This window comes from Copidosoma floridanum, unplaced genomic scaffold (genome assembly GCF_036245765.1).
Source record: "Copidosoma floridanum isolate Cflo_tuat_1 unplaced genomic scaffold, Cflo_Japanese_pri ptg000001l, whole genome shotgun sequence".
In the NCBI taxonomy this organism is placed as follows: Eukaryota; Metazoa; Arthropoda; class Insecta; order Hymenoptera; family Encyrtidae; genus Copidosoma; species Copidosoma floridanum.
In genome coordinates this window covers 9460371-9532194 of record NW_028321878.1, presented here as the reverse complement: position 1 = coordinate 9532194, position 71824 = coordinate 9460371, and the positions used below count along the sequence as shown (strand labels likewise).

The 71824-nt window shown below is 37.7% G+C and overlaps 6 protein-coding genes across 7 annotated transcripts; 2 read left to right on the top strand and 4 right to left on the bottom strand.

Annotated features, from left to right (window-relative positions):
• Nucleotides 1–11481: 11481 nt before the first annotated feature.
• LOC149376020 (uncharacterized) lies at nucleotides 11482–16442 on the bottom strand. The gene is made up of 4 exons (XM_089589401.1): nucleotides 15992–16442; nucleotides 14635–15919; nucleotides 14289–14514; nucleotides 11482–11658 (listed from the first exon to the last, which is right to left on the bottom strand). The coding sequence occupies exons 1-4, from the start codon at nucleotides 16440–16442 to the stop codon at nucleotides 11482–11484; spliced, it is 2139 nt and encodes a 712-aa protein (XP_089445527.1).
• A 30446-nt stretch (nucleotides 16443–46888) lies between these two features.
• LOC106643730 (putative ATP-dependent RNA helicase DHX34) lies at nucleotides 46889–51991 on the top strand. 2 transcript variants are annotated; one of them, XM_089593792.1, is made up of 15 exons: nucleotides 46889–47955; nucleotides 48027–48193; nucleotides 48269–48475; nucleotides 48552–48684; nucleotides 48755–48903; nucleotides 48961–49193; nucleotides 49270–49456; nucleotides 49520–49714; nucleotides 49776–49985; nucleotides 50066–50431; nucleotides 50508–50683; nucleotides 50764–50874; nucleotides 50968–51089; nucleotides 51162–51417; nucleotides 51499–51991. In XM_089593792.1, the coding sequence occupies exons 1-15, from the start codon at nucleotides 46971–46973 to the stop codon at nucleotides 51773–51775; spliced, it is 3774 nt and encodes a 1257-aa protein (XP_089449918.1). In that variant the 5' UTR covers nucleotides 46889–46970; the 3' UTR covers nucleotides 51776–51991. The 2 variants fall into 2 exon arrangements, with proteins under 2 accessions (XP_089449918.1, XP_014214500.2); XM_014359014.2 differs by having other exon boundaries at nucleotides 51159–51417.
• PIG-V (phosphatidylinositol glycan anchor biosynthesis class V) lies at nucleotides 51957–55296 on the bottom strand. The gene is made up of 3 exons (XM_014362945.3): nucleotides 55101–55296; nucleotides 53623–53686; nucleotides 51957–53546 (listed from the first exon to the last, which is right to left on the bottom strand). The coding sequence occupies exon 3, from the start codon at nucleotides 53519–53521 to the stop codon at nucleotides 52040–52042; it is 1482 nt and encodes a 493-aa protein (XP_014218431.2). The 5' UTR covers nucleotides 53522–53546; nucleotides 53623–53686; nucleotides 55101–55296; the 3' UTR covers nucleotides 51957–52039.
• LOC106646819 (pyruvate dehydrogenase E1 component subunit beta, mitochondrial) lies at nucleotides 53793–54795 on the bottom strand. Its single transcript, XM_014362964.2, has one exon. It carries the CDS (start codon nucleotides 54785–54787, stop codon nucleotides 53798–53800), a length of 990 nt encoding a protein of 329 aa, XP_014218450.2. The 5' UTR covers nucleotides 54788–54795; the 3' UTR covers nucleotides 53793–53797.
• A 160-nt stretch (nucleotides 55297–55456) lies between the features above and the next one.
• LOC106646881 (BTB/POZ domain-containing protein 1) lies at nucleotides 55457–58183 on the top strand. Its single transcript, XM_014363058.2, has 5 exons — nucleotides 55457–56217; nucleotides 56294–56974; nucleotides 57054–57374; nucleotides 57480–57714; nucleotides 57797–58183. Exons 1-5 carry the CDS (start codon nucleotides 55943–55945, stop codon nucleotides 57956–57958), a joined length of 1674 nt encoding a protein of 557 aa, XP_014218544.1. The 5' UTR covers nucleotides 55457–55942; the 3' UTR covers nucleotides 57959–58183.
• Nucleotides 58184–58746: 563 nt separating this feature from the next.
• On the bottom strand, nucleotides 58747–68064 carry LOC106639759 (uncharacterized). Its single transcript, XM_089590151.1, has 4 exons — nucleotides 67758–68064; nucleotides 61445–61566; nucleotides 60437–60758; nucleotides 58747–60055 (listed from the first exon to the last, which is right to left on the bottom strand). Exons 1-4 carry the CDS (start codon nucleotides 67908–67910, stop codon nucleotides 59705–59707), a joined length of 948 nt encoding a protein of 315 aa, XP_089446277.1. The 5' UTR covers nucleotides 67911–68064; the 3' UTR covers nucleotides 58747–59704.
• Nucleotides 68065–71824: the final 3760 nt, after the last annotated feature.

Sequence of the window (71824 nt, the reverse complement as noted above, 5' to 3'; positions counted from 1 at the left end):
TTTTTTTTATTGTGTATCATGATAAACAAATCCAAACGAGAAAACGGCACACTAATATACCTCCAATGTTCGTATTTTAAGTCTTTTCATTATTTTATAAAATCATATACACCATATAATTGAATTATTTTACCTAAAAAAATTCGGAATCTTATGAATTTATTAATATTTCACAAAATCTCAGCGAAAAACTTTTCGCAATCCACGCACTGATCCGTTTTAATGCACTGTGGGGGGTAAAACAACTTGTAACTCACTAAATACACACACGCCGCACTGTTTACCCCGTCGTTGATAGCCCATTCGGCCAAGCAAAGCCGGGCATCCGCCGATCTCGGGCAATAAATCTCCTCATGCTCGGGCTCTTCTGTCTCCCTCGACTATCACGCAATCTCCGAATCAGACTAAACGTGGCTCCTCCTTATAAAACAATCAAATGCCCAATAGCACTGTCTGAGCGCTAAAGTCCAATTGCCTGTCTTAAACTATCACACCGCAATGGAATAACCTTCTTTTGTGATGAAAAATAACTACTCGCGAGGAAGCACGTATGGTTGAAAAAGTTACATGCGCATCTCATCGGTGCCAAGCGCACACTCAACAATACCAACGGTGGACAGCCCCTCGTTTTGAAAGACGACGACGACGACGACGACGACAGAAAGCTAAAGGCTGGTTGGTTGGTTGAGCGCTGCTTTTGAGCAGCGCTTAGCCTCGCGCACGTGTATCACGTACCTACCTACTTAGGTAGTGGGCATGTGTGTAGGTGTACTTACGTATAGTCATGTGTGTGTGCTCTCTTTTCTCTTGTCGAGCGAGTGCGCGAAGAGTGAGAGTGACTCACGGATACACGGAAAGGGAAGGCCTCCTCGCCTGCCTGTATTTGCTATGCCAGCGGATTTTACTCTTTTCTTTCAAGTGTTTTCTTCTTCTCCTCTTCCTTGCCGTTGTTGGGTTCTTTTTTTTTTTTTTATTATTTGCACCTTTTTTCCCATGTACCTGAGCAGTACAATATGCACGCACGTATGCGTGAGACGGGCTGCACTTGATGCTTTTTTAGAGACAAAAGACAACCCTGATGTTGGACAAAAAAATTCTAATAAAGAATAATCTCAATTGTATATTTTATAGTGAAGTCCTTTAAATAAGTTATCGGAAAGCACGTTGTCATTGTTGTTTTATGTTTTCTCGTCTTTTTTTGTGCCATGTAAGTTAATTGATGACGTGGTTCTATAAATATAGAACAACAACTTATGAGACCTTACTTTGAATGTTTAATTTGAATATACCTATCGCAAAATTGAAATAGTTTGGAATTGAGTAATATAGTAACATATTGATATATAAGATGAGAACAATACAAAAAGAAGCTCAAAAACCAGATACACCACTTTATACATTATGATAGGTACGGGACAGAAAAAAGTGAAAACAGAGCAGTGCCAAAAGAGTATAGAGAAACAGGGTGGGCTAACAGAAGCCTGATAAAGAGAAAGCCAGAAGTAAAAGGGGGTGGAATGCCGTTGACAATGAGAGCGAGGTGCACACACGCACGCGTACAGGTATAACTTTTGAAAACTGCGAAGAAAATATAAGGAAAAAAAATACTTGTTACACCTATATATACATATTTGTATTGTGCACGATCGAAGAAAGGAGAGGGAGTTCTCTTAGTAGATCATTTTTGAACTCTATTCAATGCAAACGTGCTTGTTTTACTGCAAATAAACGGCCCCGCCATTTAGCAGGCTAACTGTACGGCCGCATACATTATGTACACACATTAGACTATGGCCGCAAATATTTGCGAGCAGTGCAAATTTGTGTAATGACGTTATTGTTTGAGTTTTGCGGGCGCGAGGACAGGCCTGTTAGATCAATGGGCTTTGCTACTGCTACTAAGCGTTTTTTTTCTGAGCCACATTATTTAGGTTCCTTTATGCGTATTGTCTTAAGACGGCATCTAATGATTACGCGTGCTGAATGGTAATAATAATGTTTTTGAGTCCATATTTTTTATAAATTTAAATTAAGTAGATAATAAGGACAAGGGGTGTCGGACATCCTCTAAATACGATAATTAAATCGACACTTCAGGACCTGAGTAAAATCGACACTAATTATATAAAGGTGTATGTACACCACTGGGGGGCTCATTAAACGCTACTATTTATTAGCGGATACCATACATAAGAGCTCTCCGATCAAAACCGAATTTCCACTTCCTCTAGAACTGCGGAAATCGTAATGGATAAAATCTCCCATTGTTTCTCGATGAACCAACCATGCAATGAATGGTTAAGAAAGTCAAGAGAAAAAGCTCCCAAACGAGAGCACCGAGAGCACTCGGAGAGCACGCTCTCCCCAGCTATATACGTAACCTACGATTTCACAGAAAATTCCTCTGCCCTTGTACAGAGATATACGAACACAAAAAAAGCTTCTTCCCTTTTTTTTATCCCAGATTAAAAGTGTATGTAAAAGCTCTCATTTTCGTAACGGTGTGTGTGCAGCGAGTAAAAACAATTATTCCATTAGCGATTCAAGTGCACAATGTGTTGGCCCATTAGCTTTTCAATTTATTATTTATACAAAATGGTGTATTATTATGAATTATATATTAAATATAATGTGCATTTATAATTAAATTTTTTTTAATCACTTTTTATTCAACACTTAAAATGAAATAGCTATAAAATTCAATGCTTTGCACTTAATTCTATAGTGCTTGCGAATCCAACAACAATTTTTAATCAAATGAGGTATCATTGATTAATCGTATTCTGACTGTTAATACTTTTTTTCTTAAATTGTATACTATATTTACTTTATGAAAAGTATCAGCTTTTCATGCCTTGGAGCTGTAAATGCGTCTCATTTTCTTCTTAACAGCCCTCATTAAAGTGAAAACGAGCGTATATTTGGCATAGAGCATTGCTCGCGTAATATGAAAACTAAAAATCTTAGCCAATTTGTAACACCTAATTTTACACGTATTTATTTACAAATACATGTTATTTTTAATTTAAATACTATTACTCTTTTATTTTTGCGTTGCTTGTAAATGTGTAAACAAAAATGTAAAGATCAGTAAAAAGTGCCTCAGCAGTTTACTTCTATAAGTGTCAGTATATTATAATTTACCCTGAATAAAACATTTTACTTTACTGTTTACTAGCAAAAAGTGTTGCCCTTTTTATAATTTAGATAAAAAATAAATACAACATTAAAACTACAAAAAAAGGTTGGTATTCGTAAATTTTGATAGTAAAACGTGTTTTAAATTATAAAACGTATCATTAATAACAAAAAATCACGAAGTAAATAATTTTTTAAGAACATTTCTTATAAAAGTTATGAAATTGTCATTAAAAAATATACAACAATCAACGTTGAAAAAAATTACGAAAACAAAGTAGTAAAAAAATTTTTCAGTTGTTTTTTTTCATTGAAAAATAATTTCGAATGGTATTTTCTAATTTACCTGTAGCGTTTTAACTCTGCTCTAGATGATCGAAAGCTACGCGTGCCATAATTACAAGTATTTTCCCTCTCACTCTTAAATATTTGGGTCGGTTTTTTTACTGATAAAGGCGCTAGTTTCATTCCATTTGGTATCCTTTTTGTAAGGCATTTGAGCAACTATGTGATTTCAGAGTATTTTTAGAATGCGTCTCTTAACTTTGTTTCTTCCACTGGTGTACACATGTGTATTACTCGACGTTTACTAATAGTTATATTTAAAAATAAATTGAAAACTTCGAAAAATATTTCTTAATTTTTTTTCCCTGTAAATGACAATTTTTACAAATAACATTTTCCCGTAAATTCTCATATATATACGTTTCACAATCATCAACATTAATATGACGATTTAACAATTACACCACCGCTGACAACTTAAGAATCCGTGTAAAAGGAACATGGCTGTCAACTTAATTGTGATTTTATCAATCAGGGGAAATATCGCAAATTATTCCGTTCTTTTTTCTTAAAGAATAACCGTGGAATCTATAGGGGATATTTTTATAGAGTCAACAAAAAATTCTTCTAAGCTAATGGTGTTCACATAAAAACTTTTGTAAGTATTTACAGTATGGGACGTGCAGTTTGACAAGAGAAAGCGTTTTTACTTGACATTAGAATAATACGAGATCATCACTGTAATCAAAGAATCTGAGTCACATTCAGATTTTAAAATAACTCTGAAAGACATTAAACATTAATAAGCTATTGATGTTGTGTGCTTTTTGTCTGTTCGACAGCTTATCAGCACACGTGACTCCTTTATAGTTTCTTGGCAACTTTACAATATTACGGTTACCGCGAAAAAAAAAAAAAATTAGCGGTTTTACCAAGGTAAAATTGACAGAATTTACGTACATTCGTTAAAATTATTTTTATAATCGCTTGCTTTAAATACAACTTCTTCCTGAATTACTATGTTTTATAATAATTCTTTTTGTTTGAGCTCTTAATCTTTTGCTCCACCTCTTCTTCATAAATCGAAAAAAAAAAAAAAACAAACAGCTGTTGAATATATAAAAAAAAAAAAAAATAGATAAATATATTTTCTCCGGTGTGTATAATCGCCCAAGAAGCGACACATCCAAAAACAGCGAAACTTATTCTTATTTACATTTCAAATTTGCTGGCCACACGATCTACAAACTCGATTCACGACGTCATGTTCACATTTTAGCCATCACGATCCTCGTTGCATTAGCATTTAATATCCTCGAAACAGAGTAACACAAAAACGACACAACTCCGAAATGGCGCGTCAACAGTAGCGCACTTCATTCACGTGTATGCCACATAATACACATCACATCGACGTAACTACCGCCGAGAGAGACAGTGTTACAATATGCTGTTACACTACGAGTGGCCATCGCGTCTTGGCGCCCAGCGCCGCCGCTCGTTCAAAATAGCCCGGGACCGACTGAACGACGACGACGACGTCGGGATCCTCTTTCTTTCGGCTGACTCGCTCGGATGGGAGGCCGCGTTCACTCTGATGGCTTTTCGTTTTTCGTTTTGCGCGAAATGTGCGTGCGCCGACGCGTCTCCGGATATCATATGTACATGTATAACAGAAATAGAGGAGAAAGCTGGTGAAAGAGAGAGCTTTTATCCAGAGGGGAGCAAGGGTGATGAGCTTTCGGTTTGGCTGACGCTGCGAGTTGCTCGTTTGTATTCGTTTAGTGAGGCTTTCGTTTTCAATTTTCACGACACGCAAATGTTTAGGAATACAGTTTTCCAATAAAGCTTCAAATCATTTTCACGGTCAACAAGACCAAAAGAAAATGCTCTGCACGTGTGACTCGTACGAAGAGCCATCGGATCTCCCGAATTATCGTGGTAATCCGATGAGGTGTATCGGTAATTCCTGAAAAAAAAAATAACAAGCTCTTGAGCTTTGCACACACATCGAGCTGAACGAAGGACTAGATTTTTTTTGTTCTTCAAATAAGGGCTTGAGCGGACAACGGGGTCAGAAGGAAGGGTCGCAGGGCGTGACCGGAATCCCCTTGATTGGATGAAGTTGTGAAATACACTGCAAATGATAATGTAATGATATGAAAGGATAATAAAAGGCACGGCAAACAGGACTAAGAGCGGGAGTATTGTATCTGAAGGGTGCGGGCCCTTCCCTGCTTTTTTTTCCACCTAGTCATTTATGTGATGAATTCGAAGGACAGTACAGTCAAATAAAAAGAATGGAATGATCACACTTGTATGATAACAAATTCCAAATATAGTACTCGGCTAACAGAGAGAACAATCGAAATCACGTCTGCCTCGTTTTACGATTTTGGAAAAGATCGGTCGATCAGCAGATGATGTTCCAATAGACTCTATTTATTCAGTGATCAATGTACGCTACAACCTCAAGCAAAAATTTACCATTAGGTAATGAAAACTTTAACTGTCGGCATGGTTTATAAATTTCTCGTTACTTTTGTTTTTTCTCGTCCCTAAAAATGACACAGCAAAAAACATTAATTGATATATAAATTATAATTTTAAATGTTTTTTATTCTTCAAAGCAAAAATCAATAATTCTTTTAATACCAAGGACACTTCATAAACTGTTGTATCGAAAAGCACAACACTTTCATCGTACTCTTTGCACACGTACGTACTGGCGCGTAAAGTAAAAGCAAAGAGAAGAAGGAGGGTGAGGTGTCCACGGAATCGGCTCATAAATCCGATTAAATACCCCTCTTCGAAAAAACTATAAACAAACCGTCCATAAAGCACTCTCGAGTGTCCAAACTCTCCTTTATGGCATAATCAAGCCGAGAAAAAAAACAGGTTCGCTGCAATCTTCGTTTGAAGGAAAAAAAAAAAAATCAAACGAAACTTTAACGACGAGGGTAGAGATGCGCGGTTATACATGTATTGTACGCAAAAAGTAAAAGTTGTGAGGAGTAATTGATCTTTTACCGACTGTATCCCATCTTGCTTATCATTGAATACTGCCGTCCTTTTTTATTCTCAGCTTTCCAGTGTCACGCTTTGGTGGAGAACTACACAAATTCGCACCCACACAAACCATACACACGTAGGTACTTATGAAATTTGTTTTCTTATCACATCGCTATCTCCCATTACTCTTGTTTCACCTCGTAGCGCGGGTGTCCCTCCTCTCATTCCTTTGAGAGCGAGTTGGCCACAGATCTTCGACGCATATTGTTCCGATTTTTCCTTTTCTCCCTTTCTCATTTGCTTTGCTAGGCTTCTAGGAGGCAGAGCCTTTTACAGGTTGGTCTCATGCGAGAAGATTTCCCCTCCTCGCCCCATCAAAAAAAAAAAAAAAAAAACAAACAAACAAACAAAAACAAAAACATATGAACAAAACAAAGTGGACAAAGTAGTACGAACCATTCATTCGTTAAAAATTGTTTTACTTTATCGAGCCTTCTTTCAACCTAAGTTAAATTAACTGAAGGAAAAAAGTTATTTAATTGACATAGTTACAGTGCAATCACATGAGTTGGAACGACAATCGTGATAATACTTAGCACAACACAGTAAGTGGGTAGTAATTTATGTGAGAAAAATCGTGGCAACAAAAAGTTTCTTTTGCAAGCCACAGAAAATAACGCAATAACGTATGTGTCCACGATTCCTTGAAGATTGTGGTTATTTATTACATGTACACACAAAGACTTTTTTTCGTCACAGAAGCGAACAAATATTGATCCAATCAGTACTGCACTGAAAGTGATCAATCTCTAATAATAATTACCAACACTCAGTTTTTATAATCAAGTAAACAGCAAATTTATCGTCCATATCGTATCAAACATTTATTGATCCTAAAAACGAAGCGATTACACGATCTTTCAAACATTTCATCCATTTCTCGCTGGCAACTGAACTCTGTTATTTCCCATTTATTTTCAGACAGCTGTACGGACAGCTGATCCGTTGGCGTTCAAACTTTTTATCCATAAACTCCAAAGTCTTTGAACGACATGTCTAACAACGCAGCTCGTTTCTCAAAAAATCTATAAATATGTACACACGTGTGAGTGACGTAGTGGTATACTGGGAAGAAAAATAGAAAAATGATGGCTGTGATGTTGATGCGGAAGATGACAGAAGGAAGGAGGGGATGTCGGTAATAATCACAACCATAAACTTATTCTGAGGAAATTTCTGACTAAAAGTAGAAAAAAACTCGTTCATGGTATGGTTTTCAAGATTCACGTGTTTTTAAGCGATGATGAGTAGTACTCACGGTTTAAGGTTTTAAATTCACCATGTTGTTGAATTTATCAATTTTTCGTCGATATTTTGGAGAGTTTGAAAAATGTAACTTCATGGTGTAATCTACACCTCAAATGTGGTTTTAGTATGGAAATTTATAAAATCAGCATTCTCTATTTTAAATACATTTCAACTAATTCTTCTCAAATAAAATATGTTTGGTATAGTACTCAACAATAGTTTTAAAATGAAAAAAAAAACAAAACAAAAAAAAATCAAACATTAAAAATAAGAAAACTTCAATCGACAAATTCCATCCCATTTCCAACCAATAAAGTCCAACAAAATCCGATTCACTTATGCCACGCGATAAATTTTCACTCAAAATAGAACAAGCTGGACCACTTCGATTGCACATACACACCTACACCACTCACGGTAGGGTAGACATCGAGAGAGAGAGAGACATAGATCCGTATACACTAAAATTCCAGACGCGCTGAAAGCAGCGCGCACTTGTTCGATCTCGAAACTCTTCCAATTTACGAGAGGTACTCTGGTTGTTTCTACAAGAGTGGCCTCTCATTCGCCCGTCAAGAGATCCGGGCTTTGATGTCTTCTTTGTTACCGTATGATTTCCTAAACTACTAAGTACGAAGTGCTCTGGTCCGAGGAAATTCAAATTTTGTGTTGTGCCTGCTTTATTTTTCCACTTTGGCTTCTTCCCTCCGTTGCTTTAAGGGATATGCTATTGGATGCACTGCTTATACAAGTAGCAGAGATTTTTGAGGATTTAATATTGCTCTCGATTCCTTTGGTTAAGTAAATTAGTGAAAAAAAAAAAAAAAAATTCAACTTTTATTTATTTGACGCTGCGTTGACAAATCTTCTATCTTGATTCATACACTTAGAAAAATTGAAATGCATGATCTAAAACTAAAAAAAAAGTAAGCTCAATACTTCATGTCAAATAGATCTACGTCATAACATGTGAGAGAGAGCTCTCAAGCGAGTGATTTAATGTCGAACGCAGCTTGTCAAAAGAACATTGTGTACACTTCAGATATCATCGTCGTCTCGAGCCCTGACCGGCAATTGGTACCCCGTTATTTCGTGTGTAAGCTCTGAGTGGGGCCTATTAAGTCGCCGAGACGAATTACCCGTTATGACAATATCTTCCGCTTGGCTTTTGAATCTCATCTCTCCCATACACATGGACGAACAAAAGATGTCTGAATAAATATTAAAAAGGCCTCATGACACGGACTGACAGCTGAAATTTGTATTGAAAAAAAAAACAAAGAAAGACAAAGGTGCGCAACGACAAATCCTACGAAACGCGCATCACATTGAAATGCATCTTACGGTACATGGTCACAAGTGTGTTCTAACATCATGTGTACTCGTGTTGTCTAACGAAGCCGCGTATAAATCACGAATCGAAAAGGCGTGCTTATTGACGTTGTTGTTGGTTGTTGTGCTAGCTGTTGTTGCAGGGAAGAGAGATCGTCAGATCGATCGGATTCGCTGCCAGAACAGAACCAACACAGGCGTTCACGTGTTCCTCTTTACACACACTAGCTCCGTGCTCTGGAGAGCGTAACGATACAGATAAGGAGAAGAGACAGAGAAGAAGAGGATACCGATAGCGCGCGCAAGACGTCAAAGTCATCGTGGAAAAACGGTGACCGTTATGTTCACGGAAGCACTCATTCTTCGTCTCTCTTTCTTTCTCTCTTTTTCTTTTTCTCGATTTTCTTCCATTGGTATATTCCTTTTCTCCTTCTCTTTCGGCTGTCTCTTTTTTTCGTTTTTCAGAGCTCACTTTTCATTCTGCCCACTTTATCGTCTTTCGGTTCTCCCTTTAGTCTTTCTTTTTGTTTCTGTCTTTTTTACACTGGAGTGCAGTAGCGGTGAATTTATTTTTGGACGCTTCCGCGCATTCGATTTCGCGAAAAGACGTGCCTTATTGGATCATGGTCGGTATGCAGCACTGTTTTTTTACCTTTTTTTAGTAAGCGTGAGGTTTTGGAGCGCCACTTGCTAAGGGAAGGTGGTTGATTATTGCAAAGGACATTCGAACTTTCTCAAGCTAGTGAACACTTGATTCGCCAAGTGTATTTAAATAGCACTATCAAACATAAATGTAGCGTCATTGATTCGCTAGTAGTGAATCACTTTGCGATTTAGAGTCGATTGAGAAGTATAAAAAACATATTGGAAGAAAATCAATAAAATCAAGTAAATGTTTCATCCATGAAGTGTATAAATGGATATATACACTTGCATGAATAAAATAATCGTTGAAAGATTACTCACCTCCAGATGTGTGGCAGAAACCCGGAGCACCTCTCGCCGCACTGCAGGCAAGGCTGGCCCTCCTCCACGTCAGTGATATGCACACCCTGGAACACACAAAAGTTGTAATAATGAGTCGAGCTTGCATGTGTATAATACAAGAACGTATAAGAGGGAAACAGAATTTTAAAACTCGTTAGCCTTGCTATTTACGTCGCGTGTCTCCGCACCAACCATATAAATATATAATTATATTACACCATAAAAGAGGAGATACGCGACATTTATCAAACTAGTCGTGTACCATATCATACGTCACTATTCATATTAAAGCAGTGAACGGGCGTAGGTGTTACCTTTTTCAAAAATATCATGCAAAAACTTATCCCAGCCTCCAAAAATAACTCTCAGTCTCTTTCTCTTGCTCTTGATTTATTACATTACGAAAACGTATGGCTTGGATCTCCTTACTTTAGTATACATTTACAATCATAAGAGGTTTCTCATTAAATATTGTTTTATTTTTGTTAATGGTAAGTATACTTTTTTCATTAGTGAAAACCTAACTCAATCAGAGACTTTTTCTATACGACCCATGCCGAATTAGACACAAATATAATATATTACACGCGAGTTTTTAAGTTTCAAACGTTAAAAAAGAACATTTGCCAAACCAAACCAATAATAATTGTTCAATCGGTTGTACTTTTGTACTTTTTGGAGACTACAAGTAAACAAAATGAAGATCCAGCTGATACGTACGTTTGTACGAAAACCTCACGCGAATTCATCAACTGAGATAGCACAAAATTATCACATCGCCCATGAAGGCATCTCAGTAATACGATCTGCACTTGCTCCTGAGCTCCAAGTTCAACCCGTAAAATAAAAATAAAGAAAAAGAGGACAAGGCCAAGCAGCAAAACACCGCACCGCGTGTTCGATAATTGGCTAACGTACAGAGGAGAATGGAGTGGGAGAGATGAAAGATTTTTAATTACGAGTCAACGCTCGTTTCGTCAGAAGAGGAGTTCGCAGGCTATGCTCGATCAGTAGAGCTTGACGCCCAGATTTAACGTGCAAGTGAAATATGCGAAGAAATCACGCAGGCACGATGTTTTTCCATTACTCGGATGGGAAGAGTGGTTGTGTACCAAAAATTCATGTACATGTGAGCTATCTCATCATTGTATTTTTGCGATGTTGGTTTTTTCGTCTATACAAGTAGCCGTTTTCGCGTGAAGTACACAGGATTTTTGTTCACTTGAAAATATACCGTATCAGAAATCAAAATCACGAGCCCCGTGTCTCGACAGTCCACATCTTGGTATTTTATCGTCGTCCACAAAATACCTCGTCCTTATCGAGCAAAGTACATAAATCAGCCACGAGCTAGACGAAAGTCTAATTTATGCGTACAGCTAAGTGTACAGCGGCTAAGTATATGTGTATCTTGGGAGACTAATACGGCAACCGGACGGTCGGCGACTTATCGGGGAATGACGCGTTGTTCGACTGATCGAGGCGCCGTAGACGTACGACGTGAGAGCAATGAGCTACACCGCCGACACTCATAGGTCGATAATTCATCGTTGTATTGGCGCTACTGGAGAGCACACTGGAATGCCGGGATACGCTCTTATGGGAGAAACTAGTTTTAAGCTCTCACTTTACTTGTTAACCTCACGCGCGTGCGTTCTTACGCGATGGCGGTCTCCGAATTGGTATTTGATTCCTAACGTTGCTTTGATTTTGGGATTTTCTTTTTAGAATTCAGTGCCACTTTGAAAACGGAGTTTGTTGAAGTGGTTGAGAAATCGAGTAGGCTCTAACTTTCATCGTAAGTGGAATGTTGCTTAAGTAGAAAAAGCGGAATATGGTAAGACATACTTCTTTTTAGATAAACTAAAATGCGTATTCAATTGATTCTGATAAAAAAAAAATTTACGTTTGAGGACTGCCAATACCATACTTTATTCTCTCTACTGATCGTGCCTAAACTATCCTTTACCCGTGACTTCAACAATCAGTATTTCGAAAATCGCCTTTACAATATCTCTCTGAAAAAGATGCTGTCTGATGAATCCGAGGGAAACGCGTGAGATCGAAGCATCAGCAGTTCACAGAAATCTCCACAGCAGCCTCCGGGTCCAGTCCGCCCACACGTTCGTATATACATATGAGCGCCCGTGGCGTGACTCGCTCGATCCTCTTTTCTTTGTGCCACGGTGCAACGAAGCATCACCAAATATCGAGTAACCATTCTCTTCTTTCATCCATGCATATGCATATGGAAAAACAGACGTGGGTTTCTTTTTTCAATGCTGCCTCTAGCTGGCTATATTAAGTGATTTCGATCGGCGTAACAATGATGATGCTACTTCACACTTTTAGTCGGGTGTATCATTTACTGACTCATGCATTAAGATGCCAAGAGTCTGTTCCTGGTCGATTTTGGGAGGATGACTTTTTTTTGAGTCTGCGATTATGATCATGATGATGCTTGAGACTAGGAAAAGATGGATTTCCAAGGATCGTCTGGAGATACGTTAAATGATCGTGGGATAACTGATGGCTCGACATCACACGTCCACCATATTATACATTTTTGCAAAATCAATAAATAAATTTAACATGAAAATCAAATACACACTTCGTACCTATCGTTGTGAGACGATGAACATCCCATAAATTTTTATCGAAGCCAATTATAATTTTACTTGCACAGCATAAGGAAAAAAAAGAGGTATTGAGCGTGCGTGGGCAGTTTGCAAACTACGTTCGAATAAATGTCCAAAACTGCTTGTTAAAGTATGATTAATAAATTATAACAGCTTGCGAGGGCAATAAATAACCAAGCAATACGTGCAGTTATTAATAATCCGAAGGAGATATCGGCTTTGTCTGGGACGCCACTGCAGGTATACATACGAAAACGCGTATCCGCGACAATAAAGGCGAGTGCGATCGTCACAAATCATCGAGCTTCTTTTTTTTTATTCACGAAGGCGATGAAAAAAAAAGTCCTGTGAAAAATTGCGCCAGGACCTACTCTCGCTTGTATCGATGACGAGGGGCGGGAGATCGTTATCTTAGTCCTCGCTCGTTTCCGTAGGCGGTGTGCTGACAATCCGCTTGAGCGCTTGTTGCGGCTACAGTGTCAGGAAAAAGGTGTCTCGAACACAACTTTGGTCGAGAATCATCTTTGGGATACGTAAGTAGGTACTTTTGTACGTACAAAAATAACCAAGGTAACCCGCGTATAAGGCACGAGATGAAATTTTCATTTATGTTTTGCAGGGCTCTCCGAAGTACTTATGTACAAGAGTGGACACTGACAATTACCTACCTTTTATCGGATTCTATTATCTTGTGCGGTGTCATTAATTTAATGCTGCAGTAAGTTGGTGAAGTAGGTACTTAAGGGGTGCTTGTACTTATTAAGAAGAAGTATATGAAGTAGATTTAGAGTGTTGTGATGAAGTTTCAGGAGTAAATCATTGTGAGAACAGTCGACTTATTTTTTTATTGAGGATGAATGATCCAAATACTTGAGAATCAGATTTATTGATAATGATCAATGATATTTATCATGATTGATGTAGTAATGACTGATAAGACAACTGACAAATAATGAAGAATAACGAATTAATCTAACAAAACATTTTGAATTGTGTTTTTTACTCATTTATTTATTTATCTTTTTAAGTATGTTACTTTACAAGCTTTCATAACTTTTTAGAATTCTAATTATTTTCAAAAGCATATTTTTCCAATATAGCAAATATTATAAAATTGATTAACAGCATTTCATTGAATTGAAAAATTATTAGAAAAAAAAAAAAAAAAAATAATAATAACAAGCTCGCCCACGAATCTTTACCACATTTTTCCCCATGCAAGTTTGAAAATAATATACGTATATTCATAGATACATCTACAAATCGCTAAAAGCATAATGTCCTCCAAGTAATTTTTGTGCAGAAAAACTATTTTTCGTGCTGAGCGTACATAAAGTTCCATACTCTTTCACTCTCTGAATTCCCCTTCCATCTACACGACTGCAATTTCAAATACTCTTACCACGTGAAACGCCAATAAATTCGCCAAACAAAAACTCCGTTACTTGCAGCGATTACATCCACGTCTTTTGCACACACGCACACATACACACACACACACTACTACTACAGCGCCCTCATATGCTGTGCCATGAAAAGCCGCGTTTTCCAAACCCGAGATAAGAAACGAGTATTCTAGTGTCATACCCCATCTCGATAATTCCAGATTTTTCTAGCGGGCATCACAAAACTTCTTCCATAACTCTCCGATCGACGTGATACGGTCTCCTCCTTCCCTGCATTCTCGTTCTTCACCTCGTCCTTATCTTCATCCTCGTCTTCAACATACTTGCGTCGGTGTCTTCTACTGCTTCCATTGGCTTTCACACGTCCTCTTCTACACTTTGTCGGATCCTCTTCAATACTGCTACTGCTGTTGTTGTTGTTGTTGTTGTTGTTGTTGTTGTTGTTGTTGTTGTTGTTGTTGTTGTTGTTGTTGTTGTTGCTCCTTAGAATCATCTTGTCGTTTGAACGGCTCACGCTCTGTGAGTACTCGACTCCATCCAGCTTGGCGTCCTCGCCGCTTTCGTTGCTCCCGAATGACTCCTGGCGGACGTGCTGTCGAGCTTCCATCCAGTCGTGATTCTCGATCCGAAAGAACGAGCCAGAATCCTTGGGTGAGCCAAAAATGAACTCATCCCTGGCAGAAACATCCGACGTCGACAATTCCTTGATCTTGCTGTGCTCGCGCAGATACCTCGCAGCGAACTGTCGGTTGCTCTCGTACCACTCTTTCATGGAAAAATTCTTCTTTGACGAAGACACTGTTTCCTTTTGACGCTCTTTTGCGTTGCTCTCTTGTACTTTGGTAACGTTAACCGCGACCGGCTGTTGTTGATGATCTTTCGGGGGAGTCAGAGGTCGCGAGTGTCTCTCTGACACCTTTGGCTTTGGTGGAGACTTGGCTTCTCTGACGGACTCGTTTCGTCTCGCCTGGTGATCCTTATCTTTCATACTGCTCTTGCGACTGACATTGTTTGCACCGTTGCGAGTTTTGGGTAGGATCTTACGCACACGAGGTTCCCTGTCGTTGAACGAATTTCTGCGATGGAGGTCCGGATCGTCGCAGCGCACGCGCTCGTACTTCTGGATCCTCACGTCAAAGTCCTCCGGTGACGCTTCAAACGCGTAACTCCGACGTTTCGACCTGTCGCTGTCCTTCGTCCTACCCTTCGAGTAGTCTTTCGGATCTTCTTCGTCGCATGGAGATCTCCTAATCCTGGCCTCGTGATGATTTTTCTCGATCTTCGTGTCCTTTGCAGGATGAAACTCCGATACCGTCTCGAGACTATAACCATTGCAACTACCGTTCTCGTACTTCCAACTCTCATCGGCGTAGGCCTGCTGCTGCTTCTTACCCTTCTGAGACTCTTTTTTGTCTCTGTCATCGCCTTTCGCCCTGAACTTGTCCACAATTGCCTTGAAACCAAGGTTCAACCCTGCGTTCTTCTCGTTCTTCTTCTTCAGAGATCCGAACTCTTCGACATCCCTGAGCAGCTGTTCCCTGCTATCTCCATTGCCGTTTTTCATCGCGGCTGACTTGTTGAATCTGGTGGGCGTCAAGCCATCGTCATCCTCGTCCTCTTCCTCGCTCCAGGGCTCTTCGGATCTCTCCGCCCGAGTCGACGATTTGCCGTTTTGATGCCTGTCTGGAGTGTCGCGCCCAATGTGCTGATATTGACGACTCATCGAGCTGGAACGCTGTTCCTCTCCGCTGCTGCCACGCGACGAAGAGGCACCGTTTAGTTTCCTCGTCAGCGGTGAGTCCGAGTTGTCGTCTTTGTTGTTGTTGTTGTTGTTTTTTTTGTTGTTGTTATTATTATTATTACTGTGATGATGATTGTAATTACTCTTGTGGTTGACGAAAATCTCTTCCACCTCTGCGTCCTCGCTACTGGCCTCGCACAGATTGTTGCTCCGTCGTTTCGCCAAGCTCATGGGCCTCTTGTCGCGCTCCGGTGAGTAGCGCTCGTTGTCGAAATCCCGAATGTCCCACAAGGCGAACTCCTCTTTGCTCTTGTGGTAGAGGTAGTCGACGCTTTCGCCGTTCTCCTTTGACGCGACTTCTTTTTTGACTCTTTGAGAAAATCCATTGTTTGAGAATAACTTGCGTGTGGTGTTGTTATCCTCATCGCAGTAATCGTTGTCCTCGTAAGTGACAATTTTGTCCTTGGCGTTGTTGTACGAGCGGAGGTTTTGCTTGGACGGATAGTAGTTGTCATTGCCGTTCTTGAAGATGCTCGTTGTTGTTTTGGACTCTTTGTCGGCAGAGTAGCCTCTACCGCGGAACGGAGCTGACATTTTGGTGAGGAAAGGCATTGGTGCGTCGATCGGCTACGTGAGAATGGATGTAAAATTCATCGAAAGTGTCTTTCACGGTCTCTTTCAACGATCCTCTTCTATGTACAATAATTATTCTATCACTGTTGGGACCTTTGAAGCTGTAATGCCCTTTTATACGTGTATATGTACATCACAGCAATAGAAACTAAAATTTTTAGCGAAAACTAAGCACTTCGTTCGCGTTGGAAAGCCTGCGCGTTGACGCTTTTAAGCAAAGGTGCTTCCAGCACCGGTCTGATCCTTCGATTTTCGCGGACGCGCCTCCACTGAGCTCAAGTAGGTATGATAGCGAAGAAAGAGGTGAGCCGTGTTGGCCGCGGCGACACTTCCACGTGTATATAAACGTCGAAACGTCGGTAGAGCCACTGCTGCACCGGTCGTGCGTCGGCGGACCCGCTGCGCGAGGGAGAGAGGAGAAGGAGACGCTGCGGTGACGATCTCTCTCTCTCTCTCGCGCGCGCGTTTCACCAACCGGATTGAGAAGGGGCCCGAAACTTGATCCCTATGACTGTGCGCGTGTAGGTGGCTGGTTGCTTGCTGGTTTTTAGGAGAAAGGGAGATGATGCGAGGTATATATATATATATAATTATGTGTTGGAGGGACGATACACATTTGTAGGAAACGAACGCCGAGTGTTAATTAATTGTTCCCACCCTCGTCAATTACAATGACACTGAAAGTGCAATGATCTTTCACGTGAATTGCCTACTCGGCTCTTTTAATTTTACGCGTTACACGTACAAGTGGCTTACTCATAATATATCCCTTTTTTTTTTTTTCTTTTTTTTTGTTTTACCGCGAAACCAATCGTTCATTACAACCGAGAGTAATAAACGACTTTTAAAATAAAATAAAACGCACGGGGCCACTTGCACTCAGCCAATTTGGATTTAAAATATTTTTCTCGTGTGCTTGATTTACCGCCGTGGAGAGCGCAAATCGTTATTTATTTTCACCGATTGCATTAATATTCATAATTTTCGTATCAAAGTACAATTAATGTCGCATACGAGGGAACGATTTTTTGGTTCAAGTTCGCAAGCACGAAGCTTTCTTTTTGTTTTCCCTCTTTCGAGAAAATTGTGACTTCCTCTTGTTACTGGTTTTACGCCGCGTGTACGCAAAACAGGTCAGACAATGAAGTAATAAATAATTTGGAAACAAACGTAAATGCATAAATACACGCGATCTCGAAGTGGAGGAAACAAGAGAGAAAAAAGAAGAAAAAAAATGCACGACACAAAAGGCAAGCAGATCGGTACGATACGATCGTTCAAGTGGGAGGTACGAAAAAACGAAAAAGAAGACACATGCCGAGACAAGGAGTCCAAGGAGGGAGTCCGAGAAAAAAAGGAAGAGGAGGAAGATCAAAAAAAAGGGCCAGCAGCAGCGGGAGAAACGGATAGACGATCTCCAAAGACAGAAGGAGACGGCAGAATGAGAATAATGATAACAACAATGGAAAAAAGGACGCGCGGCAGGGCTGCAACCCTGAAAGTCTCGGTCGCACTTTCACGAGTATTATTCACCCACATCGTGCATGTATACGTGGAGAGTATAAAATAGGCATCTTAACCGGCGTCGATTTACGTGTACGTATTGTGTACGCATACTCGACGCACGGGCTCGTCTTTTCTCCTATCGGCTGATTTTTTGTCTCGAGAGTATAATACGATGGTATAAGGATTTTTCTCTCGTCTCTCTGTCTCTCAATGTCACTTGGCAAATCTGGCACGGTGGAAAAAAAAATCGTGATGTCGAAAGACCTTACGAAAGGTTATTATTGTAATTTGAGGCTGGCATTATAAACCATTAAATTAGTGGTTGCGAGAAGGAGAGAAGGATGGTTGACGCGGACTAGCGAAGAGTCTTTCCCGTTCTTTTTTTTTTGCAGTTAATTGGTAAATCGAAGGTCTGTTGGACATGATTTTTCTTTGGAGCTTGAATTAATTTTTGTATCTACACTTCTTCCACTTTACGCACCGAAAATCTTGAAACCCAACCTTTGCCTCTCGTTACACTTGAATAGAGCAAGCGACACCGATCAGTGACAGAAACGATTTCACACGCAAACAGCGGTACAACAGCTGAGAGGGATGATATAAAAAAAAAATTAAAGCAACCAACGGCGCTCTCTGAGGCGTGATTTTACTATACTGCATCCGACGTCTAGTAGTAATATATACAGGGCACGCGACAGTGTGTAACAAACACCTCCGCTACAGCACCACTACCCACTGCTATACTACTTGTATTACACAGGCAGGCAAGCGCGCGTAAAAGCAGTAGCCGGCTTTGGATAGGTATATCATACCCAACGAACAGAATAGCGGATTTTTTTTCTCGACAACCATGGGATGTGTTTATTTTCATCCTTGTTCGTTTCTTCGCTTCCAAGGTTTCATGCGAGTTGGGATTATCCTAAATTGAGGAGGTAGCCTCGGCGTGCAATCAAAATCGTGATTAGAGTTGCTTTACGCTAATGACGCGGGTTTTCGTGTTGAGAAAACATGATTATTCTTTACTGCGTGCCTGTCGTAGGTGGTTAGTTTTTGTTTGTGAAGACACTTTTTTTCTCTCGTTTTTTCTTTAGTTTCAGACGTTTTGACGAATCGTCAAAGATATTTTATTTCACGAAACGATGGAACGAAGGCTTAGTATTCGATTACCAATTTCATTAAAAGACGTAGATTTACAAAAATTTAGTTGACTCTTAGGTATAAAATAAATAATCATTCATTTTGATTTTAGTTTCCATTTCCATAACTTATTTATAGATTTTTTTTACTTGAGTTTCCATACACTGATTAACAATTGAAAACTTCACCCCGCACAATCGTCCAAAATAATTGTACCAAAAAAAAAAAAAAAAAAAAAAAAATCTATCAGAAATAACTTTCAACCAAAACGTTGCTCCACGTGTAACAGAAACAAAAGCCTTTGACAAACATCAAAAAATTAAGAGACACCATAATATACACTTAACACCACGCACAATAAAATAGCAACAACTGTATACCGCTGAAAAAATAAAAAATCGGTATACAAGCGTAACCGATCCGCGCAACGAGCCAACGCAGAAAGCGTACGTGAAATGCACAGGGCTGCGGAGAACGAGAAGAAAGCCACGCGGTAACTGCGAGACAGAGCCAGGAAAGCAAGAACCGAGACCGGCCGGCCATCGTCGTCGGGCGCGCGGGAGGAGCGACATTTGCGCCGCGAGAGCACAGGTGGCGAACGTATAGCATACACCAACTGGATGTATTTATTTTGCACACAAAACCACCGCTGCACAGCACTCTGTTCTTACGTATGCAGTACGTACATGAAAAGAGGAAGACGTTGGAAAGAAAAAAAAAACGAAACACCAATAGTTGGTCCCGTTGGAAAGAGAGAGAGAGAGAGAAAAAAAAGTGTTGCGTGCCGATGTAGTGGGGTATGTGATTTTCAAAGAGAGCAGATGAGGAGCAGCTCCGGTTGCGCTTTCTCCGCGTTCGAGTTGATGGCAGCATGATGATGATGATGGTCATGGCGTGCATGCATACCGCGTGTAAGCTGCAGCGTCCGGAAAAGCGATGGCAGGACGTCGTCATGGTCCCGTGCGATCGAAAGCGCGCATCGGTCGAGATTATTACACGCGCACATTTTGTATACCTGTAATCACGGGTTGAAGAAAGTTTACTTTTGACGAGAATCGTGCAGTTTTTCGCCGTGAACGCGAGAAAGAGGAAGATAAATATTTATGCCTGCCGTAAGTTGGTGCCTCTCTTTTACGACTCGACGCGTTTTGCCGATAAAAGTATGAATATTATAAATGTGCGGCTTGGATTGAGAAAAATTTATTGGACCATACTGCGTACTCGTAAAATCTTGGATATTTAATTCATAAACAAGATATTTCAGTGTGAGAAAGCGAGCACGGAAAAGCCAAACTTGAAGAGAGAAAAAATGTATACATACTCCTCAGACTCCTGCGAATACTACACGCGTATGGAAAACTTTGCTCCGTTTGTACAATAGCCACTAGTAAGTTCCTATTACGTACAGCAAAAAGAGGCAAAAGATGAGGCAAAGAAAAATAACAAGTAACTGCACTCAGTGTAGCCGAGTGCTCATGTAAACTAAGAAGATCCTCCGTTCAAGTACACACGCTTAAGTCACTTGTATAGTGGTACACTTTGTACATGAGAAAGAGAGAAAAAGATATCAACGATGGCCATTTATTACACGAGTTTGCAAGAACAGCAGTAGAAAGAGGAAGGAGACTCACTTGCAGTTATGCTATACGTATATTATTATGTGTGTATACATGTGGGCAGGTACGAGTACCGCGAGTTCGTAAAGGCGACACCGTGTGGTCGTCGAATTTTTCAAGGATAAACCAGTTTCACGTGCGATTTCATTTTCAGATAGTAAGCATGCATACGCAAAGCCCCGTAAGTGCTTTTAGCTATTAAGGTGCCTCATTTTCGCGTGATTGAGATTTCGAGCTGTTAAGGTCAAATAAGGCAACGACTGCTCTCTCGGCAGTTCAGTGCGTCTTGTTGATGGGACTATCTATTATTAGCTTTTTTTTTCTAACATTTTTTTGAGCACCTGTGCTAATAAGTGAGTAGAGTTGTATCATGTTTTGATTGCGTAATAAATTGCACATGACAAGAAGAAATTTGTTTTTACTCAGAAAATGAATATATATTTTTTTAAATTGTAGAAATATAATTTTAAGTACTAAAGTTCCGAAATAGTGATCATTTACGTTTTTTTGTGCAATCGAATTTTTGGGCCTCTGTTTCATATTCAGTAGAAAACATAAAAAATAAAGAGGAAAATGAGATGACAACAATTAAAAATAAAGAGATTATATCTCAAAAAGTTACGTAGTTTAGTAGTTGAATCTTTCTATCATTCAGAAAAAGAAAAATTTTCAATCAACGTTTGCGAGATTTTGAAATTTTGAAAAACTTCATTCAGCGCATGATCATTTTATTTTGATTGTTGGGCACATGTTGATTTCTGGCGAAACTATATAAGTAGATGACATATGCGATGACAACGAAGTTTTCTTCAAATCCACCCACGTACGCTGTCAGTAAGTTGGCCAGCCTTTGCAGCCTGTACCTCATTAAGAATTCGCAAGTTTTTAGTTTATCAATTAAAAAAAAAAAAAAAAAAAAAACATGTTTCCACCAGTATTGGCACCCAGTTTATAACATACAATAATAATTATTCTTGGGGGTTGAATAAAAAATCTCAACAGCAAGAAAATAAGTTCGCTCGTACCCCTTCCGTCCCAATGATCAGATCAAATCACAATTACGTGCGTAAGTAAGACCACAACACGACAGATGGCCAACGAGAAATATAAGTACAGACCCAATCTAAGGCGACTGCGACGATGGTAACGGCAGCAGCGGGGAGGAAGCGTAAAAAGCGCGCTTTAATTGGATTTGCGAGTGGACCGTTATGAGAGGAGCGTTTAGCGGGCCGTGTCACAATGCTCTGGAGAACTGTTGCTTATAAAGACCTAAGGTATGAGTGAAGCGAAGAAAGCGCCTTCGCTGCAGAAATGTATACCGCCTGAGCTCTATAGGGGAGTTTGCGCTTTACATTTAGCTGAGAAAACAAAAAATGCTAGTAAGAAAATAAGCAACATGTACGCGTGGTATGGTATACACTATATGTGTACGAAATAAGACGAAAATTCGATCCAGTTGCTCATAAACGGTGGACGTAAAACGAAAGTTCTACTTTCTACTGGTACCTATACGTATCGGAAGCCAAAGTCCCCTTAGAGCACTGTTTAGAAGCTTAAAACAGACTCTATGCAACATAATACGCCCCCAATAAGCGATTTTTCTTTTTTGGCAAAGAGGGAGAACGAGAGAGAAGTGCACACGATTAATTATATCGGCAGTGATGGCGGTCGCGTCATATCGTACATGAACACGCCTTTCTCTTTGATACTTCTTACTCTTGCTCGTTCCCTTTTCGATCAGCTTCGGGCACGCGTCATCGTGAGCCTCCATATATTTATAATGTGTGTACGGCCAGTGGCACAACAGCGCGTATTTACGCCTTTCAATCAATTATGCGGATATGGCCGCGCCATTATAAACTTGCGCTACGTGTATACACTCTGATGTCTTTTTATTGTTTATGAACCGCGCCTTGGCCACTGATATTACAGTCCTACGGTGTGATATTTCGCGGTTAGCTCTCTCTGGTATTGTTCCAGCTATGATTGTGGTGATTCAAATGCTTTTTTATCATTTAACGATCGGCTGCTGCGCTTTTTTATATAATGGTGTTTTTTTTATCGCTCCCATGTCTGGTAGTTTCTCTTTCGAATCACAGTTTCAATTTATTCACTCATGAATTTTTTTTTTTTTTTGTTATTTATTTTGTGTGTGATTCATGCGGCGAATGAAGTCATCGTTAATGTCGAGAAGATCATTAACTCATCAGTGGAAAAAACAAACAAAAATTACTTTTCAACCCGTTATTACACATACCACTGCTTTGAAACAGGGAGGAAATTCATTACAAAGAAAAAAATCTCCCTTAACCCAACCCCGCATTATCCTTAGTCACATAAGGCTGAAAGGTTCAACGTTTGGTAGACGTACGCCTAGTGTACGCACACACAGGTACTCTGCCCGTTCGGTTACACGGCTTCGATAATGAGTTCGCGAATGGCCCCCCTCCCCCTCACAGCCTAGAGGTAATTTTCCGCAAACATTTTCAACGCTCTAATATGCTCTCTGCAATCTTCCTTCCCCCCTGGTATTCTCGTTTCGTCATTTTACCTAACGGTATGTATGTACACCGTACAACACGTATACATCAATCCCAGAGCATCCTCATCATTGCTTGGCCCTTTAAACTTGCCACTCTTTTCGCTCTTACTCTTTATTTTCTTTAGCTTTTTTAGCTTCAAGGAATTGGTGGCAATTTTTTTAATTACGAGTTTTAACTGCCTGCGTAATTTAGAATTTTTTAACTAAAAAAAAATTTGACAGAGAAGTGGATGAAAGTTTTTCAACTCGCTCATAAAAAACGAGAGAAGCGATTATTTCAAGGAGAGTGATTGCTTATCTACGCTTTCCCTGCGAGTGTATCTATCGGGAAAAAAAGCGAAAGGAAAATATGATGGAACCTTTTTCATGTACTTTCACACTTGAGTTATACAGTCATTATCACTAATAGCTAAAACGTGTACGATAAAATGGGACGTAATGCTTCCTCTACAGATGTAGGACGAAGCTGTTTGCTAAAGAAGCATGGTATTGTTTATTGCAGAACGTCCGTGCCCGAGGTAGACGTACTTGCATATGCAGTTTACCTAACAGTCATTAAAAATGTATAATTAGGTTTAATGGAAGTTTTTAAATTGTATCTTCGAAACTTTTTTTTCATGAATTTAAAGAACAAGTTTTTAGTTAAAATTCATTAAATTTTCATTAACAGTCAGACGTACATTTGCGATCTTGAGTTGAACAAAATTTTTAGTGGCAATTGTTAATTGCATGGTTTGCCATAACACGACTACAATTAGAGTACAATACGCATATTAAGTCATTTAGATAAGTATAAAAATAATACCTTGCGTTATAGGTATAATTGCATAAAATGGATAAATAGATTTTACAAAATTAAATAGCAGTTTAATTTTAATGTACATTGTGCACCATGAAAAATTTTAATGGAGTTTACATCTTAAGCATAAAACTTATATTGTGTTTTTATATGGAGGTTCGAATAATTTTACTTTTAACTAAATAAGTCTTTTAAATACTTGAATTAGTCTTTTGTATGAATTCTGCTAATATTTTCAATATGCCAATATAGCACAAAAACCATAGAGAAGTCTCCTATTTCTCGAAATGTCTTTAGTTTTTTTTTAACTTATCACACATTATCGTCCTTAATTTTTTATGTAGTTGACAGTACCAAAATACATGATCTAGTGTGTATTGTGTTTCTCCACACTAACAGAAGTCACTTTTTATAATGCGATATTTATATTGCTAAATATTAAGGGATATGTTGACACTTCTCATTCTATTGAATACAACAATGGATTTTTTATCAAGACCTGAGCTTCGGAACCATGGAAATTTATATCAAATCAGCTTTTTTATTTCCTTGGATAAGTACCAACATGAGACCAAACTCCAAGCATTTGCGATCCGCTCGTAGCGTAATCCTTGCGACATCGTACGGCAACTTTCGGAATCGTTTCGATTAGTCCAAAGCGGATGGTATTGTGTAGGTATCCAAAGTCGGTTACGCAGAGCACTACTTCTTTAATACTTCCTGCAGTGATGATCGAGATTATCGGGTATATCTTTTTGTTATCATCAAATCACTGTATCTTTCAATTCCAATCTACTTTAATAATCTTTTATTTAAAAAAATTTGATCTCTATGTTTTCTGGATTTTATGGATAACTAAGGTACATTTTTTGGATGAAAAAACTTGAGAAAAAAACGAAAGATGTAAGGTTTACTGCTGCTTTTAATTTTTCGGTTGTACATAACATTTTAAATATCACTACATCATCTGATAATGATTGCAATTTAAATAAAATATTTAAAATACTAGATATTAAACTACAATCGTTACAAACAGCACAAGTGAGATACTTATTAACACTTGTGAGTGCGGAAAGTAACGAAATCCGCAATATGTGTCCAGCATTGAAATGACGTCATTTAATGATGTGCGGAAGTGACATGAGTAGTAATAAAGCGATCGTAGGCTTTGCAAATATTTCAATGTCCTTGCGACCAAGGAACGCGCGTGTAAGTCCGTACACGTTAAAAAAAAATAAATGCCACTGTCAATGTTCTGACTGACGCCTTTCTCACAAACACACACTTTATATTTACTTTACATACAAAACTTATACTTTTTCGTCTATACATTAATTTATTTTACTTTTGAAACATTTTTTATGATCGTAACTCGTGTGCTCTTTTTTTATCGCAATACGTAATAAGTTGGTAACCTGATAAACAATTTTAATCTAATTATTTTAATTACCTCTAAAAAAATATTTTGCTTAACCTTTTTAGTAATTATTTTTTAATACCAAGTAGATTTATGTAAATTAATAATCAATTAATTTTGACAGTATAGAAAGAAATTAATAAAGAAAAATTTAAGAAATCATTCTTCAACAATCATGTTGTCATTTCTAACAAACATAAGCAAGTGTTACATGTATCAAATCAACATATTCCTTAAGAAATCTCTTCTGCTTATATTATTGTAGAGGAAAAAGAAAGGGAAGAACTCAGGCCCTCCCTCCCTTTCTATGCATTCTCGTCTGATCGCGTCATAATTGTTTATAGATATACACCACTGGTAGATGTACAATAATATATCGCTTTCAGTTTTTTCGACCCTCTTACTCGTTTCCGACATCACCTGTTCTCCATTTCATATCCTCGTTAGCTCCAATCTTCTATTACGTAACACAATTATAATTTTGCTATTATCTTACGTTACGTTAATTATGCTTCTGACCAGTCATAATAAACCGAGTTTAGTTATAATTTGATATAATTATCACAGTAAATTTTTAAATCCACTATCCAATGTAAGCTCTCAATTTCATGAAGGTCTCATTCTTTAAAAGATAGAGGCGACAAGTTCAAAGTCATCGTCATCCGTCACTACGATGAACAAGTTGCTGTACCCTTGTCTATATAGTTATACGGACAAGTAAATCTATTTTAAGATCTGACTCGTATTTATATATATATTCCAAAGCTTTTTTCGTTTAAAAATGCTTACACAACCTTGTGTTTGCTTGTAACTTTGGTTGGTCATAACTAATCAGACTTGTGTTGTATGCATAGTTTAAAACGAAGCTTTGCATTAGTTAAGTTTTAATACTGTACTGAAAGTAGTGCCATGTCTATAATATACACGAATAGGTATTTGTATGTTACTCTTGATGCTCATAATACAAAATCCTGATCTCTTTGTGTCAAACAGTTGCAGGTTGCTTAATTGCAAAGTAAGATTGGAAGCAATATTACACAACAGATAGGTTAATCACTACTACTGATACTTCCTATTCCTATATTTTATATTGGATATCGTGTCTTTATACTCGTAATGAAGCTAAAAAATATTATGAGGTTTTAACAAAAAAAAGAGTAATTTAAATCCCGGTACACGAAACAAGGGTTGTGTTTGAATAAATCGTATTCGTATCTCGATCGTATCCCAATCCTATGCTGGCGTTGCAGTCGAGGATACGATTCGGATACGATTGGGATACAAATACAATTTATTCGAACGCAACCAGAAAAACAAAATGTCACCTGAAGAGTTACAGACTGTTTTAAAGAGTCACAATATTTTCCGTCCTCTCATACACTATGTAGTGTGCTCAGCTCTGAAAAATGAGCAAATGCACACAGATTCGGCAGCCAAATCAATAGCATCAAGGTCTGCCGAACAGGTATAACGTACATGAGTACACTGCGGCATAATTGTCTGCTCACCCGTGTAATCACCCCCTCGGGATCACCTCTACTCTCACGTTCCCCCTCTCTAGCCGCCAAATAGAAAATAATTCAGTATATTTGAGAGAAAGGGGAAGAAATGGGGTTATTTTTAACTCCCATGATCCTAAATAAAACGAAATGAGATTCTTTTCTAATGGTGTAGCTATAAAAAAGATGATTGAAGTAAAATCGAAGCTCTTCAAATATAATCCATACGTAAATAGACGATGTCTGTCGAGCACAAAAATAACGATTCAGAAAAAAAAAAAATTCGAGCATGATTATGACATGTGCGTGAAAACCGAGATCCATACCCCGAAGATTGAAGAGGATAGCTCTTAACAATAATTCGGATGAGATCGACGCAAGGCGTGGCTAAATAGATCACACATGGGTCTCTATTTCTTGTTTCATACGTTATATTTACTCGCGCTGGAATTATAAGAGTCTAAAAATTCGAGCTTACTTGTCGGATCGATAAAAATATATGACAGGCAATAGAGTAAGAACGGTTGCGCAGTGTACCAGTGAGAATTCATACTTTGTATAGCCTGCGTACAGTAAAAGTGTAATGGCTCTGTGAAACTATTGTAAAAACATCACGCGATACTTTGTGCCACTTTATGTCCTTTTGTACTTTTTTTTTTTTTTTTTTATTTATGACGCACTCACCGTCAAATTTAGTTTTTATGCGTGCTAACACGTACTTCGTTTTTTTTTTGTAAATGTATTATTTCTCTTTTATTGAGACTTTAAAATAAAATCCAATGAAAGTTTCAATTTTTATCTAAAATTTTTCACCCAGTTATCGAACCTTGATTTTCATAGTATAAATAGTTTATCTGTGGTATGTAAAGTAAAGTTTGAGAATTTCAGTGAATCTTGGACTCATTGCTCTGTAATGTAATTATTCAATTAGCTAATGATGAACGTGCTTTAAAAATGGATAATCTGATAAAAAAAATGGCATCATACCTTACTGAACAATACTCTAATCAACAAGATGCAATTTATCGCAATTTTATTTTAAAAAGAAGAACACGATACATTCCAAAGCCAATTTATCAAATTAATGTGCACAAATGGCTATTCATTAACAAAAAAAAAGAAAAAATCTGCTTTATGGAGCTAAGAAAAGAGAGGGGGTAATATGCGTATGTAGATACAACGAAAACGAACGATTAAGGCAAACAGCTGAGAAGTTTCGTTCTCATTGGCTGGGCACGATAATTGCGGTCCACGTGCGAAGCATTGATGGCCTTCTGGTCGGTCGTCTGTGTCTGTTCCTTTATCCCCTCCTTCTTAAGCTACTGCGCTATGTACAGCGTCGAGACTTGTTAGGTGGCGAGCGATGCGTGACGTTGATTATATGTATCTATAATTAACTACTACTTTTGCTACAACTTCGTGTAATTTATCCAAATTCTGCTATCGATCCACGAATATGATGAAACTTTGCGAGATAATATCTGATATTTAACTAGGAATGAAATAAAATATTGTACCTAGCTTACGTTATATGGCAAATCATACTTGATTTATTCAAACTATATTGATAGTCCCACATGGTTAGTCTTAAGCAATTCGGTGCTCCCCTTCAAAACTAACAGTGTTCTACATTGATGTGACGACGAAATTTGAATGAAAGATGTTTGACGCTGATGTATATCGAAATTACGTGATCCTAATGTCAAACCACGGTCACTTTCGATTTTGAAAATCACTAGAAAATGTATGTATATTTTAAATCAACTAAAACGTGACATATGAGATTAAGGGTATATTATATCATAGGGGGGTCAAAAATCATATTCCATAGCCCAAAAGTGAGGTGCTCCTCGAAAATTAGCGGCCCTTTATACTGCCTTGAATGATTGAAGCATCGAGAATGAGAAAGAAATTTTGTTTAAGGAAAATTTTCGATTGAAAAAAAAAAAACCAATAGCAAATAATGCAAACGGAATATCAAGTATTTTTGACTTGATAATGTATACAAGCTCTCACGCATGAAATCTCAGCGTATGTAAAATTAGACACCTACGACGCATTGATGGATTTTCACGGAGGCCACTCGTATATATAGCTAACACTCGTGAATTATTTATCAGCGAAATTATGTTCGTAATGGAGAAACTAATGGATTTTGCGACACGTTAGCTTCAGAATATTTAAAGTGTTCAAACATATTAAATAATGTTAGCATCGTCATCGTATTAAGCTCGATTTTTCAATAAGTGAGTCATTTACACCACACATTTTTCTATGCACTAGTATCGAAATTTCTTCAGTTATTGCAAACTCTTAAAAATTTCAATCTGTATGCGTAAGTAAAGTGACACTTGTCATGTAATACATCAACCCAGCCCAGTTTTGTCTTTTGCTGGATACGTAACGTCCACAGACGTGACGATTTCATTGGTGCTCATCAATCGTGAGAATTATATGCACGACTATCAACATGTATAAAAATCTGTGCAAAGCCGTTTTGTCCATCGGTATCACAAACTTGAGTTCAGATCATCTCTTGATCGTCACTACAGTGTACAATCTCCGGAAACAGATAACGGCAATGCACTTTGTTTCCGGCCGTCCCATCAGACAGACACTCCTCCTGTGTCGAACATTATTTTTTTTCATTGCGAGTGGCACCGGTGGTTATGAATGTTTTATCCCGAGAAAGCTCAAACGAAGGGATAACGGATGTTTTGTTCGAAGCGTCTGGTCTTTCGACCAGTAGGTCTCTTGATTGATTGAATGTTCACTCTCGTATGGTTGCATCCTTCAGTTTCATTATAATGTTGTGGATTTCTCGTGTGAAATGTATTTTAAAGGATATATTGAGCTTCGATGATGGCTTTTGTCATTGTGTTATAATGTCATATTGTGGGCAATTCCAACATCCTTGTATACACAAGCGATTATGATGTTGATGCCTCGGCGAACGATGACCTCATGTTTGCACTTAATATAATACTTTTGCATTGCAACAGCATTGGTAAACACACTCAAATGGTAGATGGAAACATTTTTGAATTTCGTGTTTGATCGTAAGTTTAATGAGATGGACTGTTTCGAAAATAATAATTTTTTTTTTCATCGAAGGGTATAGAAATTGACTATTCATTGTAAACATTTTATTATAAAATAAAGTATTAAATAATACGTATACTCAAGTGTATGATCGAATGGTGGTTTTGTACACTTAAATCAATTCCATTCATACAGCATACAAAAAATTTCAAACACCAAACATTGGAGAAAAGCAAATAAATTTTTCCGCTTATCATTTTCGAAATGATCAAAAGTACCCATTTTGCGGTTTAGAAGCCTCTTGAAACTACGTAGATTTCTGATACGCATTTATGTTTAACGAAATAACTTTTTTCTACGAGCCAACCTTTCTGCAAGTTAAAACGCGCATACTCACACATTACACAGAGACACATGGCCTGCGCTAATTTTCTCCCATTGGAGCACAAGTTAGCGATACCATCAATTATATATGTATACGTTACTTGGCTTCTGCGTAAATATACACACACGTGCTCTATAAGCTTTACGAAAGAGCTCGGCCAGTTTGAATGCCTGTCTTTTGCCGAGTTACCGTCCGGTCGAGCGTGAAACTTATCGGACATCGGATAGCGAGTGTTTTAGTCGTGGAAAGACAATGAACCATAACGCTCTTTCACAAAGGTACACGATTGTTACTGATATATTATTCTGCTCGATTGGTACGTTTTTTGGGTGCAGCTATTGTGCGATTTTCCATTCTCGAGGTGCGAACGTTGCAACAATACAAGGGATGGCAAAGATGACTGCGCGTGAAGCGGATCGGCCATGACAATAGATGATAGTTGCGATGTGAATTTTTAATGGTCTTTGCAAAAACGAGAGGCTTGTGTCATATAATTTTTATTCGAGTGCTTGTATGAAAAAAAAAGTTGAAAAATTTAACGAAATCGGTGACGAAATAATGCACATGTACATTGTAGCAGTGAAAAAAATATACATTATCGAGATTACGCAAGTTTACGTAAATACGTGCTTGATGTGTATAGTTGGACAATCCAAAGAGACGACGCGACGGTCGAAAAAAAAAGATTTTAAAAAAACAGGCTCTAAAAAGCAAAGCTAATTTACGATCACACGCTGTGGTCCGGTTTAGAGAAAGGCATGCTGCGACGGTGCGTTGTAATGATTGCAAACAGTTAAAGTAAAACGCTTGAACGTTGTATCATCCGTTTTTCCCTTATTCCGATATCACTAAGCAGTATTCGTGGAGAGAATTTTTTTTTTCATTAGCCAATATTGTTTGTTGGACATTGCACATTTATTTTTAGAGCAAATGTGTATTATTTCCGAGCGAAATCGTATCAGGGATCAAATCTAGTGCTATTATTAGTCAGAGGAACCGTAAATGTACCATCAGCCTATAGGCTGCCATCAGTATAAATCCTATAAATAATGCACGCTATGCACGAGTCAGTAGGCAAGCGCGCTTCTGAATGATGTTGATCGTCCATCACTGACACACGTAGAACAGCGCTGCTCAAGTGCTAACTTATGCAATCTTTGTCTCATGTAGCCGTAATGTTGTCTTCTTGTCTGTTGTTCCAACGTCTCACTCCTTCCGGACAATAAACCCTTGCCGACGGTATTATATCGATTTTATTAACAGATCACTGGCTCTCTTGAAAGTGTCGTTTTTGTACAGGCTGGGTCATTATTTAATGAAAAATATGACACATGTAGGTACGTGAAATGATGAGTTAACCGACACCATATTATGCCGTCCATCACTTTTTCAAGTACGCAACACGCAAAAGACACAATTGTTTTGCCAACAATGGTTTTTAAATTGAAAAAATACGTACCACACATTTATTCGTTCATAAATGGAGACACACAATTTACTGATTCAAAAAAAAATTGATGAAAAAATCATTTACTACTGAACGATCCATGGAAACAGATACAGCAGTGGGAAAAAAAAATTTCCCAACTAACTCACGAGTGCAAGGGAACATTCCTGCGATTTTAGAGTCTAGAATCGCATTATTGGGAGAGCCGCGAATAATCTGGTGTCGCGCTTTAGTTGCCCAACTCTTCAAACGGCTAGACGCGCATTCTCTCAACCTTAACGAGAGCCCGCGCGCGTTCGCGCATTAGATCGAGCCTTAAACGCACACCTGCCGGCTGCCAATCGATGTATTAGCGCAAATTGAGAATCCTTGTGTCGTAGGTATAGTACTGTTGGTCTGGGAAGAATTCTCGCGTAATTGCTTATTGGAAATTTAATTTACAGCTCGTACGCGTCTGTTTGTACGTTTAATTGCTCACTTGGGTGGCTAGCTCTGTTTACGTATTACTAGAAGTGTAATGGGGTTTCATTGCTTGCGTAGACGATTTGAATTACGAGCTACATGAGATGCCCAAGTGTTTGAAAATTTATTATTTTAAGATCTAAGTGTATTGGTTTAAAAATTCATCAACAGCAGACTTGGATAAACGGTAGTGGTTCCAAGTTGAGTACTTTACACGCATATGAGATAAAAGGAAACAAATCTATCCGATCGGTAGAGATAAAAAAGCGATAGAAAGGAGACAAAATTTCTCTGTTGCCTGATCTCATTTCGTCCCAGCTGACTTATGTCATAATTGCACTCTAGGAACGTCTAATCAATCGCTGTATACCTATGTAGATGTAAGTGCTCGGAGACACGATGGAATTAGGTACGACATCTGAAAAATGAGCGAATAAGGGAGATAGAGAGTTGCACAACGGATATAATAAAAATGTCCAAGCGACAGTGACTGATCTGATGCTTCTGTTGGACATAGCTTTTAGTGGAATTCTGGGAACGGCTGTATCGAGTTACGAATTTTTTGTCGTTTAGATGGTGAGAGTAGGTATCAGTTTTTTTCAAATTATCCTTCGTCGTGTTAAGATCGACAGTTATGAAATTAAAAAAAGCACTCAGAAGGTAACTGAGATACTAGATCTGTTATCGTCTCCTGAAAGTTATTTATGGTGAATATTCATAGTAATCTTAAGAAAGGGAGGACGACTTTTCAAACCAAACAGGTTGATCAATTGAAAGTTGGCACATACGTCCCAGGAGTATGAAACGCGAATGTCAAACTGCATCTCTTTATATTAACTTGTATTGAGTTATAGATCTTTTGTCTTCACCGAAGCGAATCGATCGAGCTTCCCGAGACATGCCCACGGCATCCTCGTACGTTGGGCTCGTATTTAACGTGACGTGAAACTGTTACAAACTGCATTTGTTCATGAATAAAAATATAAATCTTCTCAGAGTAAATAGTATTATTTTATTGGACTATTTACGTGGTGATTGAAAATTTTTCAAATGATTAACGGCCCTCAGGTCAAAAAAATTAAACGTAAAATGCCAGATAATTAAAATGAAACGTTTCAACCAGATTATTTTGATCGCTTAAATAGTTGGTACGTGCGACGTCCAGCTGAAAGAAAAAATTCAAATTTAACTCATCACATCGATAAGTAAGTATAAAAACGCTAAAAAAGGGCTTTAATTACCTCCAAAATCGACATGCACTTCCCTCGTGTGTCATCGCGATAACATCTTCAGCCGCATGCGAACTTTCGCACGAACACACTCCGCTGAAGCAATATTCTTTGAAAAAGTAGGAAAGGAAAAAAAATAAAAGAGTTGAGGAAGGCGGACGCGTGCAAGTTATCGCCGAGCCACTGGCTTTCATCAGCTGTTTTCCAAGCCCTTGCGCATACCGCATGGGCTTGGAATAGATTCTTACTGGCAGTAGCTCGTGAGTAGGTACCAGGTATATACACAGGTTCTATGCGCGTGTATCCAGCTTTTCCTTCCTCCGTATCTTTTTCGACTCGTAAGTTTTAATAGACAACCTGGGCGCATCCTTTTCATCTACTGAAGTATATAAATAAAGAGCTGAGGCCCAAGGGTGGTAAAAATCTTAACCAGCTGCCACTCTCATCAGAATTGAGGAACTTTGGAGGAATTCTTTCGTGGAAATCCAAAATATTTTGGTCATATTTCATTCTGGTACAGAGTTGCGGTTGGTTTATGAAACATACCATATGGCACTACTTAAATACCAACAAAACTCTTTACTAGAATGAAATATGACCAAAATATTTCGGATCTCCACGAATCATAAGGTTTCTCAATTCTGATGAGAGTGGCGGCTGGTTAAGATTTTGACCACCCTTGGGCCTCAGCTCTTAGTCTAATATATTTATTCAAGTATACTGACATATAAAGCATTTTTTTCTAATATTTCAGTAACATTATTTTCGTATTCAATATATATGTATACGTCAATTTAAAAATTTCAATTCGAGTGTATCCATGAACTAAATTAAGTGTGTATTTCACTTACTCAACTTGTCAAACACGCAAAGACGTAAAATTTAATTTATATGCGAATTCAGCGAGAAAAGGTAACTAAGTTTAATTATCTTTTAAATTGACAAGGTAATCCAAGTTTTCAATGGGTGTTTCAGTCATAGTAGGTGCGTTTTATAAATCGAAACAGTTAAATTGCATGTCGAAATGAATAAAACTTTTTCGTGTTGGATAACTATTTTATTTCTTATAGAACACCAGCATTCATCGTTGCGTGACAGATACCGAAAAAGTTTAATGTTTGTTGACCCAAATAGAAGAAAGGAAATCTCCCCGGGGAATAGAACTGAATTAGAAGCATCGATCGGCAGACTAGACGCAAAATTATCCGCGACACGGAAGGTGGTTGCAGAGTGTTATTGTTTCCACCGACTGCAAGACCCGTGGTATTCGGAGCTTTTCAGAACTCTTCTTTAAGAACAAAAGCAAAAATTTCAGCTAATGTATATACGTTGTAATAAATTTCCTACGTGATCATTGACCGAAATTGTGATTCTTATAAAGGCATTATGCTGACATGTTTTAGCGCTAATAACATTTCCAATATATTAGTCAAAGCATCAATTTCCGCAATTTGAGGTGTCCATAGAATCACGAAACTTCAACTGAATAATTTTACATGCATAACAGTTTGGTGTGTTAAGTATATTATAAAAATCTTCTTCGTAGTATTCAACTACTTCTCGCTGTGTCAACATTACACTTCAAACTTCCGAGAATTCAATCCAGCCATCAGTAAAAAATTCCTTTTGGCGTAACAAGAACAGCCATTCGTTATACGAATCTAAAACATGTCTATTAGCGCTGTAATGCACATAATTAACGTATTGTAATAACATATATGTACAGCAAGTGAAAAACGCAAGCCAATTGCTTATAAAGTGTAATAAGATTAATTTAAGGATATGCGACATGATAATTGAGCAATTTGCTCGGGCATCTCTCCGTCATAGTTAATCTAGCGGATGGAGCATACATGAATTAATCGGACTGACGTGTGCGATATAGCTCGGTATTTAAGTAAATGTGTATGCCACTGAAAATGAAGGTGTAAATTTTTATCATCGCACGATGAGACATGATATAAGATTTTTCAACGCTCACCGAAAACCGCGGTGGGCACCGACAAGTGTTAGATTTATCGATGAGCTACTTGATTTACCCATATTGAATAGATTATGGTTGAAAAAAACATACACAGCTGAACGGCGTTACATCCATGGAGAACCTCTTGAATCGATGAATAATCAATGCAGCAACCTTCACGGTGATGATACACAGACATACAGATCCCACATACGTATGTGCTCAATGGGGGCTGGAGAAATAAGGATTTAGTCTTCACTATGTACACCACTAACTTACGCTCCCAAGCACTTATAAGGAAATTTAAAGCTCAGATTTTAAAGTAAGAACTCCGCGTACTTCTCACCCCTTAAGTTATTCCCTGCAATCGATTTCCATTCCACTACCCTGCTTTTTCACACCCCCACGACCATAGGGGCATTCTCTTATATTTTTTATCACAACCATCAAATGATTCAAGATACCCAGAGAGCCCGTAAATTCCAGTTGGTCGATCGTTTACTATATTTACTTGATTAGTCCTTGCGAGTTCACAAATCCCATGACCAAAATCAGCACGTTAGCTGTTTTCTAGAACCAGTGCACCATAAAGGTCAGTATTTTTATTTCCTTACATTGTAGAGAATATATAGCCACAAGAAGACCAAAAATGAAAAAGAAGCTCTAGTAATAGGTACACAAGGGGACAGGAGGGGTAGGAGATAGAAGCGCAAGTACCGGTCAGCCGATAAAGACTTATTGTGTAAATGTTGGGAGATATTGACTCTCGAAGGGAACCTCACAGCCGAGATATATAATTGGCCATACGCCGAACACAAGTCCATCACAGCTCTTCTATTTTTGTCTACTCACCCCTGTGGTGGAATTCTAGACCTCCTCTGAAACTAAGAAAAAATCGAAAGTCTGGGTATTTAAAGCTTGCAGAGCTTTACCTGAAGTACGAAGAAAAATAAACAAGTAAATACACCCCATGAAACTCTATACTTTTCACTCCCCTCGAACTTAACGACCATCGACACGCAAAGAGCTGGTAATCCATCGACGCATATCAATAGTCACGCGACACACGTGCTGGTACGAAGGATGATGTGTCACGTAAGGAAGGGTAGATGTTGGCTGTGGTATCATTTTCGGACTATTGTAAAGTTTCGACTGCGGTTATTTGGGTATCAAGTAATCGACTTCACTGTTAAAACAAGTACGTTTAAAGTCAAAGTTTTAACACGTGTAGTTGAACTTGCTATTTTTTATAAAATCCATCAGTGTTTGAATAACATAGAAAACAATTGTTTATCCAACGAGCTTCATCAAATCAAGCAAATTTTTTCCAAAATGATTGGCATAGAAGTTTATACCAAATATTTCCGTCACACAAGTTAAAACATGTATGTATCCATGTACAAGTACACTTGAAAATGGATTAAATGTGATACGACGTGATTGAAATTTTACTATTTACTACAAAAGTTTACTATACAGTTTCTACAATATATTTACTACATATTATTAGCTAGATACAAGTGGTGATATCGTGATGGGTTCATCGTTTTTGAGATACTTATTGCAGTTATTATTTTCATACCTGTAGGATATGGTAAAGAGGACGATATTTTAAGATCAGAAAATTTGGAAAATTTTTTTTAACAATTTTCATTTAACATTAGTTTTGAAGTTTGGGGCTTACCAACATTTTAGAAATCATTCCAGGTACTCTAATAATCTTTGGGATAGGTATTACGTGTATTACGAACACTTACGAAGCAAAGGCTTCACTCGCTTAAAAATAACACAAAAGTTTTAAAGAAAAAAAAAATTGCTTGAAATTCAATGTTGAACTATAATAATTTTTCTACTCTCATCGATTTCGAAAAAAATCAACTAAATGCGCAATGTGGTGAATCATTTAGAGCGTTCATACATGCTTTCTTAATAAATTGATACGGATTCCACGAATCTTCGTTAATGTCCATTGAATTTTATTTACGTGTTTGTACTCTTCACTTTCATTAAATAATGTATGAACAAACAGAGGACACGCCAATATTCCGCAGTTGACCTTACCGATTTATTGTCACATGAGAATTCATAATTGATGTAAAAATATTGCACCGTTTGCGTGCTGCCATCGCACAAACATACACCTCAACATTAATAAAATCTTTGGCACAGTTTTTTTTTCTATCTTATTATATGTACCTCACTTTTACCTGGAGCAGTTGATTTATTGAGACGCATTTTTTCTGCAATGTCTCTTTTATTCCTCCTCTTTTTCCAACTCCCGATAAGACCAGAGTTTACTTTTTAAATTTAGGTCAAACTGGCCGATCGAAATACAGGAAAAAAAGCAGCATCTGCAGCGTGACTGACTGAGCACGTCTGGCATTGAAATTCGTCGGGACACCTTGTCAAATATACTCATAAGTATATGGGCCAGTGCCTTTTTTTGGCTCACAAGCACCTCGGAAGAACCTTCGAATATTGATTGCGTGTTGAAACGCGTGTATGTAATAAGAAATTTGGGGCTCGTATATAACTACGTGGTGGAATGCCGTTTTATTATCCTTAAGAGATTGAGCCATTGGTTTAATGTCATGTGCTACACATTCACTTTGTAGCGATTGAAAATTCATTCGAGTAGTTTGATTGCAAATAACTTTTACGGAGGCACACTGCAATGGCACACTTCCCTCCCTCAAGCGCGTTTCGTCAGTCACGCATCCTTCATTATCCAAATGATGATGAAATTGGTTCATTGAAAGAAACGAAATCAGCCGTCAAGGATTAAAAATAAACTAAGGATTCTTGCACTTACGTGCGTATGCCTTACTCATTCTTTTTTTTTTTTTTTTTTTTTTTTTCACTGAGAAAGCATGAAACCAAGAGTAGTAATTTGTACCGTGCGTAATGCGAGTGCATAATTGAAGCAATGGAGAAAAGTGTCGAAAAAAAAAGACAGAGATTCATCGTGATTTCTCAAGGTTTACGTATAATATTACACAGAGAGCCTGTGTGTAATATATACAGGGACACATAATAATACCCCATATAGGTATGGTTAAATGCTGGTTGCAGCAGATGCGATTTTTTCAACGTATTTCAATTTAATACTCCGCATATTAACACATCTGTACTGTTAAGCATCAGCATAGCAACATCACGCGGACAATCGTTAAGTAATCGACTATTCACACAAAATTTTATTGATTAACAAAAAAAAAAAAAAAAAAAGTGTCTATCAAATCTCATGTTATCCAAAAATGAAGTATAACTTTTCCTTATGATTTCTTTTCTATTTCACATTTTACATGATTTATATTTATACAACGACGTAGGCACATATTATGAAGGAATTCAATCCTGTACATTTAATGAATTATTCATAAAAGTTGTTAACCATCATCAGTTTACAAAAGAACTGACCGATCTCAAAAAACTCACAACACTAACACGTGAAAATTCAAAATTTCCTCACATCTGACCATAGAAAGTAAAATATATCCACAGACAGTCCTACATACATTAACTTTCCAATACCATCACTAATACTGTACCGATAAAAGCTTGTGCATACGTATAGGAACCTCAGTGTACCCACGCCGCATTAAGAAACAGAAGAGACAAATTATGTGTATATACACCTATTACGTATAGCTGCACACGCACGTATAGGTATACAACACGTAGGATAATCATTCATACGAAAAAATACCCGTGGGCGTCCGGGGCAGACTTACATGTGTGACTTGTGCATACATATACAACTTTTAAACGCGCCCATCAGTGCAGTGGCTTATAATACACGACAACATGTACAAAAGGGAGGTGCACACAAATTATCGAGAGAGAAAACTATGATTTAAAAAATCATCAATAACACTTACTTGTCAATTAATAAAGCAAATTACAAGCAGGTACTCACATAAACGACGCTGTCAGGCTTGTCAATGATGGGCGCCCGACCAATTCCATTCATCTTTTCGCCGGCTGCAGGAACTTCAGTCGTCGACCAGCGAGTCTCATGAGCTTCTCGTGACGATCTTTTCTCCTTTCAAGTCAGCGCAATCGGAAACGACGAGACACACCCGCAATCATCTTTTGTTTCTTGGCGCGCGCTGTTTGTGTATCTCGACCGGCTACGGTAGCTCCTCTAAGCCAGGACAGATAGAGCGTTTCGACTTTTATCCGATGGTCTTCCAGAGGAACACTGGATCACTGTTCTTCCTGTGTGGGGTTCTTTTTGGGTTTCGGACTTGCCCCGTTGCTGTTCTGGCGGTCTGAGCTCTCGTGCTGTACAACACGCTACTTCTGAAAAATGATTCGTCCATTAAATTTCAGATCATGAAATAAAAAAACATTTACTTTCGACAACAAAATAATTGGGGGAAAAAAATGCCATTCACATGCATTCGATTTTTTTTAATTCGTATAGTATAAGAAAACAAAAAAAGACGAAAGAGAGAGAGAGAGAAGAGATATTGATTTAAATGTTCACGGCTCCTTGAATTTTAAGTGTAACGCACGTGTGTATAGGTATCGCGGAATAATTCATTTATTCTCAGCTGCGCATCACATCTTCACGAGTCTACTTTTACTTTCAGTAGCACGCTCAAGTACGTATAAAAACTGAACATTCTTTTTTTTTTTTTTTTTTTTTCAATAAATCTATCGATGTATTAGGTATCGATTAGGTAAGAACCCCACGCGACGTTCGTACGTACAATAAAAGCGCTGCCGAGACCTTCGAACTATATAAGTACGGAGAGAGCCTTCACCTTGCTCCGAAATACCAAAAACAACGAAACGAGAGCGATTGGAATCTTAGCCGAGTACATATGCATGCGAGACGTCTTTTTTTCTTCTACGCAAATGATGTGTACTTATTTATGTTTTAAGCATGGAACTATGCGACTCAATAGGTATTGTTTGCGACTGACTTGAGAACGTCTAGCTCACTCACGCATCATATATAAAGTACCCGCGACTGTGAGTGTTTCGCGGGCTTGTCTTTCGCGCTTTTGGCTACCGATGCAGGCTATACCTTTGCCGATGAGTACCGTATACGTATACGCCTACATCTACACATCTACAGCTAAAACGCAACTGCGCAGCATGACCAGCAACCAGCAACGCACGTGTAGCTTCTTTCGTATGTGTACATACACAACAGGACAGTCTTCCTCTCATTCTCTTCCTTTTGACTTTTTTTCTCTTTTTGAATAATTTCTTTTTTTCTCTCTTTAGATTTAAGAATATGAAGAAAGGTATAGGGCGAGCGAGTGTGCGTTTGAGCGATTCTACGAAAAAAAAAATTTGTCTTATGATTTTACAAAAAAAAATGGTGACAAAATTCGTCTTTCAAACAACTGGTTTTAGCTTGGATGAATCAGAAGTTACGGTAGTCATCCTAAAACGCCAATGTGGCACATTTTTTAGACTCGTTTTTGAAACAAATTTAATATGAATTTCTTTCCACCCCACAGTGGCTGGTTTTATATTAAAACCACTTTAAATAAAATGCATAGTAGAATAAGCTTTTAAATAGTACTTTTTAAAGTTTGTTAGCCGTATGTCCAAGGTTTTGGATAAAAATCTAGTCGTTTTGATTGGGGGGGGGTGAATTTTATTAAGACAAAAGTAATGTCTGGAACATAAAAATAATTTACCATAAAGTACCTCAACAATGACTTAGCTTTCAAACAAGGAATGTTGTCGGAAGGTGTCAGCTTGAATCACACAACGATAACAATATTTTTTAACTCGAAAAGTATCATTTAACAGCTTTCCCGTACTTTATCTTCCGTAACCTTAGATCCGTAGCCATCGATTAGACCATGTTAAAGTCAATTAAAGTCAACAATATAGATAAAAATTGTTTTCGAAATTTCAAAATTTATAAAACAAGTGTGTGTCACAGAGGTATCAACTATTTGTTGGTTGACTAAGATTTTTTCACTCATTGCATACTATTACAATAATAATAATCCTAAATATATCAGAAAAGTCTATTTTTATTTTATTTTTTGAGATGGTGCATCGAATAACTTTATTATAGAACCTCTCGTATAATATAATACACTTGACTCCTGTGGATAGAGGACACGTTATTGAGGAGCTCTTGAAAGTAATCTCGTGCTTGGACATATGTACTTATAAGTGCGAAGGCAGATACTTGGTTCCCCTTTTGTAAAGTGGAATTTTGGATCGCTGGAAGGAGAAACGATTTGCATGGGTAGCACAATGAGTTGGTGTTTGACTCTGAGATTGAATACTTTATTTTTTTTACTTCTCTGATTTAGGTCGAACCGAGGGTAAATGAGATCTGACCGAATTTTGTTACATCAAGATTTTACGGGGTTCACACAAATTTACGAAGACATATTTACATATATGTGGACAGAAACACAACTCTAGAATGGAAGCTGTAAAATTTTTTATTCATCACAAAAAAAAAGATGTGAGATACGTTCTAAAAAATATTAGGACTGCTTAAATTGGGAAAGCTCGCATGTATTCTGGTGTTGTATTTTAGAAATCAAAGAATCAAAAATGCTTGTCATCATCTCTGACAACTCTTACTTGTTGAATTTTTTTTTCAGAGAAAACAAAAAACATCTTACAGTGAATATAAAAAATTTTATGGAAATCGTCATATAAGTGTCATTTTTGTTTATGTGATACGTTTATTTGCGAAATTAACCCATCCAATCAAGTAAAAAGAAAATCAGCTAACAGGTTAAGAAAAGATTGAATTAAATCTCGAGGTGACAGGCGAGGTGACAGGCTTACTCTAACATATATATTTTAAAAAATGCATTCCTAAAGAATGAAATGTTCATCGTTGTTTCAGAGTGATATTTTTGCTCGATGTCTCTTCTAAAATATAAAAGACTCCTTCTCCTATCTCAACGAATAAAAAAATTTCACTAGTAAAATTCATCAGTCGAAATAAAAATCACACTTAACCATTACTATACTACTACCGAGGCTCAGCGATTGCTTGGAATCGTAACGTGTAAAAAAACACACCCATGTACGTGAACGACTTCCAAAAGCGTCTGTGACCTCATATCTTCTTTCCTTCTCTTATAATAATATAATACAGTGCATTATATACGTGGGACGTATTAAAAATCTATACGTAAACTCGCAATAAGGACTGAAATTTCACGTGTCGATAGTATTAAAAATGGGTATACAGGTATACAGTTAAATATGTCATCATTGATTAACCCGGCGATGATTATCAGTGCAAGATATTAGGAAAGTGTGCAATTGATAATGATATCTTTGATAACTGATTTGGCTGATTATTTAAAAAGTTTATATTGTACGTTATTCAAGCTACAAATGAGCTTTTCATTGCTTTACCTGAGGCGCGCATGCACAGACACTCGATACGTTTAGCGCACTTTTTCATATCTCGTCGATAAACAGCGCGAGCTTTTATTCTTAACGAATCGCCTAAATTAAAGCAGCAAGTATAAGTAATTTACGGACCATACTAGTATGAAATTTTTACGAGCACGTGACATAAGCTTTTTATTTTCGTTTGTTCAACCGCATCTAGCTTTCGGCGACGATTTTTCGTTTACCGGGAGATATACTCGCTGCCACCAAAAAACCGGATCGCACCATGCGTGGTGTTTATAAATATACGGACGTGCACTTTCGAAACGCAACTTGCTTTCTTCCTTTCTTTTTCTTTGTACATGCATTACAAACCTACATGTATGTAGCTTACGTACCCTTGAGAGTTTTAAATGTCGGTTAAACGATCGCCATACATGTGCATACGTGAAATGTAGGATAAATGTATGGTCTTACTTTTAAATTTTACGAGAGTTATGAATTTATGCGTAATAAGTATCGATTTCATTTCTTTCCCACTCTGCAAGCTAATTTTCAGTGCTTGCACATTCGATTTCAAATTTTTATTTAAAGCTGTTTTTCCCACTGTTGCCGACAAAAGAAATCACATATCATTCAAATCCTTAAAACTCAATATTACCTGTCAAAAGCATCAAGTGTCTCCAAACTGTCAATCTTATCGGTTTTTTTAAGTAGCACTAGCTTGTCAAAAACGTCATCACTAAACGAATAAAAAAAAATGAAAAAATATCACAGCCTCGTCATTATAGACGCACCACCACTCAAAATATACGTCCACCACAGAGCACTTAAAAATTATCAGACCAACACGAATCAATGGTCAGCCACAGCTTTGAAAATTCTCACAGTATAATAATGGGTGTATATTATACTTAATACGATCGGAATGAGAGACGAAGTAAATGTACAAAAAACGTGTTGAGAGAGGAACACGATGTGTCCCAAAAAAGGCAAGAGAGAAAGATACTAGCCGGTGCCGAATAGTTTGTGTTGTAGATTGAGAAAGAGGACGACGTCGAAGGAGGCGCGCTATATGAGCTACTGGCACTGCCGTCGTGCGACTTTTCCAGCCGGTCGGGACACTCGGGACCGACTATAGGTATAGTTAGGTATACGTACTGGGTTGGAAGTTGGAATATCGAGGGAAGGGAAAAAAGAGTAGGAGGCTAGAAGGAGGCAAAAAGAGAGATCGTATAACTTTTGCGTTGAGTGGGAAAGAGATAGGGTAACGTGTAAGCAAAGGCAAAGAGGAGAAGAGGAGGTGTGCACGGCAGTGCAGTATATATCATATATGTATACGCCTCTACTATGTTGACCGCGAACGCGCACAGTAAGGTCGGTGACGGTCAGTATCGGTCACCCCCTCGTCCACCCCCCTGATGTGTAAACAGCGCTCGATAGGTATACGGCAGATGTATACTTTTTTTATTATCATTATGTCTGTGCTCGAAAGCTTTGGACATACCTACCCAAAAATTCAAGCTTTTCTCTTTGGTATTAACTTTTGCGCCCCTTTTTTCATGCGTTCCATTGACAAATTTGAATTGTTTGTGTTTTCAGAGTATTTTCAAATGTTGTGACTTAAGAGTACAATGTTTTTGTACAAGACGAATGCAAAGTATTGAAAATCATCAACGTTTCTTTTTGTCGATTTAATGAATGAACATTATAAGAATCAAGCACTATCAATTGCACAGAAATAATTTCATGATTGACCCATGAGTTTTTATCCGCAGTAAATTAAAATGAGAACGCGAGGGGAGAGAAATAATCATCCCCGAAATTTATCTTACGCAGTTGAACGCGTATATGAATTAAGGCAGCAAAGAAAAAGAAGATTCAGCGTCGATACACTCCGAAACTCTATCTTTTTTTCTGAGGGTGTACCCATACACACTCGACAACCCTTCGCATCCACTAAAGTTCAAAACGCTACACCTACTGTACGAGTGAGAAAAAAAATACCGACAATCCGATGACCTCATCGTTCTTTCTCCTCGTGTTCCCTGCACCTCTTTTACTTACTTCCCTCCTCACAGCTCAGGTTGTCGGCGTTACAGTGCGTATATTTATACTTGTGACAACTACATTTTATACTAGCCTTACTGAAAACGTCAAGTCAAAAGAGACATGCTGGTTTTGTACATAGGTATAATTTTACGTTACTCTTGTGTCAGGAAACCCATACGTACACATCGAACTTCTAATTTTTTATCTAAATAGGGCAAAAACTTTACAGGGAGTGCGTTATAAAGCTGTCCACACCACCCCATCAAGACTCGCAATTTTGTGATGCAGATTCGCTTGCTCTGATTACAATTTGTTGTGCATTTTCGTTGGGTAATATTATGGGATGTCCCTTTTTATTTTAATAAAAAAAAATCAAAGAAATTATTCGGGGAAACCCTATATGACCATCATTACGTAAAAGTGATTAAGCCACGGAAGCACTGCTCATGATTCAATTTCTATTTCAATTTCCTCCCTCTTTCGCCATATCATTCATCCCCGAACCAACCTTGGCAATGGAATTCACGAAAGAAAAACAAGCTTTGCTTATTCAAATTTGCGTGACGCGTCTATAATTTACTGAGCGGGAAAATAGTGACCTGAGAGCTTTCGAGCTTTTCGAGCGAGAAAACATTGAATTTTCATATACTTTTGAGAAAACTGAAAGGAAGACGCCCTTCGGCGGATTTAATTTAAATGCCCAACTGCAGAACAACTCAGGTATCGATAGAAGAAGAAAAAATAGAAAAACAAAGTGCGCACGCAAGTCGCCCCATGCATATGGTTAATTGGACACGCTTTGTCAAGCAATTATCGTAAGCTCGACAATGACGACGGGCCATACGAGTGTGTAAATAAAAGCTGCCCTTGAACTTTGTTTACGGCATCAAACTTCCGTGGAAAATGATGCACAAGAGAAGCTCTTTCATGCGCTACGGATATTCATATCCATGTTATATAGATACATCCTCGAGCTTGATGAAATAGCCTGCCAATAGAAAGGGAACAGGATGAACCACAGCGCTTAATTAACTTTCTAGCTGTACAGAGACAGCCTCGAAAATTTACGATACGCATATATACCTACATTGTATACCGACAACCTTTGATAAAATAATGGCAAGGTTAGCGTGAATTTGCTTGCCTAAGTGTCTAATTGATAGACGCTCCTGAGCTGAAACTATGGGTATAATATGTTGTATGTACATACACGATAAAACTAGAGCTTTTCATCGTGCAACGCGTGCTTGAGTACGTAGCATATATATGCACATTATAGTTTGTCTCATAATTAAATGGTAACACAAATAATTGCACCATTGAATAGTGGAATGTAATGCATCGTTAGAAACAATAAAATACACATGTATACGCAGTTATTGTATTGTCAAATGATGCTGTAAACGTAATGTGTACCTATAACAGTTTGCAACTATTCAGTTTAGTCGGTTTTTATTTTATTGAGGTCGCTAAACATATATCTAAAGCTTCTCTAAATTTTCATAGAAAATAAGGCTAATGATTGAGTGAAAAAATAATAATTAAGTATTTGCATGTACTTAGTTTTTTTTTTTTTTTTTTCTTTTTTTCATGACTTTGAATTCTTTGGCTCATTTCCACAACAATTTTCTTAGACATCTGAAATACAATTTTTGAAAAAAGTGCGTCGTGTTTTATGCATCTCGGGTGGCAATTTGCCACTGGCAAAGCAGGCATGTTTCTTATCTTTGTCACGTGGGTGCTCTCGTTTGGACGTTTGCTAGACGAAAATACGCTCCATACTCTGCCGGCTCTAATATAAATATAACCTTCACTGAAATCAGATTGAAATAATATGGGATTTTCTACAGTCCGTGCAAAGTGTTTATAAATGATGTGTGTATTTGGAGGTGAAAAAAATTGTTAATAGTTTTTTTTTTTTTTTTTTTTTGTGTTTACTTTCAATACCAAGGTTAACAAGTTTCTTGAATTTTCGGAGTCAGTGAGCAATAAAATTATTTATTACTAGATTCTGTGATACAACAAGATACTTTTGAAGCATAAAATATGGGAAAACACAAGAAACACCACAGTCGATCTAAAAAAGAAAAAAGAAAACGTAAAAAGGAGAAGCATAAGAAAAAAAAACGCAGGCACAGCTCTTCTTCTTCTTCGTCATCCGAGAATAATGTAAAACACCCGAAAAGAAAGCACAGATCTGTTTCATCCTCATCGTCATCATCAGACAGTAACACTAGGAGTTCTAAAACGAAACAAAATTACGGCAAATCTATGAGAGCAATAACAAGCACAGCCAAAGATAATTTTATGATAAATCTTAATGCAGATTCGTTTAGCTATGTACAACAAAATAGAGACGAAATTGATGAACCCAAAAATAAGGACAAACCAGATTTTAGTTGTAGGTCAAGGGAAACAAAAGATTATGCAAACTCTGGACCTGGATCATCAAAACAAGACTTGGACTGTAGTAGGAAGCATGAAAAAAGAAAAGATTCTGAAAGTTTTGAAGAAGAGGAAGAGACCTTTACTTATTTAAAATACAAGCACGATTTGAATTACGTTTTTTCAAGTTTCAATCTGGTTGACGATACTAACGATTTCTGGCTGTTTGTTAAATTGTTTGAAACAAGACAGAATGAGTTGAAACGAAAAAGAAATCCTTTGTACAGTGTAAACAAAATTGGAGTCCCAGATTCTTATGATAGATTACACAGATTAAACTTTTTTCTTAATTATCGTAGCAGAGAATTATTTATAAGAGTCCGAGAAAATAAAGAGCTGACCGAAGACAGGCTTCGTGAGTTTAAAGAAATAATAATGTTTTATTTGGATTATAAGCAAACAGAAACATTCTACAAGTTGAAAAAATTGAGGAATGAACAGAAAAACTTACCTGTTGCTCAGTTCAAGGATGAAATACTTGAAGCTGTCCGAAGTGAAAGAGTTGTTATTATTGCTGGTGACACTGGTTGTGGAAAATCAACTCAACTGCCTCAGTACCTTTACACTGCTGGATTTGGTAGGATAGGTAAGCATAAAAGTAATAATTTTTTTATTACTTATTCAAGTGAAGATATTAGAAAGATAAAATCTTTTCAGCTTGCACACAACCACGTAGGATTGCTTGTATATCATTGGCAAAACGTGTTGCTTATGAAACATTGACTGAAAATAAAAATGAAGTTGGTTATCAAATAAGATTTGAAAAGCAAAAAGGACAGGATACAAAAATTACTTTCATAACAGAGGGTCTTCTTCTACGACAGGTAAGCACTACTTTTGACATAATACTTTAGCTTGTGAAATCATCCCATTCACGTTAATGATATGTGAAATAATAGATTGCTGGTGAAGCAGAACTTTCTCAATACGATGTCGTTGTTTTGGACGAAGTTCACGAACGACATTTGCACGGCGATTTCTTGCTAGGCATCATGAAATGTCTGATTCATCAAAGAAGTGACATCAAGTTGGTTCTGATGTCAGCTACAATTAATATCGAACTTTTTAGCAATTACTTTGCTAATGAAGATGTTAAAGTGATTCAAGTGAGCAAAATCAAGCAAACTTTTTACATGAACTATGGAATATTTTTATCTTCATAATTAAATGATTTGTATACAGGTGCCTGGAAGACTGTATCCCATTGAATTAATTTATAAACCTGTGCTTATTGAGGATAAATACTCTAAAACTGAAAGGTTCAATCCTAGTCCTTACATTCAGATAATGCAAATAATCGACCGAAAATACCAAAGTGAGAAATAATCGACAAATTTCTATGAAATCAGTAAAGTTTTAGTTAAAAAAAAAATTAAAAATTTCAGAGACCGAAAGAGGTGATTTACTTATATTTTTGAGCGGTATGAGTGAGATCACAGCAGTAGTGGATGCTGCCAAGGAATACAGCAAAAAAGACAACAATTGGATTATTTTACCTTTGCACAGTACGCTATCTATAGCCGAACAGGACAAGGTAAGCCGTGATCAAAAAATTGCTTGATTTTTTCTTTAAACTCTGTATGCTTGTTAGGTGTTTGGCTATGCTCCTGATGGAGTGCGAAAATGCATCGTGTCGACAAACATCGCCGAAACATCGATCACCATTGATGGAATACGATTCGTTGTCGACAGTGGAAAAGTTAAAGAGATGAGTTATGATCCTATTTGCAAGATGCAAAGATTGAAAGAATTCTGGATCAGTAAAGCAAGTGCTGAGCAAAGAAAAGGAAGGGCGGGAAGAACAGGGCCAGGAGTTTGTTACCGGTAATAATATTTTTGGTCGAAACAAAGCATATTTGTATATAGGTAACTTTATATTACAAAATAAAATATGTTTTAGGCTTTTTTCAAGCGACGACTTTTCGGCATTTGAAAAATACTCGACGCCAGAGTTACAAAGGGTACCACTCGATTCATCTTTGCTTCAAATGATTGCCATGGGCTTACCAGATCCGCGTAAATTTCCATTCATCGAGCCCCCTCCGGCAGAAAGCATAGAAAATTCGATTTTATCATTAAAAGAACACGTTAGTATACATAAAGTTTTAAACATGTTTATAAGAAATAATTTACTTGAAAAATTTGAGTAGGGTGCCTTGACGGAAAACGAAAAATTAACTAGCATTGGAAAAACTTTAGCAAAGCTACCAGTAGACATAACAATCGGTAAAATGCTAATCATGGGCTCGTTGTTCCATCAAATCGAGCCTTCGTTATCTCTGGCAGCAGCTCTCAGTGTTCAGAATCCTTTCACGAATAAAGCCTACAGAGATTTAGATTGTGAGGTAAGTAAATTCAGACAGTTTTCTTAAAGGAACTTTTTTTTAATGTATTGAATAATTTTAGTCATCAAGAAAAAATTTGGAATCGGATCACGGCGACCCAATAACTCTGCTAAATGCTTACAGAGAATGGTTGGAAATAAAACACGAAAATGGTGGAGAGGTACGCTCTGGTAGCAGTGCGAGTAAAAAGTGGTGCAGGAGAAGGGGATTGGAAGAGCAGAGATTCTATGAGATGACGAAATTGCGCAATCAGTTCAAGGATTTACTTCAAGTAAGCTACAAATAGTATCCCAAACGCAAAATGCACATTGATATTTTAAAGCGACTCATCCGTTTTTATGCCGATTTAAGGAATGTAAAATGTTGCGGTTCTCGGAAACTGATTCTGAAATGACAAGTTCAGAGCGAATTATAAGACACGGAGAGTTGAAACTGTTGCGATCCTTAAAGAGATCTTACAAGCAGAGTGATTCGTCCAGAAAGCGGAAACAATTGAAAATGGACGATGACAACATAAGAATTGAGGACGATAAGGAAGACGAGGAGATTGACATAAAAGACATTGAGTTTAGAATGAAAAATGACTTTTCACGCATCAGCAATTTAGTGACAGCCTCGATGGCCTGCAGTTACAAGGATCTGATGATGCTGAAGCTGATCCTGTGCAGTGGTTTGTACCCTCAATTAGCTATCGCTGACGAATTTAATTATTGCAAGGTATATTTTTTATTGAATACGAGTTCATTTACGTATTTCGTTGGTGTGGACACTAAATCGTTATATTCATCTACAGACTGTAAACGAACAACTGTTTCATACCAAAGTCAAGCCATTCGTGGCTCTGCATCCTATGAGTTTTTTTGGCGTTCATCCACAAGTGTTACAGCTTGAAGAACCAGATATTGTTACTATTCCAGGATACAAGTCTAAAACTCCAGTCAGCCCGAAACATCAAATTTTAGTATATTTGTGTGTAATACTTTTCGTTATTAATATAATAATATATAAAACAAGCTTATAAGATAGGTTTTTTGTTCATATGTTTCTAGATCATTATTAGAAACTACAAAACCATATTTGGTTAATACTCTCAGAATGCCTGCTGCCCAAACGTTACTTTTACTATCACAAGAAATCGATACTAATTCCACGTTTACAACGTAAGTAATTTTTACGCGATCCCTCGCTGTTAATCATTCAAAGATTTTGATTGATTATTTTACTAACTCATAATACTATACAATTTATTCCAGTCTCGTTTGCGACTCATGGTTGTCCTTAGATTTTCCCACTCCTGACAGTGGAGGGATTCTTTTATTAAAAGTATCCAAACTGCGACAAATGTGGGATAATCTTTTAAATTTACAACTGCAAGGTAAAAAATTTATTTTACCATTAAAATTATAAAATATTTAAGAATCTCTTATTAAAAATTCGCTTCCAGAAGATTTACCAGCTGAGAGCAAAGAAGAAAATATTGAAGAATTGGAGTATGAGCTTAGCAAAGGCCTTGTCGACTTCATGCACACGTCTGTGCCGTATACGATAAAACGTTTGTTGGCTGCGGATTTAAAAAATATTTACGTTGGAAAAGAAGAAAATTCAGCAGATTTAAAACCGAATCCATTTTCAGTTGATTTTGAATGTGTACCGCACGAGAAAAAGGGTGGTATGCGCGCTTCAAAATACATTACTTTTAATTGGTAAGCCATTTTACAACTTTTTACAAATAATTCATTTTTATGCTTTTCTACCAATCGAAAATGTTACGGTTTCTCTTTCAGTTTAGTGGAGAGTGACTGGAGCGATAAAGTGGCGTGTGAAATGCTTGAAATGGAATGGACATGCAATATCTGTGATTTCCAAGGCATGCTGTCGAGTCTTGAAAAACTACAGCACATGAGTTCTTGTAAAAAAGAGGAGTTTGTAGTAAACAAAGCCAAATCGTTACCAGAGTCGAGAAAAAAGAATGCAGTTGCTTATGATTGCCCCAAGTGTCAAAAAACGTTGTATCTTGCACCTACAGAAGTTTTAAGGCACAGGAAACAACATGAAGTTTAAATTTGTTAACTGCTGTTTGAATTATTGTATATACTGATTAAGTAAAGCCATTCAACTGTACATATAATTTTATCGTCAAACCTTTAAAATGTTTTTAAAAGAAGTCTTGAGAATATACTTTAGAAAAATCAATAATCAATTAATTTACAAAAATTAAGTAACAACTATCAATTGGTTTTTTAAATATCTTTTTATTGTAGCTATTTTGAAGTACAAAAATTCGTGCGTTTCTTGATCAGAAAATATCAATAAAATATTGTGCACTCAAGTCCAGGGATAAAAATTTGCAAACATAAGGCATCCAAGAACAGTATACCCCAAGAAGTACCTATAGACAAATTTTTCACTTTTTGTGTAAGACTGTTGTGTTATGAAGAATACTTTCCATTTTGAAAACATATTTTCTGTACTTTCAAACTCCGGTTCCTTGATACACTTCGACGCTTCATCCTTCTCTAGAGTTAACAAGGCACAATACCAGTACAGCAGAGGAGTAGCTGAGCACAACAGCCTTGTACTCACTTGGATGTGCACAAATAAGATGCAGAATAGAGTGAGAAATGCTGCGTGCACTACAAAAACGAACATCGCCAGCGGATACCTTTCGTTGGATTTTCGTTTTTTGGCTATACCAGTATAAAACTCAAGAGTGAAAAATTTTGATTTGTGCTCTATAAAAAAGCCTAGTATACATCTTAACATTAAGTACAGTGCTGGCAGAGCTAGACAGAAATTTGGTATCTGCTTAAACTCGTAATACTTGAGAAAACCTACGTTCCAATATTTGCTCTGTACGTAAGAGTAAGCTATCGGCATCTTGTTGTTGCACCACGCAAACTCATGCCGGCCTGGCATTAAGAGATCGTTATCCAAAGCGTACTTCTGTACGTGATATGGAAACGTTGTGTTTGCTTCTGTCTTGCAATACAGCGCATAATAGTGTATCTGCAACCCCAAAAATGGCAATAAGGACACGAAAATGGTCGTGAAGATTTGAAATATACTGAGAAAGATGTGTCGAAAGTCGAAGAGTACAGATCGCTTGTTCGAATGGTACAACCGATATTCTGTTACATAATTTGGTATTGAGGTGACTAAAAGACTTCTCAGCCATGTGTAGGCAGGAAAGCCAGTATTGACCAGCCCATTGGATCTGACTAGCGTAGAAAGACTGAGTGGCAAAAAGACACATGGATTATTGTTGACACTCTCGAGCATGCAGTAAAAGGTGAGGAAGGCGAATAAAGTTTCTGTATAAAGTGCGCTAAAGAACACACTGGCCGGATTGATGCAGAACAGTATGGCGGAGCGGTAGGCTACCTTGGTGTTCTGAAACACATTATCAGTGAGATCATAGAGGATGAGGGCTAATTTAACGAAGCACACAAAGTTTATCACGATGCCGGCAAGTATGATAGTACTGCTTTGGTTGAGGGTCGGTGGTGCAAGCCCTGCAACGAATCTGACGAGCCACGGGTATAGTGGAAAGAACGCCAGCGTGTTCTCGTAAGTGTAGCCATACTTGGCTATGTGAATAAAATATTGGGCGTCCCATCGAGTCAAACCTTCAAAGAAGAATTTTACGAGTCTGTCGAAAAAGTATTGTTTCTCAGTCGAATCTATGGGAGTCCGGAACGCGTCAGCATTGTGGTCTGGGCAGAGCAAGTTGAAGACCATTTGCAGTAGGAGAATGAGGCTGCGTGATGCTATTGCGAACCAGTATACCTTGTGCCTTGCTGTATACATTTTCCTTCAGAAATTTGGCATTCATCTGGAATATTATTTTTGTTATAGCGAGATTAATAACATTCATTGATATTTATAAGATTGAAGTCATGGCTGTTTACCTATGTCTAAAGTCTTTTTTCTCGGCTTCATTCTATTGTTTAGTTAATTAATTAATTTTATTATCTGAAATAGGTAAAAAAAAAATTAGAAAAATTTTCTCAAACCAACAAAACATCTTATGCTGTTGATGTACTACATAATCAAACAATTCAAATCTCAACAATTCAGCTCCGATTAAATTTTAGTTCCACAAACTTTCTTGGCATATTCTACAATGTGATGATCTTTGGGTGTGCATTCATATTCAATTTTTTCTGAGTAAGGCATAGGTACATCAACCCCGGTGCATCTTACAGCTGGTGCATCCAGTTGGAAGAATACTGGATTCTCCATTACTGTTGCCACGATCTCAGATCCAACGCAGCACCTTGGCCATCCCAACTCAACAGTCATGAGCCTGTGAGTTTTTCCAATAGATTTGAAAACAGCCTCCCAATCAACGGGCCTCAACGATCTCAAATTAATGACCTCAGCCTCAATCCCTTCACTAGCAAGAGTCTCTGCTGCTTTCATGGTAAAGAAAGTAGCTTGTCCATGAGTTACCAAAGTTATGTGTTTACCAGGCTTTTCAATTTTCGCTTTACCAATAGGTATTACAAAATCCTGATCAAGTGCCTGATCTGTAACGGGGAACTCCATGCCATAGAGCACTTCACTCTCCAAAATTACACAAGGATCAGGGTCCCTCACAGCAGCCTTGAGACATCCTCTATAATCTTCGGAAGTTGATGGAGACATGACTTTTAATCCTGGTACATGCATGTACCAAGCTGCAAAGCACTGCGAGTGCTGGGCTCCAAGACCCTTAGCATTGCCATTTGGTCCTCGAAAAACAATGGGTACTGGTAATGTTCCTGCTGTCATGTAAAAATTCTTTGCAGCACCATTGATAATCCTATCAATGGCTTGCAAAGAAAAGTTGAAGGTCATGAATTCACAGATAGGCTTTAGCCCAGCAATAGCTGCTCCAATTGCTATTCCACAAAATCCAGCTTCTGTTATTGGAGTGTCGATGACTCTTTTATCCCCATACTTTTTCCATAGACCCTTGGTAACCTTGTAGGGTCCATCATACTGAGCCACTTCTTCTCCAATAATAAATACCTTTTCGTCTCTTGCCAGTTCTTCATCCATTGCTGTGTTGAGTGCATCACGTACTGACATTGATTTCATTGATTTCCAGAAATATTTTTGACCACACACACATTGTAGAATCTTTGTGAGCCTTGGTAACGTTGCCATCATCTTATACATCAATGAAATAACTCGACAAGACAAAATTGAAAAACAACTTTTACTCTCTGTAAAACACAATTCGCTGACGTCTATGTGCCAAAATAAATTATCAAAACAAATGAAACAATAGAACATAATGAAATTTGAATTATTTGATCATTTTCTCTAGTACACATTGTTCCTGATCAGTTTACATAAATACATTATTTACAAAAATTTAGATACAAAATAATAAAATTACCCATCTAAATTAATAACCGCTTGTCAACATTAGCTAGCGTCAATGACAACCGAAAGCAAAAAGGTATTGCCATCTTCACGAAAATAATCTTCACAGTTGCAGAGCATATTTTCAAGGTAAAATTTTTTACTGATTTCCACAATTGTTTGTATATTTTAAGATAATTATCTACAGACCACAGGATAATAAACACTTCTTGTGCATGGGTATTATTTTAATTTCACTCACAAAAAATTTTCAAGTGTGTTGTGTGTATAGACACCAAGTGACCTACTTTATCTACGAACTATTATATATACGACGAAGAGCTGCAGCCTTCAGCTTAGGTTAGTAAAGAGGAGACGAAATCGTGTGTGTGTATCTTCATATCACGTATAACTTTTGCTGACTGCTAAGTTGTTTACTCATTAATAATATAACAATTTATACTTAATTATTATTACAAAGTGCAACTTTATGAATTGTTTCATCTCAACTCCACGTATTAAAAGAAAATTAAGTAGTAATCAGCTTCTCAGCTGATCATTTGCCAGAACATCAAGTTGTGTTGTTTATCGTGCGTTTTATTGCGTTTATAAACACTTGATAAGTTTATTCAAAGACTTTGTTGAATTGTTGTCGTACTTAGTGTTTTTTTTTTAGTTACGCTTAGTCACATTTCAGAATTCGTTAGTTGTCAGTAGTCTTGTCAAGTTTTGTTTACAATTGTGTGTTGCTATTGAAAAAAGTGTCAGCTAAGGAGAAAATGCAGAGAAAAAAACATTTTTGATCCACAATTAGTATTAAAACTGAGAGCAGGACATCACTGGCTCAAGCAAGTATTGAAGCTGTTGTGTGTAAAAATGTCTGCAGAGCAGAGCTCAGATGATGTGTCAAATGCATCTGCCAGGTTGAGTAATTTAAGGCTAATTCACGAAGATCCAGGAGCAGATGAGGCTCTTGCGGGTCCATCTGAAGTCGAAAATGCAGAAGCTTTCAACAATTCACCTCAAAACATGCAACCAGCTGGCAACTTTATGCTGAACAGAGCTAGAAGGGCTGTCACCTTTGTATCTGATGAAGAGCAAGCATCTGTTGGTCCCAGAAGTGGTGAACCTTCTACTTCAAACTATGATAAGTAAGTAGTCTTGTTTATTTTAGTTATAACTTTCATGTGTGCTGTAGAACTAAAGATAAAATTTTTTAAATTATAGTAGGCCACCTAGCAACTCGGCAATTGTCTCAAGGCCTGAAACAAGATCTCGTATCAGTATTCCATTGGAAAATGGGGCATCAAGTTCTACAACGCCACGTGAGTACAACTGGCAAGGCAGCAAGGCAACGATGCGTGAGCGTTTCGCTTTCCTCTTTAACAACCACATCCTCTCGGACGTGAGATTTCGCGTAGGCACACAGAAGCGCATAATTCCAGCTCACAAGCTCGTCCTGTCATCTGGCAGTGCTGTTTTCGATGCCATGTTTAACGGCACCTTGGCTACCTCGTCAGACGAAATCGAAGTACCTGATGTCGAGCCCGAGACTTTTCTGGCTGTTTTGCTCTATCTCTACACTGATGAGCTGCTAATCAATCCCGACACTGTTATGACGACCCTCTACACCGCCAAGAAATACGCCGTGTCTTCTTTGGAGAAACATTGCGTCGATTATCTGAGGAGTAATCTAACGACCGACAATGCATTTTTGCTGCTGGCGCAAGCTCGACTCTTTGACGAGCCGCAGCTCGCTGCAGTCTGTCTCGATACGATCGACAAGTTTACGACTGAGGCGCTCAATGCCGATGGCTTTACGGATATCGACATAGACACACTTATTACTGTTTTGGAGCGGGACACGTTGCGCGTCAGAGAACTGAAAATTTTTCAAGCTGTTGTCAGGTCAGTGTAATAATATATTCGAGCCTATAATTTTTCTTATGTTTTGGCGGATTTTGATTTCATTATATGTTGATTGTAGGTGGTCGGAGGCAGAATGTGTCAGGCAACAGTTGCCAGTTACACCGGATAATCAGAGATCCTTTTTAGGTAAAGCTATTTCTTTAGTTCGTTTTCCGCTTATGTCAATGGAGGAGTTTGCTAGTGGCCCAGCTCAGTCTGGACTACTAACTGACCGTGAAATCGTTTCGATATTTCTTTACTTTACTCTTAATCCAAAACCGAGAGTCGGGTTCGAGGCTATGCCGCGATGCCTGATGATGGGCAAGGAACAAACCGTTTGTCGATTTCAGCAAACGGCTTCGGAGCGCTGGGGATACAATGGCACTAGTGATAGAATAAGGTAAGATAGACATCGCTTGACATGAATTTTTCGTAATTTCGTTTTCGAGTTGATTGGATAAATTTTGGAGTTCATTGGATGAATATTTTTTTCACACAATTTTAGATTTTGCGTCGATAGGCGAATATTTTTAGTAGGCTATGGAGTTTACGGTAGTGTATTTGGTCCGGCTGAGTATGAGGTCCTGATTGAACTGATTCACACTGCATCTGGTAAAGTGATATCTAAAAATCAGACTAGCTTCAATTGCGATGGCTCGAACTACACTTACCGCTTGATATTTAAAGAGCCAGTCGAAATTCTACCAAATACCATTTATACAGCTTCTGCGACTTTTTCAGTAACTATATGCCATTTTTTCCTCTGTACAGAAAAATTACTGTTTAGTTATTTTCAAATCGTCAACAAAAATAATATTTTAGGGTCCAGATTCGTACTACGGCACCAAAGGACTGAGACGTGTTACCGTTGACTGTGGATCTAAACACGGAAAAGTATTGTTTTCCTTCAATTACGAAGCTGGCGAAAATAATGGTACTTCGATCGAAGATGGACAGATTCCCGAGCTTATTTTTTATACGTAAAAAGTTTGTCAGTGTACGAGACATATAAGTATTTGCATTTTTTTCGAATATGCCATTCATATACCTACATCCAGTAAAAATGCTTATAGTCAAATTAATAAATGTTTTGAATATGTGATATTTTGTTTTTATGGACATGCTTTATTTAAACCATATTTTGTTATATATTTTGAAATGATTGTATCATTCAACAAAAATTCAAAAATAAAATAACTACTTGAAAAATTTTAGGTCCATTGATTTTAATTCACATTTTTATTTTGTTTTAATAATTAGAATACTATACTTGAGTTTGATACATTAAATACGTATTGCGGTGCATACATTCTATAGCAAAAATAAAAAAGTTTACACAATTATTTCTTTTAAAGCTAAAGTTAATTTATTTTGGCGCATGGAGAAAAAGCTCCGATGAAATTCCTAACTCCTTACATAAATATATGTATATATTTATTATTATAAATTATAAGACTAGTGTTTGAAATTTACAAGATTAATAAGCTATAAATTTTATAATTTAATGTTTATACATGGAAAAAATTACAACTTATTCAAGTGATTCTGATAATCTAAAACTCACATCACAATCATATCGAACGCAACATTACTATTGTTTTAAAATATATTTGTACGTTGTGAAAATAATAATTTTTCAACGTATTTTTTCTTACATTTACTTTGCAAATTATTTGACGAAATTTTTTTGTAATAACCTGAGGTAATGGAATCTATTTTTAATTTTGTGAAAGATTAATGTACAAAAATTAAATTAAATTGAATTAGTACTTCCTTATTAAAATACTTCATTACATGTATATGTGTATTTAAATTAATTACTCTAACATTTGATTTTTCTTGAAAATCTATTAAAGTTAAAAAATGATAATATTTCGTGATCTACTTTCATTAAAAAGAAAAGACATACATTCGGAGAGTATGTACACTTTTGGTATACATTCCAACTAAATTTTTCTTTCTTCCTTTCTTTTACTTGTTATATATTCATAGTATTGTTTTAATTTCCCTCCACGCACCAAAACAACTGTTATCGCAACTGAAATAATTAAATCATACGTAAAACCTATAATTTGTCCTATTTCAATAATCTAAAAGAATGATAAATAAACGCGCTTTTATTTTAAGTACAAATATAGACACTGACCACACACAGATCCTAGAAACATACAGAAAAAAAAAAAAACGGCAGTCTTACCAGATGACACAAATAACATAAATTATTTTATTCAAATCGTCATGTGAAAATAAAAATTACGCACAGAACACAAAATCACCTTTCGGACAAAGGAAAGTTTTAAGAAAAACCAGAAGAAGAGAGAAAGAGAAATGAAATGAAAAAAAAAAGGATGAGAAAGAAAGAAACGCACACGCAATCAGTCGTGAGAAAAATCTAAATTCCCTCTGGAAGCCGCACGTCGCTTCTTTAATGCACAACGAAATCAGAAAAAAAAGCATGGAGAATAGTGTGAGAATGAAAAAAATGCCATTGAATATAGAGTTGCTGAGAAAAATTTTCTTTCGAAATAAAAGGACAGAATGACGACAACCGGGCTGATTTAAACAACAACAATAACATAATAAAAAATATTGATAATACAACGATCTGCCAAGAGAAGAGCAATATTTCGATAGTTAATATAATTCATAGTAGTAATGATGATAATAATAGTAATGATAATAATAATAATTGTTGGCCGTTGGCTGAACATTTTATATGATTAATCGATGTCACACCCCCCTGCCGATCGTCTTGTTAATTTTTGTATGACTTTGCCAAATTGTTGGATCGTCGCCGAGCTTAAGCCTCATTTTGAGTAGTCGCTTGGAAAAGATTCGACAACCGCAGCCACTCCGCACTTCAATGTAATCCAGGGCCCAGGGCGAGGTGTTTGTGTTTGTGTTCGTGTTGCCGTTGTTGCTGCCGCTGCTGCTGCTACTGCCGCTACTACTGCTAGTGCTCGTGCTGGCGGTGGTGTTTTGGTACGTGTCGATTTCCGGTTGTTCTCTTTTGGTCTTGCTGTAGTGGTTGCCGCTGCCGTTGTGCTGGGGCGAGCTGGTCACGTTGCTCGGGCGCTTAGTCTGTCGAAAGTGACAAATTCAATTCGTTTGAATTATTTTTTTCCTTACATACATGGACAATTTAACAATCGCCAAGTACAAAGAGTTATCGTAATTACAATAAATAACTAAATAAGTATGTGTGGGTGGGTGCATGTATCAAATAGTTAAACTGTCAAAAGAACCGGAAAAACGAGTGTAAAGTGTTACATACTTGGTGAATTTCAACAAAAACGTAATATTTGTATCATTGAATGCAAGTACGTTAGTTATTACGTAAGTACCTAAATGGATAAATGTTTTAAAAAAATTTCGAATTTCTAACTACTATTTAGTTACATTACTGGTATATTGGATACGAGGCCCTATAACGTATTGTATTAAAATGTAGGGAGCACTTACATTTTTAACAATGGCATACGAGTACGAGAATAGCTGTACGCATCGTGACTGCGATTTGAGCCTGTGATCAATGTACTTGCAGGGTTTGCCGATGACGTCGGGCCTACACGATATCTCGTAAAAGCGCTGCGCGTTGTCGCCGTCCCTGTAAAGCTCGACGTACATGTTCTCGACGTTACGTCCACCTACGGGCTCGACCATTTCTACGACGGATGGACAGCACTCTGAGGTGTTGGACTCGCTGTTCTCTTCGAGCTTCATCAGCTGCTGCAGTTCCGAGTAGGAAAGACGCTTCAGCGACGACTCCTTGAGCGCCATTTTCCTTGTTTTCCAGAGTAGTAGGTTAATTATTTGCATTTTTTTTTTGTTTTTTTTTAATATATACATTTATTCAATCTGCTTACAGTATGTGTAAGTACTTAAAATGTTTAAATGTTTTAAAATACAGTTTTAATAAAAAATTTCTTAATGTCTACTGTTTTTCTTTCAATGACAAATTTACAAACAATACTATTTTTTATTTTAGGTCTGTCACCAAAAAGCTGCAGTGTGATATATAAAAGCTCAAAAAAATCAGGAATCTTAAACCATGGCCATATAAAAATAAACAGAAAAAGAAAAAATAAATAATCTAAAACAACTCACAAAGTTAACAAATCATTAAAGTTACTCTGAGAGAGAAAACACAAATATTAGGTAATTGTCAAGGTATTACATTAAAAGTCACGATTATATTTTTCAATTTGGTGAGAAAATTTTGTAAAGAAAATTGTTACCGATTTCATAATAATTTTTTACTCTTTAGAATGATTATTGTTACTATTTGCAGGTACATTGATTTTTATTGTTCCAGTACTATGGTTTTCGTATGAAAAACCAATATTATTACCCTGCTTCATGAATCTCAGATATAGATTATAATGTGCATCGGAACAGTATAGGTAACATTTATTTTTCATTTCTCTCAGTGAATATCTGAAGAAAAAGCGAACAAGTGTGTATACATACCTTCCGTACATGTGAGTGAACCGCTTTCCAATGTGGCTATTCCTGGGTTTGCGCGAATAGTTGTATGCCAGGTTATTGGCGGCGACTTGCCGCGAGAGAAAGAGTGTGATTAGACAGGCAACCTGCGAACAACAGTTTTTCTGATATAGTCCCTCTATTATTGATACAAAACCATTCGTTATATATACTGTATGACAAATGCATGGGAATGCAAGAGAAGTATCCGAAAAACGGAAAATAGTGCATGTTGACGATTAAATGCAAGTCGGTTTTGTTCATTTTCAACGTAAACACTAAAAATAAACTTTACGAAGAGAAAATACATTTCACCGCCAACGTTTGAAGCGTATAATTTTGCCCTGGCGCCTAACGCGCTCTAGACGCGAGTTTCACTGTTGCCGCAACTAGACAGTTTTAAAATAACAATTCCAAATTACCCCGAGAGCTTTTTCGCGAAACTCATTTGTTACTATTACTCTCCTTTCAAAAGTAAGAGAAAATCTTACAAAAGGCCACTGTGTATAGATATTGGTTACCATACAAGCAACCTAACTACGGCGAATGGCTGTAACCACGGCGGCAGCAACAGAAGAGCAGAGTTAGAAGTAGAAGATTACTCTCGCGCGGATCTATAGGTAATCCCCATGCAAATGAGGGGTGCCCGGAGGCGCCAAGATTTTCCACGAGTCACGAGGTAATCTTCCACCTCCGTGTGGTGCGCTATAGTGGTTTCGATTTAATTGACGACGCGGTGGGTGCTATAGAGAGAGAAAGACTTGGGAAAGTGTTACTGTACTCAGCTCGGAGGGTTTAGCTTGTAATCCAGAGAGTCGACAGTTACGATTTGTACGGCATCATGACCACATACGCGAGAGGTGGTGAGTTAATGGAAGTATGTATGTATACCTATATTCTCCGTGCGGCAGCAATTGCGTGTTTTTTCGGAGCTTAACGTAAGTATTTTTTTTTTTTTCTCTGGACTTTAGAAAATTACGGAACCGCTAGAAATGAATGGTAAGACTCACAGAAACCTTGACGCTAATATGAAATGCCTCTAATTGGATCAAAGAGCTTCGCCGGCGCGATCGCGCAACGATATTATTGATGCAAAACCCACGTGTTTCTCAGCTTGAAAAATGAGAAAGTCCTTCCGTTGGGAGAGACGCGGATAAGTTATTCATATCGATTACTGTATGGCGATGCGTATCGGAGAAACGAGGTCTCTGATGATTAGTCCGATCTCGAATTTTATTAATACAAATTGCCGTCCTTTTTTTCATAAAATACATCTCGTAGAAGGACAATTTTTTTGTTATAAACAGTGTCTCTTCAATCAACGTCAGTGCTCAAGGAAAATAACACAAAACGAAAATCGCTCGGGAAAAACTTGAAAGAAATGGAGAACAACCGCCCCACGGATTAACTCATTTTTCTTCACGCAGCACAATACTTCATCCTCTTAGAGCTTCGTCATGATTTTATGCAATCCGAAATTAGCAGAAAAAGCAGAAATAAACGGAATAAACTAGTTTTTTTCCAAGATACATACAAGTCGTTGTAAAAGACAAATGCGTACAAAGTGAAAATAAATAAATGCATATGGATACATACAGCATTACCTCGGTATGCTTGTCTAAAAATAAACTATAAGTCACTTGAGGGGGTGCCGCTCTCTTCTCACCTCTTGTCATGTATCGATATTGGCTCCGTGGCTCTATATAAGTTTCTCCCCCTTGTCTGCCAACACGACTGAACTTTACTTTCGGTTTCTCTCAACTTGACTGCGGCTCTGTATATGACGATGATTGGAGCGCAACTCAATTGAGACGACGCGAAATATTTTGCTATTTTTGCGTAACAACTGTGATATACTTATTCAATCTACCTTTTTTGCAAGTGGCTCGCGTTTAAACACAGTTAATCACGTGAAAAAACAATGGTAAAAATTGGACGAAAAGGCAATTAACAACTGGCTTATGTATTCAAGACTTTTCATCGAATTTTCTCAACGAGTTAAATATATTATATCGTGGTACGCATCGAAGACTTTGATCAACATTTTCCTATCTGTATTAATGATTTATGTGCAGTGTGGCTGATTTTTCCTCTAGCGCCGGGAAAAGTTTCAATTATTCGTTACTGGGTACGACGCTTATATCAATCGAGTCGATGTTATGATTTATGGGCTAAGCACGTTCTGGAGTTATAAACTTATAGAAGGAGAGTGTTTGTGAAAAGTGGATTTAAAATTATATAATTGAATGGACTGGAAATCAATATGGTACTATAATTATTATTGATCTATGAAATTGGAGTACACATGAGTTACATTTTTCCACGTCACTTTTCTTATTTAATGACTGTCCGTTTTAGATAAAAATTTCAATCAACTTATCACCTTTTAGAGTAGGTATGTTATACATAACGCTATACATTTGTAAAAAGACGTAAAAAAAAAAAAAAAAAAAAAATTTAAGCTAGGTGTCTACTATAAGATTTGTAAAATATTTTGCAATGTCGATCAGCACATTTATAAAGCTGTGTCATATTCACAGGTATGAAAAACCTGACGTCTCGTACATTTTGAGTCGAGTGCAAAGATTTCCATCGAAAAAACGTTTCTTCTTTTTGTGCGGAAACACATACGTATACGTGCTCTTGTCGTTAATTACTCGTATACCAGTGCGATCGCCAAAAGATTTGCCCGCGAGATAGTGGTGCAGATAAAAACCGGAATCTTTACTGTGCTGAAAGTGCGACTCTGTGATGAATCTCGACTTTTTCGAGAATTTACCGCGCATCGGATCGTTATTTGCCTCGTTATCGCGCCATTTTGCCGTGCAACGAACTTTTACAGCTAAACACCGGCTGCTGCAGCTAGAATTGCGTTTCTTGTACCTACAATTGCGAAGAACACCCGAGGTAGGTACATACACGCACTTGCACAGTTAAATATTAATGAGGGCTGAAAACTTGTTTACGGTGGCCGATTAAATTTAAAATTTAAATCCATTACAAAGTTTAATCCGTTGCAATTGAAACGTTTGAGTCTGTGTGTCTCATTATTTTATTTTCTTCGAAATGATTAAAAACGCACATTTATCGTTTGTAACTTGTCCATAAACAACATTCCGAATTACAAATCTGTTCTTTTTTTTGCCAACACTGACTTCTCGGATATTATGCCTCAATAATCCTTGTAATCAAAATTACCAGCAAAGAAAGTGACTTAATTACTGATTCAAGTAATATGCGGACACACGTTTACATATGTGAACGTATATCAGAAATAACGCAAGTACAAATGCGTCGATGACACTCGATACGAAAACAAACTATTTACAATATGTGGCATAAGACTGTAATACTCAACGAAGGACACAGATATGAAAATTCACTCGCTAGCGCGAAAGTATACATCGCGTTAGTACCAACCTATCCCCTTGTCTCTAATGGCGCATAAATCCTACCGAAACGACGCCTTCGATAAAGATCGGTAACGCGTGTTGAGCTACTTGTATTATTTCTGCTGCTGCGTATGCGTACTTGTATTATTATATGTACACAGTGAACTCGTGCGCGAAAGTCTGAGTTTGTCGGCAGGTTGATTATTGCGCTCTGAATTCCGAAATAAGTTTGCTTAGATCGGTTATCTCATTGGTAATTCACGCGCAGATCGGTAAACGTATATGCCCCTGTACAGTACTATTTAGGCGACCGTATTTAAAAACCAAGAGCATTGCCACACTCGTCTGCGATGAAAAACCATCGTTAGGTAAACAGATGAATAAATAAATTAATAAACGAGTGCAAAAAGAGTTGATTTCATCGATATCTCACATACACTTGGACCGTTGCAAAACGCGCTGTCATTCGTGCGTTAACGGTAGCCATGAGTGAACCGATCTAGCAACTTGGAAATCGAGAAAAGCGCCGATTGGCCGAGCACCGCCAACCCGCTGGGAGCCGTCGCGATAGGCTGGCGCTAGGAAAACTCGCGCGGAAAATTACCGATCTCTTTCCGCGACAACCGATCTCTTGATTTTTTTCTTTCCAGCGCTTATGCAGGTTATCATCTCAGTGACAACTGCTTTCATCCAACTTTCGATTGTATCGGGGACTCGTTCTTCTTACGGTGAATTTTATAAAGAAAATAAAAGAAAAAAATAAACTAACGTTTGAGCAGCTCAAAGTGAAAAGTATATTCAACAAATAAGGCGTGAAAAAAATACGCCACTCAATCGTATATATTTGAGTTTGATATTTCGTGAAATGCATTTGTATAGTATGTAGAAAATTAACTCATTTCGATATACGCACTGTGAAGAAAAATGCACCGTTCCGCAGCGCATTTAAAAAATAAATTAATTTATAATTAGGCAACAAAACCGCTGTCAATAACGTGCTTTTTTTCAAACATGTAACTTGTCTGTTTTTTAATTACCATAAAGTATTTGGGTAAGTCATTAAATTACTATTCTTACTTATATGCATATTATTTACATATTTCACAAGATTGACAATTGATATTTTATCAAAACATTACCCATCAAAAATTTTCTAATTAAAAGCTCCATCACGCAAGAAAGTAAATGTATTTCGTTTGATTTTATTTAAGACTTGACCATAATGATTCTTATCTTAATGATTCTTAAAGACGTAAATGTTATTTGTAACAAATAATAAAATAAAAATAAATGTGAGGATTGAATTATATTACAGTGCAGAGGAACAACATATTTATAAATCCGACAACCGTATTCAGTCAAAGTGCCAGATAGTGTCCCGTAGCCGTCATGTCAATGGTCAAAGGACAAATAATCTTCCCAATTATCCCTCTCCCGCTCCCATGGGAAGGAGTTTTTAATCGGTGGGCGCCCGTGTCGATAAGTATATGTGTCCTGCACTTACTGAATAACTTATAACTGCTTGTGGTAGGGGATTTTCAACGAAAAAGGTCTTTCCGTGCATATGCGGGAATCCGACACCATCTCTGCGATATAATTTTGTTTTCGTAGAGATGTCTTTTAGAAGATTTTCTCCTTCTCAATAATTAATATAAAAAAAAAAAAAAATAAAAAAAAAAACCATAACACTAGTTTTTTCCCTGGGTGTGATAAAAATATATAAAAAATAAAAAAATAATATTACTACAAATGCAAATTATAATCATTTTTGTAATAAACTGTTTTTTTACACCATGTTGCTATGAAATTACTATTGCAAGAATTTTTGTTACATTACTTCCTCGAAACATTGTCATTTTTGTTTGAGTTGAACAATTGGGAAAATAATTTGACTTTTTTGAAGCCACCCCTTCTTTACACCTCTCTGTACAGATTTCCTTAACAATCCAATGAAATCCCTCCCATATATTATAGATCTCTGTCCATTAGGTTGTCGTCTCGATGGCGTTTGTGTGTTCTTCGACGAATTTCCGTTCGAGTACTCGATACCTAATTACGCGAATAATCATAAAGGGTGTAGAAAATACAGGCTACACTATAATGGGTGCAAAGTATCCTTTTCCCCTGTTGCCATGGGCGAGCTGCTGCAGGCGCCAGCCAACAACAACCGCTTACCCTATACTGATCCGGAAATGGAACCCAAACTTGCAACGCTCTACACACACAATTACACCCGGCCATTTTGTTTATTCGCACAAATGCACGCCTCAAACCTTTCACTATCCGGCGCCGGTGCGTCGCTCTTTTTAACGCACTCACGCACGCGTGTTTTTCTCTCCAAAGCGCATTATACGTACGCACAGATTGCATGGTGCTTTTGCGTATAATTCCCCCTCAAGTATGTCGCCGATCGGATCGAGACGTGACGAGATCGCGATCAAGATATCGTGCGGAGCGAGGCGGTATTTTGACGCCAGTAGACGATTTTTTTTTTTTCTTTGCACGCGCAAATTAATTTTTCCGTGCTGGCTCTGATAAGTCACCGGTGTTGGTACAAGCGCGTGCTTTCGCAGATCGCGAGCCGATAGTAAGTATGTGTATTTTTCACATCGGCTCTCGTGCCACGCGATGTGTTACGAACTTGTGTTTTATAATTGTTGCACAAACGGATATGCAGGAGCTGAAAGGGAAGGGGAAGGGCACAACGAATGGGTGCTCGTGTGTCATGTACGTTGGCGCGTGTATAATGTATATGATTAATTAATGCCGAGTGGTTACGCATTGTAAGGCGTGTGCTTTTTGCACTGCACTCGTCATTTACACCTCGTCGGATTGTTGTGCAGAGGAAACTGCAAAGGTCACCCCCTTATTTCTTCATTTAAAAAAACGGATAACGGTATACTTACCGCGACAATTACGCTGATGATAGCTTCAATTCGCATAGTAGCTGGCCGGGCCAGCGGTAAGGCCGTCGCTTCGAAAAGCGCGTGGACCGATCTGGAATACCGATCCAGGCGTTTGCGACGTTCCCTTTCTCCCTCTCTCCTTCTCTCCTGCATCAATGTTCAGGTTTTTTAGTGTTTACCACCTTTTTTTTTCTCTCTTCGCTTCCTTTTTTCCTTTCTGCGTTTGGATCTTCACCCGCGGGCTAAGGTATAATATCATGTATTAGTTGCCGGTCCAGCTGACTATGGTCTCCCGAGCTGTGGTTGAGCCCCTTCAGAGTTTATAATTATGTACAGAAAGCGATTAGCGAGTAATTATTGTGCGTACGAGCGTGGATTTATTTGCGGCGACGCCGCGTTAGGGTTGCTGCTGCTTTTGTAGCAATGGCGAGGTGTTAGGCGCTTCGTTTCGACTCTCGAGCGCTCGCTGTTCTGGTGCACCTGGTCCTAGCGCGGCGTCCCAGACACGTGACATGGCTGTCGCCTTGATCTGCAATGATACAACATTCATCATTGGATTATTTATCATGTATTTAAATTATTATACATGTATTATATATTTTTTTACATTTCATAATATTTTAAAATTTCTATGAAATTGAAATCGGAAAACTTTCGAGCTGGGCTTAACGAAAGGTACTTTCCAATCTTCCAAATATAGAGCTCACAATGGGTTACATATACATCGCAAATATAATATATACACACATGCAAATAAGGGATTTCTTGCATGGACGTTACGTCAGTTCGTGCACGCAGAGTGTATGTATGTATCATGTTCGCAGCTCGAGGAGCCAAGCCCTTTTCTTGTTTTCTTTTCTCGCTGTAATCTCTCTCGATACGAGCCGGGACGCTGCTCCCGATAGAATTCCCATAAATCTCAAAAGCCTGTCTCTTCCTTCCTCTCTCTCTCTCTCTCTCTCTCTCTTTCTCTCCCTTGACTTTTAAAACTCCTTGCACTTTCGTGTACACGTATGAGCTGTTATTGTACGCAAGATTCGCGCCCACACCTGCCTTCCCCCTTTTTTGTTTATCTCGTTAAGAAGAGGGAGAGGGAGAGAGAGAGAGAGAGAGAGAACTCGTCTCTGATGGGAGTGCCGGATAGGCAGGTTTCGGCCTTTTACGATTCGTGTTATGGGTTGTTTTACGGGACGCCAGTCCAAGTGGGATGACTATGTTGCTGCCGCTGCTGCTGTGTGCATGACGGCCCTTTGTACTTACCTTTTTTTTTCCTTTAGTGGTTGATGTCTGCGTTTTAATGGTTACTTGGTTACAGAGAAACAAAGAAAGATAGCCAGGGTGACAGATGAAGATGTATTATGTCGAACGTGGCTAATAGAATATGTACAATTTTTGCTCGGCAAAATAATTGTCAATCATTGAGAATTTCTTGATTTTTTACCAATAAAAACTGCAAAAGATAGTTGACTACAGTGTTACTATTAACTGTTATTAGTTTTGAATATGAACGACATCTTCAAATGGATGCAACGTGCAATTAACAAATGTGCTTCCTTTCATCGTGCTTATAAGATGCGTTAATATTTTTAATTAGCAATCAGTCATTTTGTACATTTTCGTAAATTTTTTTTTGTCATAAGATTTTTTATAAGAGTTTCAATTTTGGATCTACAATTTTTTTAACATGACATACTTCTACATTCTGTTTTGTAAAGAGCATTTTATATTTGCTTTTAAGAGTAGCTCTAATTAAAGGAAAAATATACCAACACAGAACCTTCAAAAAGCTACACGAGAACATCCATTTTAATACCTAAATATTCTCCACGAGGGAAAATTTGGAAAAGAGAATAAATAAATAAGTCAGTAAAATTGAGAGTACATTCCTTAAGAGTATGACGATTTTGTACCTTCTACACCTTATTTTTACTCAAGGTATGGGCTTCCTCCTATACTGTAGTGTAAAATGAAAATTTTGTAAATAATGCAGCTTGATAACTTTTGATATTCTGTATGACCAAATAAGGGCTGCAATACTTCAGAATAAGTAGGTTTCGTAAGATGATAACAATATACATATTCTTTTTTTTCCATGCATTAATCCTGTATGTTCAAAAACAACAAAAAAAATAAATAAAGAAAGCTCTCATGACACTATGACCAAACAATCTTTCCACGATCTTTTAACATATTGAAAATATATTTTTTTTTAATAATTGCATTGCTTTACAAATTTATTTTCCAAGTTTAATCTCACGAGCTCATTCTAGCGCTTATATATGCGTGGCTGCATATGCTACCTATATAATATACCGCTGCTGTGTATCGTATATATAGGTAAATACAGTTGGTGCGTGTGCAGAGGTATACAGGGTTTGAAAAGTCGCGACATAAATGCGGCCGTGCATGGTTGGCTTGTTTATTCGTGCGGGGGATATGAATTTCGACTCTGCCAAGTTGAGTTCCCGGGAGCATAAAAAACGCTCGCCTTTTAGTTTATGATAAATAAACTTAAAATAATTTACGAGCTATGGCTCGCTGCTTCGTATTTGTGCTAGTGTATGCTCGATTCATTCGTACGTAACATGCCGATGGCATGCCAGAGAAGCGGGCCTTTAATGATCAAAGTGATGGATTCACCTAACTTGAGATGAACGTTTCCGCACCGTTGGCTCTGTCTTGGTATCATTTGTACATTTTATTTTTTACGAAAGATAAACCTAGGCTGAGCATCAATCAGCATTGAGTAAATCATGTTTATTAGGAGGAATTTTTAATCATTCAATCTACTGCGGAAAATAATCCGCCCTAGCGGGTTTTCTGTTTTACTGATGCGTAATTTAATTGTATAGGTAGATGAAAAAAAGGGAGGCTTAAAAGAAGCGCTTGCATGGTTTTCGATTGCGTTGTCTTAAATCCTTGATCTTAAATATCTAATCAATTACGTAGTGATAAATTTCATCGATTTCCTGCGCTTCTATAAATCTTTTACTATGTTTATCTGCTAATTGAAGTTAATGAATTGATGGGCCATTCAAAATTGAAGTGAAAACATCTTGCGCTCGATTACGTACTGTATTATTAAAGGAGAAAACTGGTTATTGGAGCAAAAAGTAAAAGAAATGAAAAGTATACACTCGTCGACTTCATGATGGCAGATATAATCAAGAGAAAGAAAGAGGGAGAACTAAAAAAGGAAGGAAGAAATGATGAGGCGATGGAACATGTCTTTATGACGAACGAATCGCGGCAAACGCGTGGAAGTACCTAGTAGTTTAAATAAATTTTTAATAGACGAACTTGGCATACAAGTGGTGAGAGAATTTTTTTTTTTTTTCTTATTTTAATTTCTTAACTGTAATGAAAGAAGAGGAAGAGAAGACGTACAGCGTCGAGAGCGAAGTAATCGAGAAATCGGCAGAAAGGCTGCGTAAATCGCGCGATTTAACAAAACCCCCCGTGAAGTGAGAGAAATCCGTAAAGGAAACCGGAACGCGTGGTACCTTAGACCATGTGAAAAAAATACGTGTGACAGGACCCAGGAGATTAAGATATCCCCGGCGGCTTTTCTCACCAAAAAATCCCCGTTCTCCACCTTCTTCTCCTCCTCCATGTACGAACGAGTCATTCATGAGGTCTCGTATCGCGCGCGTGCGTGAGTACTACATATACTTATTCGTACATGAACACCCGCAGATATACTTATATATGTACGTAAGCGTAGACCGCACGCACCGTAACCCGATATCTACCGAGAGAGGGAGATAATTCGATCGACAGCGAAGAAGGCGGAGGAGGAGCTGGAACCTACTTGTATGTAGGTATGTGTATCGGTAAAATGTGTATGTAAAAAGGCAGCGGGACTTGCTTAATAAGGGGGAAGGGCCCCTACTTCGTCTTCTTTTTCTTCCTCTTTTAATCTTTAATCGGTTATTGACGAGCGTCTTGCAGCTTTTGGAGTGAGTGTACGAGTTGGCTCGCTTCTCTGATGCACTCTTTTTCTTTTTCTTTTTCTTCGGAGCTGAGAGACCCCGCCAAATTGACGCAATTACACAATTGACTTATCC

Bases quoted from the DNA above. Each gene is read 5' to 3' on its own strand.
- LOC149376020 (XM_089589401.1), bottom strand. From the start codon at position 16,442: ATGTCAGCTCCGTTCCGCGGTAGAGGCTACTCTGCCGACAAAGAGTCC. The intron at 15,920-15,991 runs GTAATTACAATC...ACAACAACAAAG, and splicing joins GATTTTCGTCAACCACAAGA to ACGACAACTCGGACTCACCG. The intron at 11,659-14,288 runs GTATGACACTAG...TTCTCCCATAAG, and splicing joins TCTGGAATTATCGAGATGGG to AGCGTATCCCGGCATTCCAG.
- LOC106643730 (XM_014359014.2), top strand. From the start codon at position 46,971: ATGGGAAAACACAAGAAACACCACAGTCGATCTAAAAAAGAAAAAAGA. The intron at 49,194-49,269 runs GTAATAATATTT...AATATGTTTTAG, and splicing joins GGGCCAGGAGTTTGTTACCG to GCTTTTTTCAAGCGACGACT. The intron at 50,875-50,967 runs GTAAGTAATTTT...AATTTATTCCAG, and splicing joins ACTAATTCCACGTTTACAAC to TCTCGTTTGCGACTCATGGT.
- PIG-V (XM_014362945.3), bottom strand. From the start codon at position 53,521: ATGTATACAGCAAGGCACAAGGTATACTGGTTCGCAATAGCATCACGC.
- LOC106646819 (XM_014362964.2), bottom strand. From the start codon at position 54,787: ATGTCAGTACGTGATGCACTCAACACAGCAATGGATGAAGAACTGGCA.
- LOC106646881 (XM_014363058.2), top strand. From the start codon at position 55,943: ATGTCTGCAGAGCAGAGCTCAGATGATGTGTCAAATGCATCTGCCAGG. The intron at 56,975-57,053 runs GTCAGTGTAATA...TGTTGATTGTAG, and splicing joins ATTTTTCAAGCTGTTGTCAG to GTGGTCGGAGGCAGAATGTG. The intron at 57,715-57,796 runs GTAACTATATGC...ATAATATTTTAG, and splicing joins CAGCTTCTGCGACTTTTTCA to GGTCCAGATTCGTACTACGG.
- LOC106639759 (XM_089590151.1), bottom strand. From the start codon at position 67,910: ATGCAGGAGAGAAGGAGAGAGGGAGAAAGGGAACGTCGCAAACGCCTG. The intron at 60,759-61,444 runs GTATGTATACAC...CTGGAAAACAAG, and splicing joins TTCACTCACATGTACGGAAG to GAAAATGGCGCTCAAGGAGT. The intron at 60,056-60,436 runs GTAAGTGCTCCC...CACTTTCGACAG, and splicing joins CGTATGCCATTGTTAAAAAT to ACTAAGCGCCCGAGCAACGT.